Source organism: Coturnix japonica, chromosome 1, assembly GCF_001577835.2.
Source record: "Coturnix japonica isolate 7356 chromosome 1, Coturnix japonica 2.1, whole genome shotgun sequence".
Taxonomy (NCBI): Eukaryota; Metazoa; Chordata; class Aves; order Galliformes; family Phasianidae; genus Coturnix; species Coturnix japonica.
In genome coordinates, this window is record NC_029516.1 from 85,019,813 (window position 1) to 85,091,901 (window position 72,089).

Below are 72,089 nucleotides of genomic sequence, written 5' to 3' on the forward strand. Positions count from 1 at the left end.
ACTCACCTGGTGTGACAAAAGTAGGCTGCTGGAACAACTATTCTCTTTCCTGTTATCACAAGACTGTTGAATCTGTTTGTTTGGTTTTTGTTTGTTTGTTTGTTTTTTAATTTTCATGTTAGCATTTTTTTCAGTGAAAATCTTTTACTTGAAAAACAGCCAATAAATCAGGTTTATATTTATTATTATTTAAAGCTCTAAGTGAAATCTGATACAAGTAGCTTCTAAGGAAAAGGTGAAACAAAACAAAAACTGAAATCTGGTTGCTTACAAAATCTAATTACTTCATATACTAGACCTCCATAGTTTGTTGGATTCTGTGGGTTTGTAGTCATGTGTTTCTGGGGGTTTCAGATTTTGTTTCTCGTCTGCTGTGTGGAAGAGTCGTGAGCAACACATGAATTGACTAAAACTGAGCATGTACTGGAAACAGTTGCTTTGTCAATACAGAATGTGCTGCCAAATGCAAAAATGTCATACAAACTGAAAAACATAAAAGAATTATTGTGTAATCACTTACAGTGTCTGTAGTTTCACTTACTCTTTGCAGAAATTGCTGTTAAACAGTTTTCAAGCAGAAATTAACTGGCAGTCTCTCTTCAGTATTACATAAATTTTAATTCTATGAAGTTACAGATTTAACTTCAAAGTGTAAAAGTGGATCTTCTTTAAAATAAAATGACTAGCCTTTTAGGTATTTATATATTTTCACACTAGGACACTTCTTAGGGTTTTTTAATAGTTTGTTATTTGGGAACAATTGGATGACATGAATATAAACTGCTTGAGTATTTATGATGTAAACCTTAATTGAGTTTAGCTTAGTCTCTTAGAACTATAAAATGTGAGAACTTAGTTTGCTGTATTTTGTAAAGAGAGAGACCGCAGCAAACTTCATTATGTATTGAGGAAATGTTATGGATGGAAGACCATCTGAAAACCTGTTCAGAAATAAAAGGAGAAGGAGATACAGAAAGGTCACAAAGCAGAAGACTAATTGTCCATAATTAAAAGAAAGAAAAAGAATTGAAAATTCCTCTGCCCAATTGTATTCTAACTGTATGATTTGCAGGCTTATTCTTAGTTTTTGCTTACAAAAGTAGCTCCCAATCATTTCTTACCTCTATAGTCAACACAGGTCTTTCATTTTCTTCTTTCCCGTTTACAGCTCAATGACAGTGATTGCTAATTGTAACTACTGTGCCACATTCTCATTGAATTCTTTATTTGCTTTATCTCCAGTGTTACAACTCAGACATTACATTTCAGGCCTACCAGTTTTTAACAAGAAAATGTTTGTTTTATGATTCAGGTGTTTTTTTTTTTGTTTGTTTGTTTGGTTTTTTATATATGCACCATGAATTCCCATCTGTTTTTACACTGTTGAGATGATTTTTGAAAAGAGTATTCTTGGTTGCACTTTTAGTGTGCTTACTTGCCTCAAAATCCTTATAGGATGTTTTGCATAATATAGTCTTTCTCTTCACTTTCTCTCAGATTACAGCTACTGTTCTCACATGTTGGGCATTGTCATGATGATGCCCATTTGTTCTACATCTTTGTATCTATGAATTTTCATTTTTCACTTAGATGCTTCAGGTGACGTTTTCCTTCATTTCTATTTCTCTTTAGTGTTTTATGTTATGTAGGTAATGATTAATGCACTAATTATTTATACTTACACATCCTCTCAGGGGATGTCTACACTGTAATCTAACTCTGCATTTCAGCACATGATTTTTGGTATAACTATGTGGTCTATACACACACAACATTTATATGTTTCTTCCATATTTTAATTCTGTGTTTGCTTGTAAAAATGAGGAAGGAAAGGGAAACAATAAAAATAAAATAAAACTAACTAAAATGTTTCTCTAAATGCACTCAATTTGCAGAATATTTAAATCTTTCTAACACCTTCTCTATGTAGGCATTTAGGGGGACAAGTTGTGGATATGCCCTCTTTAGATGGGCGAGGCTGTTTATGCAAGAGTTCTAGAGAAAAAAAGGAGCCAATTCACACAGGTCAGTACAGAAACAGCCAAAATATATAGGTGCTGAACATTTGAAAAGCTTAGGATTGCTCTGCAGATACGCCTCTGGTATTATCCTAGTGGCTCAGCTACCAGTTTCATTCCCAAGTCACTGTCTATCATATTCATAATGTTGTGTATGTTCTTGTAATTATCCAATCAATTGAACTCGTTGCTCACATATTTCAGCCCAACTTTTTATTTATTTTGATGGTAATGACCTCTTAATTGTGTGTTGGTTTTTGTTGTTTTTGTTGTTGTTGTTGTTTGGGTTTTTGTTGTTTTTTTTTGTTTTGTTATTGTTTTGTTTTGTTTTTTCCCTCATTCTTTTTTCTTTGAAGACTCCCATACCAGTTCTTCTTGAGTGGTCTTCACTTAAGCTGTTTTCACTGTTTTCTCTCAGCATAAATCCATGAATGAGTTTGTACAAGGCTAAAAGTAGTTTTCTCTTGAAATTACTTTCCATTTATTGCAGAAATTGACTTCTTCAAACCCTAGAATTTTATTTTTCCCTTTTCTTCTGCTTGCTGACAGAGTGACATGACAGGCCTTTACCTCCATTTCACTTCATTGTTCTAAAGAGTGTAGTACTGCGGTCTTACATCCCAGATCAAGTATGGAAATACCTGATTTTAAAGAAAATAATTCAAAGGAAATTATTTCTGTAACTGTGTGCTACAGAATGGAAAGTCTGCAGGAATCCAACAGAGAATGATAGATTTGGATGATATTTAGAGCATATCCTTCTTATACTTGCTAAGCATTCTAATTGTTTCATTATTGGGATAAACAATGTGCCACCTCTCTGTGAATATAGACAGGGTTTATGAAATATTTCTCATTAAAAACGTGCTGCACTAATAGCTGTAAAATAACCACAGAGATTCATTTTTGGGAATGAGGCTGGCTTGGATTGCCACATGAAGTACATTAATATTAGTCATTCTACCAATGTTCACAGCTTTGTTCAATTTATTGATTCTCTGCTGATGAGGAAAAAAGGCCAATCCATATGTATTTTATTATGAAAATCAAAGAATAATAAAAACAAAAAAACAAAAAAAACAACCTTTTGTTCTTCTCTTAGATGATTCTTGTTATTCCTTTCTTCCCTGGCACTTCTAACGACAACAAATTCCAGTATGGTTTGACAGCTATAAACAAAGCTAATTACAGAATCTGAGATCTTAGGTTTCTGTAAGTCAATATTCAGAACAATTTAGAATATATTTGAACAAAGTAGACAGAAAGGTTAAGTTACAATATTAATTCTTTCTGGGTAGGCCCAATATATTAAAATATACTTCCCTCCCTGTTTGAAATATTGGAGCATTCAAACACAATTGAGATACTTTTGTCAATTATCCATTTACATCAAATGAGAAAAGAGGTAGATTTGTGCTGTGCAAATTTTCTTGCATTTTAATGATGTCAATTCAGAAATAAGAAATTCAGATAAGTGACCTCCCAGCCGCTTCTTTAAGTGATGCTCAGTAATACATAATTTATCTGTATGATTAAGGACTTAGAGATAGTCAGCACAGGAGTTTAATAAATAATGTCTGAATACTTTTACAGTACATTGTCATATCTACTCTGAATGTACAGGCTGATATTTTATATTGCATTCTAAATTTGGGGAATATTTCTCTATTTTTCCATAAAATTTAGGACATTCATTTGTAGGTTGGGAGGTGGCAAATTCATTTTTTTCTCTTCAAGAAACTGAATGCAGAATAAGATAAATTTCTGATAACAGATGCAAAAACATCTGTAGATATCTTATATCTAGTGTCATTCTTTCACCCACCTCTGAAGAATAAGACCTTTATTGTTCTGTGTGTTAGTGTTCTGTTTGACAGCACTAGTGAATTTCCTGACGTTGTTTCTTAGTTTTAATAGAAAGTAAATGTTGCTTAGATGCTCCAAATTGATTATATTCACCCTCAGGCAATTTCATAATAACCTATTGCAGATTAAAAATCACAAAATTCTATGTCATCTCCAGTCCTTATTAAGATAATTGACCTTCCTACTGAATTAATAATCTACAACCTGGTTGTTTAAATATGCTTGCTACTAAATAGTACTCCTAAAGTCTAAATGGTAACAGATTTTGGTGAGATAACTGAGCTTGTTTGCTTTCTTACTCAGCTAAACATCATGGGTGGCTGAGAGCATATTGTTTAAACTTCATCCTGACAGAAAAATGTGGAAGACATCAGATTTACCAGAGATACTTTTCCTAGTTATTTTACTCATTCCTTTGCTATTTAATTGAAAAAAAAAAAATTATAAGTGAGAAGCTAAACTACTCAAACTTAAAGAATTTATGAGTGTTCATAGAATATCACATTACAAATGTATTGGCTCTGAAACAAAAAGTTATGTATAGTAGAAGCAGTACTTATATATTTTTTATTATAATTAATCCCGGTTTAATTTGATTAATTTGATTTGTTTAATTATTAGAAAACTGTATAATCATATGTTTTAAAATGAAACATTATTATTATTATTATTATTATTATTATTATTATTGTTATTATTATTATTATTATTATTATTATTATTATTATTATTGTTATTGTTATTGTTATTGTTATTGTTATTGTTATTATTATTTCATTCAGTGCTGAAATTCATGCATATTATCTAGGTGTTTGGAAAATAGAGCATATTGCTTTTCTACTGCCCAGTCTTTGTTCTCTTCCCAAATAAGTTCCAATGAAACCAACACATGTGGGAAGGAATACATTTGAAATCTTTGTTTCTCTCATTAACACAACCATTTGTAATTTTCTTTACCCCACTTTTGCTTCCTTATTTTCCTTTTCTACCTACTTCCCTTCTTTTCACATTTCTCCTTTTTCCAGCATTACAAGTAAATATATACTTCCTTCAGACATAACAAAAAATGGCCTCATTCAAAAACCTTGTAGAAAGTCTGTTTGAAATATGGACCTATTCATTTATTACATTTGTTTTGCTGTTGCTATACTTCTGCACTGTATTCATTTTTAATTTGTGCAACTTTGTTTTAATTAAGTAGAAATCTTCTTGCTTGATTTTAAATCAGAGGCAAACACATTGGTAGTTGTTTAGTTCATAATGTACTAAATTGATATTATGGATGTGTTACTATGAACAAACTCACAAAGATCTAATCAAGTTAGTACTTCTGTGAAGAACCTAAAAGGAGTTTTAAAATAAATATCTATTGTACTTCATCACTTAAGTGCCAGCAAGTACATCAGCATAAGTGCATATCTATTTATTTAGCAAGCAAGAAGAATTTGAGTACATTTTATTCAAGCCCTGAATCTATGTTCCTTATTTATATGACTAGACTGTGTGGAATCAATTAAGCTAATTTAATGAGGAAAGTTGTTGAAATCTGAATTTAGAGTTTTAAAAGCTTTATAAGGCATAAAGAAAGTACTATATACAAAAAAAAAAAAAAAGTTGTCAAGAAAAATGTTTTAGATATGGATTTCTGCATTATTTAATGTTTTTGCATTACTGGTACTGGATTGTGTTCTTTTTATAAGTCAGAGGGTGATATTACATTCCAGACGTTGGATATGTTGACCTAATAGTACCTCGGCATGTCCGATGCTGCCTACTGTCAATCTTCATTTAACTCTATTACACTTAGCACCTATACAAAATCATCTGGATGCTATTATTGCTATTCTAAAGTTACACCTTGTCAATATACTATGTTTTAACATCTATACAATTGTACTGTATATGGTTAAATTCTTGCACCAGGCAGCTATATAGAAAAATTATCAATCAAAATAAACAATAATGAAAGAACACACAATCAAAATTATATTTAAAAAAAAAGGCCAAATTAACTGAAATAACTAATTTTATTTTTTTTTCTTAGTGTTCAGCTGCTAAGTTCAATAAGCTAGCAACAATTATTTATCCCTCATGACTTAAAAACATTATGTCTTTTCTGGGACTGGTTCTTGAGAACTTTTTATTTTAAGTTCCAAAAGTAGTACTAAACTTAGCCTTCTATATTTGCTCCAGTATATAAAAACAGTAACCCAAGAAAAAAACAGATTATGAAATGTACAGATGAACAGGTCTGATAGTGTTTATCTGGCTGAAATATCTCCTGAACAACTTATGGTTATTTTCTAAAGTCTAGTTAGTGGAAATCACTTTGACTTGAAAAAGTAGGGAGCTTTTCAAAGAGAATTTGCTATAAAATCCTGGTTACAGTAGAAAACAGGTCAAGAAATTATTCTTCCATTATCATCATCCGTTGGCTGATGCTCGGCTGACCATGAGCCAACAGTGTGCCCAGGTGGCCAAGAAGGCCACCAGCATCCTGGCTTGCATCAGAAATAATGTTGCCGCAGGAGCAGAGAGTTGAATGTCCCCCTGTACTCAGAACTGGTGAGGCCACACCTCGAGTACTGTGTCCAGTTTTGGGCCCCTCACTGCAAGAAAGACATTGAGGCCATGGAATGTGTTCAAAGGAGGGCAACAAATCTGGTGAGGGGTCTGGAGCACAGACCATATTAGGAGAGGCTGAAGGAGCTGGGAATGTTCATCCTGGAGAAGAGGATGCTCAGGGGAGACCTTATTGCTCTCTACAACTTCCTGAAGGGAGGTTGTAGTGAGCTGGGGGTCAGCCTCTTTCTGTGTCATTTGGTGATAGGACTAGAGGGAATGGCTTTAAGCTGTGGCAGGGGAGCTTCAGGCTGGATGTTAGGAAATATTACTTCTCAGAAAGGGTGGTCAGGCACTGGAATGGACTGCCCAGGGAGGTGATGAAGTCACTGACCCTGGGGGTATTCAAGGAACATTTGGATGTTGAGTTGAGGGATATGGTTTAGTGGGAGCTATTGGTAATAGGTGAACGGTTGGACTGGATGATCCTTTATGTCTTTTCCAACCTTGGTGATTCTATGATTCTGTGATCAATAGCAAAAAGTCACTCTTCACTGGAGTCCAGAATTGCCACAACTTGATTGTGTTAAATGGATATATATGTATATAAGTATATATGTAGATATATAATTATTTTTTTTTTCCACTGAATGTTTACTACTTACTCTTCTAGATCTATTTGTCTAATGTAAGTTCTTGACCCTAAGAATATACTTCTACATAGGACAGGGAACTACAATCTGTATAACCCCTCAATACTTAGAACATCATTTGAAAAATGTAATTTGGTAAAGCAAGCAAGTGGATTTGTCAGCTTCTTTTAAAATTGTAAACAAAGTGTTCTCAGGATATTTCTACCTTATTTATAAGTTATACCTCAACAATTTTAAACTCATTCCTGTACTTTTTTTTTAATTATTATTAACGAATCCAGATACTTTTTTAATTTATGTTGTTTCAATTTTCTAATTGATAGGTTAGATGTTGACTTTTACAAAATTTTACCTGGATTCAGGAGGATGTTCAGTTTCTAAGTAGTAGCATTAAGGTGTTGGTTTTTTTTTTGCCATTTTCATCAGCTAGCAAAATTGTACGTGTCTCAAGCTTGACCCTACTCATGATTAATTCAAGACTGTCATTCCTTCGATGGAAATACTATATACAGATGGAGAATGAGAAATTCCATAAGGTTTAAAAAAATAAAAATAACAGAAATAATGTGTTATTCCAGTCAGTGACACCTTCTGTTTTCCTCAGGGTTCTTTTTAATATGTGCCCACAGAACCTCCTATAATAAAATGTTAAAAGGTTGTGCTGAAAGCAAGATAAAATCCCCAAGGGGTAACTATTGTGCTCATTTTGCATATAGGTAAAGAAAAGATAAACCTATTCAGTAACTTGCCAGAGACATCCCATTTTGAGACTCCACCTGAATGAGAAAGCTGAGGTGCAAATGTCACAGTAACTTTAAACAGCTGTAAGCTCCTGCCAACTGAAGTATCTTCAGTCTTCTTGATCCTGTCAATGAATCCACATGCCAAACATACACTGGCCATAGCTCAATTTCTTTCACTACAACAATAATTGTATTATTGTGGAATAAATCATTTTTAACACAATGGTAAGGCAGAAAATTAATCAATCTTAATGAATCTAGAAGGAGTTAATGACCTTCTGTTATTCCATCACATACTGATCCAAAGATTAAAAAACAATGCTTTGTATGGTATATAACTGAGAAATTTCCAAGACAGAATTGCTCAGAAAAATTGCTCTCTCCAAATGATGTAAAGTAAATTGGCAAAGCTCTGTCCAACTGTTGTCTGTCTACAGCAGAGTTCTATTTATTCTATGGATGTTGCTGGTTCAGAGATGCTGGCTAAATTTTTTTTTTTTTTAATATAATGACTGTGATAGAAGCAGCTTTGTGAGCTTACCCAGTTAGCGTCATACTTCACGGACACTGCCTATTTGAACAAGGCTCAGGATTTTCAGAGGCCTATAGGTTCTGCTGAGAAACTGAGACTGGTCTTCTTCTAGGTGTCAGGGAACATGGGGGGAGGATCCTCAGAAGCATTCAAACTTCTTCATATTCAGTGGTGCCTTTTTAGAGTCGGCACTATTTCAATGGTATGAGTTACGTACCAAGTTCCTCTTGTGTAATTGCTTTGGCTTCCAGTTAGAAAACAAAAGAAGGATTAATTCTAACACTGAAGATGGAGCAGTGCAAACACTTCTTTACAGCAGATTCTGGCAATCCTTTCTCTTAGTCAGCAAGCAAGTAATTTCCCATTAAAATAACATCTGCTTTGAACACAATTTACAAGCAGTACTACGTAGACACTAGGATACTAATATCCATATAAAGAAAATACTTGCCTGTAAGAGGGTACTTCTCGCTAACTGCTGGTCATTAGAGCCCCATTTTATTGCACTGAATTCTCATATGAGGAAATGCGTGCATAATTCAATATAATTTATGAGGAACAAGATCTCAGTACATTAATAGATCTAAGCCCTGCTTTTGGTTGTTCTTTGAGACAAGGTATGGCTCAATAATGGTGAATTCATCTGATGAGAAATACTTTAATTGTACTATTACATCTTTATGACTGATTTACACCTTTGTGAATGAATTTAAACCTACTAAGAAACAGTTGAAGAAATAAAAAGAAATTGTAGGATTCTGTAGGATTAGACTGAATAATAAAATTGAATATTACCTTCTTTCATGTATAGTATCAAGGATGTAATAGATAGTTAAGTCTATAAACAAAATAGGGCAAAAAATATCTATAAATATTACAGAAATAATACAGAACAAAAAACACCTCATAATTTTTGGGTGGCAATAGAAATCCAAATAGAATAAAATAAAGATTTGCTGTTGCTGTGTGGGTTCATGGTTTTTTTCTTTGTTATTTAGGTGAAAAGTATTGTGAATGCTCACATACGGTTTACGTATCTGTTAAGCTCTGGTTTGTCTAGGTATCTTCTGAACTCAGCCCTCTGAAACATTACAGATAAATGGGTTTCCCCAAGTAAATGTTTGATCTATTCTAATAAACTCAAAAACACAGCAGAATGCCCAAATATGCAAGCCTTTCAATTTGCACACTCTGTTAATATAGTGTAATAATAAGAAAGGTTGGCACAGATGAGATGGTGCTACAATCAGAAAGGTTGGTGGAGACAAGATGGCATTACAAAGGGAAAGGTGCTCACATCTCCAAAGAGCTAGGCTCACAAGAAGGGCTCCACAAGGGGGGGATACCTCATATCCTTCCTCAGTGACAGTCAGCCCTTTAATTGGGTCTAGGAGAGGTGCAGCCAGGCTCCACCCCCTCTGGTCACACAGTTGAACTGACTTCACCTGTGCTCCCAGGGCTGACCTGGTCCTTTCCCCAGGTGATCAATCAGTGGTTCAGGTCATGACTCAACAGTTCCCATACATACAGGAGTTGTTACAGTTTATTTAATTTGAATATTTTCAAACATTTAGTTCTGTACAAACTTTGAAGAATGATGTATTCGCCTTTTTTTCTTAACATACCATAGATTTTTAAAGAATGACTTTTTTTCCTGATTATATAGACTACTGTATTGTTTAGAAACTCAAATAGCTCAAGTGCTTTTCTTCATAAGAATGCATTCGCCCTTTCTAATGGCACCATTTATATTCTTTTGTTGTTGTTGTTGTTGTTGTTGTTTGTTTTGTTTTGTTTTGTTTTTTTCCCCACCAGATAATCTCTACACAGTCTTCAGTGCTGTAATGTAAATGTTTCCAAATGTTTGTTTACCATTATTGTTTAAAAAATTGCTATGTAGTGCCAAGCATTTGTTCATTTTGTCACTTTACTACATGTGGAAAGTGGAAGAAAAGCATGGTTTGTGAAACTGAGTTTCCTGTGGGGTTTTGTATATGAACTAACAGATTTAAATTCTTTCCATAAGTCAGTATATAATCAGCCTTTTGTTTGTGTTTCACAAATCTGCTTACACTGAACAATTCAATATTTGAGCTTCATTGGTATTTGAATAGGATTCTGTATAGGCTGTAAAGAAGATAGGTGGAAGAAGGCAGGCAGACATTATTTATATCTGAATTGTGAACATCTGAGATTCCATGCCTGTTTGCCCCTGGGCTGCCAAGGATACAGTAAGCAGAGTCCCAAAAGCAAAGCACTGGGAGATCTGGCAATGGGCTGGGTGAAGAGTTATCTCCCTTCTTGAATAGCCGGTCCTACAGTCCCAGAAAGGAGATGGGGCCAGGTTGGCCACAGCCCAGCCATCCTCAGGTGCAGCCACGGTCCTCAGCCCTGACCAGAAAGGTAGCTCCCTAGTCAGAACGTTGCTGGGCCTGATGCAATAGATCCAAGGCAGGGGAAGGGATGAATCTCAGCCAGCTATGACCCAGAGCAGTGTATGAGGGCCCCTGGATCAGATCGGTCTCCAAGCAGAGCAGGAGCCCCTTCCCTTCCTCTTTGTAACATCTCTCATCAGCCTGCTGTCTGTAAAAAGTCCTAGGTGAGGACAGTGGGAGAGCACCCTGGGCTACTGCAGCAGTTTTCACACCTGGACATACATACTTCAGTGTACTACAGGAGTACTCAATCCATGACCCTGTGTACATAATAATAATAATAATAATAATAATAATAATAATAATAATAATAATAATAATAATAATAATAACAATAATAATAATAATAATAATAACAACAACAATAATAATAATAATAATAACAACAATAACAATAATAATAATATGGAATATATTGATGGGAATTAGCTGTCTTGAGATTAGACTTAACTGGAAACAGTGTGAGGCAAAAGCCATTTCAGTGGTAACAAACAGCAACAAAAAAGTTTAAGAAGTAAAGGAAAGCATTCTCAGCTCCAAAAGATCTGTCAGCATATTGGCAGCATATTTACTAACTTCATACAGAGTCTAAGTTTACTTACAGTTCACACTCAGGTCACACTAGCAAGTCTCCTCAATCATTCTAACTTTTGTAATCAGTTTATTTTCAGGCTGTCATGGGACTTCAATCTGAATTAAATTCCTAAAAATGTTCTTCTGTTTTCCTTCAGATCTCAGAAGATGTAGATATTTTTGGCAGAACCTGTGCTGTGGCCTCCAAGTGGTAGAGTAAAGATTTTATCTGGACTTTATCCAATGGGCAGAGGTGGAAAATGAATGCTTTTCCTCCACTTAGGAAAAAAAAGAAAGTATAAATTGACGCATTAAGCCTTGTCTCACTCTAAACTTGAACTTTTAGATCAATTGAAAATTAACTGACTGAATTTGATTAGCCAAGCTACTTAAAAATAATACCTCATTCTTTTTATCTATTCTGTTTGCAAGCAGATAATAAATCCAAATTAAAGTTTGGAAAGGAAAAAATTTAGTGTTTTCACCATACCTTTCTTATTCAGATAGTTAATTGCTCAGACATAGAGGAAAATTGTTCTCATTTCTCATAAAAATCTGTTCGCATTTAAATAATTAAATATTTCTGATGAGACCTAATGCCAAGATTCACACTTTTCATTACAACATATATTTTTAAACTTTTGATTGAGTTGGTATTTCGTTATCTCCCAGTTATGAAAGATTCAGGAGGAAATTAGAGGAACATTCCAAATTCCTGTATTACCTAAAGTAAACCATACACTGAATTTCAATTGTGTTTTCACGCTAAGGGTCTTAATCCCAGCTTCTTGCTAGGGTAACCTGAAAACACTGAGATAGAATCTGCTTATCATCCTTTTCCCTGAAAGAAAAGGAAAGGTAAACAAGTAAGGCAACTTGTTAGCATTGAGACAATTACTTCTGTTTCCAACCCCGCAGCCTAAATCCCATAAGTGTTTTTTACAAGTGATTTATACCCAGATTAGAAGAAATCAGCGAGAGTTTAGGCATTCTGCTACCTAGATTTCATGTTGTTTCTTGTGTCCTTATATATCTAAAGGCAAACTTATATTGTTTTAATTTCATTTAGCTTAAAAGAAAGAAAGAAAAAAAGAAAGAAAGAAAGAAAGAAAGAAAGAAAGAAAGAAAGAAAGAAAGAAAGAAAGAAAGAAAGAAAGAAAGAAAGAAAGAAAGAAAGAAAGAAAGTAATAGCAAAAAAAAAAAAGAACTGCTGAAGTATTCTAGGCTCTGTTATTTCATTTTACCAAAATAAACTATGGGAGTTGGTGCAGAGCTGTACTATTTCAATCCTAGCCACAGATGATGAAAGAATAGACAAAGAAGCTCCTTTCCCTACATATCCACAGACTGTGCCCATAGACAACTCCTTTGCAGTACATAGTTCTCTTCCCTGCTGTGCTTGCAAGCTAGCATGAAAAGGTTAAAGTATAGACCTTCTGTTCAGTGATCCTCTTTCTGAACAAAAGTGTAATGCTCTCATGAAAGAAGATCAACCTTTTGTTCCTTAGAATGGATTTAAATTGCTTATTTCAAAAAATTCTCTCTCTTCTCATATATATCATCTTTTTTGGGGGGGGGGGGGAGGGGAGGGGTTTCTTGGTGTTGTTTTTTGTTTTTTATGTTGTTGTTGCTGCTGCTGCTGTCATAATCTCCAAAGCATCTTTCTCCCTTAGAAGTCTAAGTCTCACTAGAAGGTGGTGGGATTTGTGTTCCTAATTACTGAGCAACTTTTTTTACTTCAGAAATTCCACTTAAGCAAACATCAAATTAATCCTTTAGTTAATGCTTTTCACTAAGACTTCCTTTTGGAAGATGAGCATGGACAAAGATAACCCCAAAGAAAATCTTTTTTTTCTTTCCCAGAATGAGTCATTTGAACAGCAAAGAAATTCTGGTAGGGATACAGTGCTTTGCCTAGAAAAGCAAAGCTATTTTGGAATAATAATTCATGTGCAGGAAGAAAATTGGAGAGGCAAAACCCAGCTTGAACTCCACTTGGCCATGGGGGTAAAAGTGAAAAAATCTTTTTACAAGTATGTTAACAGTAAGAACGAAGCTAAGGAGAATCTCCATGTGGCAACAAATGTGACCACTGAGGATAAGAAAAAGGCTGAGGTTCTCAATTCATTCTTAACATCTGTCTTTAAAAGTCAGACCAGTCATCATTGGGGTACTCTACTCTCTAACCTAGAAGTCTCCGATAGGGAACAGAGTAAACTCCACATGATTCAGGTGGAAACAGTTAGAGACCTACTGCTCCACCTGGAAGACCACAGTTTCATAGTTTCATAGTTTCGTGCGGGTTGGAAGGGACCTTAGAGATCATCGAGTCCAGCCCCCGGGATTCGAGCCTCTGTGTAGCAGAGCGGCACTTCTACCACTTGCGCCACAGGGGGGATTCGAACTCCAAACCCCAGTGTTGCAAGGCGGAGTCTTTAACCACTGCACCACCGGGGCACACATGTTGCATGGGGCTTGATGGAATACACACAAAGGTGCTGAGGAAGCGGGTGGAGGTGATAGTCAAACTGCTTTCCATCATCTATCAGCATTCCTGGTCAAGTAGAGAGGTCCCAGAGAACTGGAGTCTTGCCATGTGACTCCCAGCTATGAGGGTTTTAAGGAGTATCTGAGTATCTGAGGAACTACAAGCTTGTCAGGCTGAACTTGGTGCCAGGGAAGTTATAGAGCAGAACATCTTGAGGGAGATCAGATGTCATGAGCAAGAAAACCAGGGGATCAGGCCTAGCCAGCGTGGTTTCATGAAAGACAGATCCTGCTTTACCAACCAGGTTTCCTACTATGACTGAGTGACTCACCTGGTGGGTGAGGGAAAAGATATTGACGTAGTCTGCTTAGACTTCAGCAAAGCCTTTGTTGCTGTCTCATACAGTATTCTACTGTAGAAGCTGGCCACCTGGAGCTTGGACAGATAGTCTCTGCTTGGTTAAGAACTGGCTGGATGGCCAGGCCCAGAGAGTGGTGGTGAATGGACTTAAATCCAACTGGCAACCAGTAATGAGTGGTGTTCAAGGGGTTGGTATTGGGGTCTATCCTGTTCAGTATCTATCTTGATGACCTGGATGAAGGGGTTAAGTTCACCCTCAGTAAGTCTGCAGATGACACCAAGTTAGCAGGAAGCATCAATATGCCTAGGAGTAAGAAGGCCCTACAGAGCAATGCGGACAGGCTGGATAGCTGGGTTGAGGCCAGTGGGGTGATATGCAACAAGACCAAGTGCAGAGTTCTGCACCCTTGCCACAACAAATTCAGACAATGCTACATGCATGGGGAAAAGTGCCTGGAACATTGTGCAGAGGAAAGAGACCTGGGGGTGCTGGTTGAAACTTTGCTCAGCTAAACATGAGCCAGCAGTGTGCCCAAGTGGACAAGAATGCCAACGGCAGTGTTGCCAGCAGGAGCAGGGAAGTAATCCAGGAAACTACAGGCCATACAGCCTCAATACTCACAGTTCGAAGAACAGTGATTTTGGAGAATTTCAATAACAATAGACCATAATAATACAAAATCACACTATTCTATGTTAAGAATAAAGGATTTGCTTATGTGTTTAAAGATGCATTGGTACTAAGAAGAGATATAAGAAAAACTGACACTCATCAAACTAAATTCTGACTTCTACATTTGATTCCTTTGATACAGACCAGATAATACAACAGAGATAAATCAGTGTAAGAGGAAATACATTGTAAACACTTAAAGCTGTATGATTTTAAAAGAGCAGCAATGAGGTTAAATAAAAATTTGTATCACATTCAAATAATGATCAATACTGTATCTATTTGCCATAAGCTTTTCAAATAATCCTTTTGTTCATTTATGTATGCTAGTGTGGGTATTCTCTCAGTTCCACATGAAAGTATATCTTAGCAAAGCTGCTATTTGCCACCTTCTGTGTATGCTTCACTGCAGTGGAGTGTAATCTACCCTGAATTTTTGTAAAATCTATGAATGCAAAAGCAAGTTTCTATGCACTCATGGAAATTACCTGCATAAGGTTCAAGTTTACCTTTAAAGAGATTTCCAAAGAAGTCCATCTAAGCAGCAAAGATTTTCTCATATTGAGTCACCAGTAGTTACTACTTCTGAAAAACCAATCAACTATTAAGATTTCTAAATTAGGAACGGATTTTTAAATGTCTCTGGAACATGTTGACAGTCTGGGATGTGAGAGAAGTTTCTACATGTCTTTTGTGGGTGTTTTGATTCTTTGATTTAGGAGCACAGTCTGCATTAGGATCAATTTGTATTGTGAAGTAGTTTAGATTTTACACTGAACTTACTAAATAGGGTTTTGAAACCAAAATACACTGACACCTGAGCTGAATATGAGATCTGTTCCCCTTTGAGGATACTGAAGAGATGTCAGACATCTCAGAACAGGGAGCTCCCTGATAACAAAAATAACTCACCAAGGACACAAGGGGATTCATATCACACACTGCTCTTTCAGAGTCTTTGGTGCCACCTTACATGTAGCAGGAAGCATCTCTTTCTACTGGGGGAATTCTCTGCCCTGAATCCACTCTTGCAAGTAGGACCTTCAAAAAGGATACAGATGCTCTTATTTGTTTGTATGTCTGCTTTGATTTTTCATTTTTATCCTCACCTCAGAGGAGAGAAAGCTTAGAGAGAATCTTCTCCATTTTCTCCCACCCCCTTTGGTGCATCAGTAGTTAGAGCAGACATCAAGAACATTCCAGGTCTGCATTCGCTTCACTTGTTCGTCTGCACAGGCTCCAAACTTCTACTGTGTTTAACCTGGAGGGTTGCCCTACCTGTAAGGCACTGGGCAGATTTTGAACTGTGGCAATCTGCAGGTCTGTCAGAAGCTGTTTATTTTCTGTAATATTCAGTGAGCCAGAGAGACAAAAGAATCCAGCGATCAAGTCTGTAGGGAAGTTTCTGTCATCTAACTTAAAGAAGGAAATTCTGCATTTTAACAATTCTTCAAGCACATTCTGTTTGTTCTACATTAAGTAGTCATTGGGTAAAATGCTGAAATACTTTTCAGAACACAGATTGGAGCACAGGCTGTATCCATACTACAGAGCAGAAAGGAAAAAAGTCAAAGGTGTGCCTCATTAGTGCATGTCAGCAATGCTTAGATGTGAGAAATCTGCAGAGTTGCTCAGACTTGTCAAGCGCTGTTTCTGACCACTCGAGAAAAAAGTTCACAGGATCCTGCACCATTTCTAGTATTGCAAATAGCATGCATTGTGGTTTAATAACTTAATGTTCAATATTATATGAATTTTGGAGTTAGATTAAGGTGAGGGATCAGAGAAGGGCCAGTAAGGGAGAGAAAGGGACTTCACAGAAACTGGGACAGGAGTAGTGAAAAGAAGAATGAAGGACTGCAGACACTGGATATGGAATAACAAGGGGGATGAAGTCCACAAAGATGAAGATGGAACAGCCAGAGGACAGTGAGGTGATTAGATGTCCACAGGACAATCTGGAACCGTTTTGGGGGGTGCCTCTCCCTCAGGGTTGAAAGTTTACAGGGAGGAAGACAATGAGCCTTCATCCCACAACCACCCCCAGGACTCATTACGCATGTGCAAGGGGGGGAAAACCGCATGCTAATAGGGTCTCAGGAATGTAATGAATATGTATCTGAATTCCTGCGAACTATTGATTAGTTCAGCCTATATCTGTAGCAGGCTTTCTCATAACGGCATGCAAGTGAGGTGGAGCTATCCCCCTTGCACCAGGGTGTATGTGCATCACTCATTAAACATAACTGTTTTATAACTACTTTGTGGTTATGGAGTTTGATTTCCTCACATCAAAGGGGTTTTGAAAATCTCATAATGTCCTGTTTCATGGGTATTATTAGTAAGCATTTCTGGAAATACTTATGCATGAGTATCATGGCTTGGGTTTTCCATGTCTGAAAATGCTAGCTTTTATATCTTACAGTTCCTTTGCAAAATTTATTACCTACATAAACATCTGATCCTTAATGAAAACAAAAAGGAAGTTCTATGAATTGCAGGTGGGATGTCTAGTTCCACTCCAAAGGTATTAAAACCAACACAATTGTTGGGTTTGGGTTGTGAGTTTTGTTTATTTTCTAGTTTGGTCTGTCAAACTATGACACAATGAGGTCCCCTGAGAGCCTTCACCTCTCCAAGCTAAACAAGCCCAATTCCTTCAGCGTTTATTGCTTAGATGACCATAGACCAAAATTATACAGAAAATAATTTACCCCTCCTTGTAAGGGCAAGAGAACAGGAGTACTGGCTGGGAGATACCTAAATTTTGAAATCTTGTATTCTCCTTTGGAGAAAAATAGGTCATTTAAAGTGTGTGGGAAGAAAGATCAATAAAAAAGAGAAATATATAATCTAGAATGCCTATCGACTCAGAAATATCAGTGCACTTGCCCCACTGTGGGTGTTCCAGGTTCAATCAGTTGTTTCAAATCAGATAGGCAATGTGGGTGCATATGTAAACTATTGCGATATTAGGACTTTGAATCTTCCTCACAGGTCTCAGAGTATGTCCTGATCCATTATGAAAATATTTGCAGAGATCTTTTCTGACATAGAAAACGTTTCTTAAAATATTCCCAATCAGTTCTGCTGAGCAGATGTTATGGGAACATTTGGGACAGACTCGTACAAATCAAGGACTAGAGAACAGCACTTGTCTTTGCAGCAACGGTATTTTAACTTTATTATTGTCTGAGTAGTTCAACAAGGACCCACTATTAACACCTTAGAAACAATGTGGAAAAAAAAGTCTTAAAATATCTTGCTGTATTTACACATGCAGTCAGTCATCCATAGCCAGCTGATCATGTACAAAGGATAAAGAATGCAAGATATGTTTAATACATTACCAATACTTATGTGGTCAGAAAGAGGTAGAGATCACCTTCTTTTTTTAACTTAGTCACTCAGTACTGCTGTGGTTGATTGTAAAATCTAACCAATGTGTGAACTGATCCTTGAAGACTTAGAAACTAAAATACAAGAATCTTATCCTTGCCATGGAAATCCAAAAAATATTCATTGAAAAGACTAAAATAGCTGATGGAGACATAACCAGAGACTTACATGATGTTATCTATCAAGGAATCAGAATATTTTGGCCAAATTGGAAAGAACAGTGATTTTTATCATTATCACTTTAATTAATGATGGCATGGAAACAAGGGTACTTGTGCTCAACATTATCATAGAACACTGTTCTTAACTTGTTTTATGCAACAGTATTCCCCAGTGCATTCAGAAACAGTGATAAATATTGAAGAGTTTCAGTTTGCAAAGGCTTACCCCTTAAGCAGAGGTTCTAGAGTTTTTTGTCTATGGTTCACCCTCTGTCAGTGTTGGCACTTGTGCCAATGCTTTGCTGAAGTGAGTAGAATGTCAGGTTGATGGTTTTGTACACTGGTGCCAGAACAAAGAATCCAAAGCTACATTGCTTGGTTTTATTGTGGAAATATGTGGGTGACAGATCACTCCTGTACTTTCTTCATCTTTTCTATATGCTCTTTAAGGAGTTAGTATCCAGGAGTAGCAGATTTTTTTTTGTTTACTGCTGTTGCTGAGAGTCTCTCCAAATCCAGAATATGTGTGATGAAAGAATTGCAGAGTGGGTGGCAAAAGCCAGGGAAATCTTCAGAAAGCAGCTTTTTTGTTGTTGTTGTCTGTTTTTAGTTTCTTTCCTGAAGGCTTTAACTTTAAAGTATATAGATGCGTCCCATTTCAAGCCAATAAACATAACTGATTATTTCTACATTTAACTAATTTCTTGGTGAGGTATAATTATTGATATTGCTTTATAAACAAAGCAAGTTGACTCCAAACGAAAGTACAGGAAACCCTAGAGAAAATCAGGCATAGTGCCTGTGGAGAGCTACTTCACTAAGATCTGTAGCCAGTACTCTGCTGCGGAAATAAAATTCATATGTCACAAAGTAAGTGGTGTAACAAATGCAGAATATGTTACAACAGCATAAAATTACATGATCAGGTTGGAATAATTAGACATTAAGAAATGAAACTGTGAGGTAAAACTAGATTTTGTGTTTGTTTCTGTAATGTTTCCAAAATGACATCAACAGTCCAGGATGGATGTGGCTCTGGGCAGCCTGGTCGAGTGGTTTGTGACCCTGCATGTAGCAGGGGGTTCATTACAGATTTTTCAACCCAGGCCATTCTGTGATTCTATGATTCTATAACAATAAAAGCAGGAAAAATGTTTTTGAATCAATTAGGAAGTAATTTTAACTTCATTTACTGTGAAAGAGAAATTGCTTTAGGAAGAACAAAAATGTACTTGGAAAAAAAAAAAAATTTAAAAAAAAAAAACCCTAACAATTTTTCAAGGATTTTTCGACTAAAGAAATGTGAAATTTAGGTATAACTTGAAATGAAATGTCACTTGTGAAACCCTTAGCTGATTCAGAATATTTTTAAAAGTTCACAAAAATATTTTATCACTTTCTCTTTTCTGTTTCTCTTAAATAACTATGATTGAATAAACTGTTTTGATGGATTTCTTTGAATTTGACTATTCTGCTTGGAGGGGAGGAGGTAGACTGTGTGTATGAGTTACCCAGAAAAGCCTGACTTGCTGCAGCTAGATACCGTCACAGTTTTTATCTGCGCAAAGGTTAAGGAATCTTTCTAAAGCACCTTTCTGAAGTCATATATAGAGAGGGAAGAAAATTTAGGTTCTTCCTACTCACCAATAAATATATTCAATTAAAAAACAATCTCAAAGAACCCATCAATTATTCAAAGGAATTTCTGCTTTCACATACTTAATATTTCCATCTGTGCTATGGGTGAAATTCAATTTTAGGCAGGTGATGAGCCCTAGGCCCATGTTCTATCCAAATCCCACATCAAATCCATGTCAAATCCTCCACATTACATACATACATACATACATATATATATATATTCATTATCAACTCCCTCTTCATCCCACAGCACATAATGTAGCACAAGTGGGGATAACTGAGTCATTTTCTCATTATAAACTACTTTACAATTCAATGCAAAAAGGAAAGAAAAAAATAAAATAAAAGGTCTACATTAATATGTATGAGAGTTTTAAAAGTTGGTAGATTTTCCATGTAGAAGCTAAATAAATCCCCTTCACATATGCACTACTTTACTCTAGAAGTATACTTGCTATTTAGATTTGTTCTTTTGTATTCTTCTGCATGCTTATAACATGGCAGAAATATTGTTGGTGCGGAAAATATCTTTGAATTTGATGTTCTGGGATACAAAAACCATTGTTGGGCTGTATTGTTATTGATTTTTACAAATTAGAGACAATAAAACCACAGATATTTCAGTGCTCAATGATTAATTTCACATTCAAATTAAATATACTTAAGATTCAGTGTGAGATTCAAATGCATTTCATGCATAAGTGTATTTATTTCATCCCAGAATCACCGCATACTCAAATAAGCTATGTTCAGCTACCTACATATGTGATGTGAGTCTTGAAAAAGTATTTTTGGATTCGATGGAATTCTCCTACATGCAGAATCATCTGTTGCATTGCATTATAATCCAAATATATAACAATCAGGTGAATGTTTGCTTTTTTTTTTTTTTTTTTTTTTTTTCTCCTAGAAATCTGCTCTAACACAAGAAATACTGCAAAATCTACCAGTACAAAACAAAATAATACAAAGTATATGTAAAATTATCTCTGTGTTTAATTTGATATCAAAACTCCATCTGATTGAAAGGAGCCAGTACTTCAACACCAAGAGTGCTGTTTCTGTGTTATATTGCCCTTTGCCAAGACTAGTAGGACATTAGGACTAGTAGGTATCTTTCTAATTAGCAGCCCACTGTCTGTCTTGAATTGTGCACTTAGTCAATAATCTAGTCTACATATGGTTACTTATTTAATTTCAGGTTAGTAATGCATGTGATAAATGATCCATATAGTGCTAGGGGATGTATCTTGTACAAAGTATGACTAAGTTTCATTCTCTATAGCAAAGCTTCCTGGAATGGCACTAGGAATTTCATAAATTGTTTTGCCCCCAGGTGGGATAAAATCACTGGGAAACCCAAGCATTGCTGTCTTTGTGTTTCAGCTATGAGCTGTCGCAGGCAAAATGCAATTTAGGTTTCCCACGTGCTCATTTCTATTCTCAACATACCCCTCTAAGGCTAGATCTCTCTGGGTGTATCAAGTGTGTGTGACTTCTGATGCACTGTGACTGCAAAGGATGCAGCGTGAAACCCAGCCTATGCTTGCAGACAGGTCAGAAGACATACCTGGGAGGAACTAATCTGCTATAAGCAAGTACATTACAAGCTTTTTTTAATAAACTGGCAAGCCGCATCTCAGAAACTATTAGAATTTCTCATTCATTTGACAAACCGTGTTCAAATGCCAATGCTCAAGTTGTCAGAGACTGTCAGCCCTTGGGCTCTAAAGGAACATTTCTTTGGGTAAATTTCCACAAGGAAACTGGGCATCTTGCAAAAGCACTCTGCCTTGCTGCCAACTGGCATCCTGATGGGTTGAGAGGAAGCAGAAGGCCTCAGGAGTACCAACTTTCAGTCGTTCTCTACTCCGTTGCCTGGGATCAAAGTGCCAGTAGTTCTCAAGGAAATCATCACAAGGACTGTCTTAATACCAGTAGAGTTTGGGAAACATGTTTTTGCAGGGAAATGTAAAATGAAAAAGGTTTTCTTCCATGAAAATTAGCCAGAATTTTGAAATATTTTACCTAAAACAGTTATAATATGCAGCCTATAGGTATAGTGAAATAGAAACCTACACTTTCTTCTTAAAGAGAGAATCACTTTCAGCTCTTTATGATTAAGTTTTATTAAGGATGGCCCTGGATGTGATAAAATATATTCATAAATTTTAAAAGCAGAGCTCAAATTACTGGAATGGCTACTGCAAGGCAAATAGCTACAGACTGCTGGAAGTGAGCAAAGCTTTTTACTCTTGCTTATTAAAAGATATTAAAATAAATATATATTCAAGAGATACCTTAATTTTTGCTGCTATGAGCAGCTTTTCCCTACAAAACACTGCAATCTCAGGATCTAGACTTTGGAAAGTCATTTTCTAAAGTACTGATTGCTATTCCTCATCATTAAGATATGCTGCTTACTTGTTATGGTGTTTGGATAGAGTCACACTTTGTCTTCATACACTTAAGTGCTACCGTCTCTTAAGGAGTGAGGTAGGACATGACATGTAGAATCAGAGGATGGCATTGCAACTTTCTTTCAGATGTTTTGCTCTTTTGGGTTTTCCAAATATTATTATCCATCTCTGTGTCTGTACTTCGTGCAGCGTTCTTGTAGAACACAACACTGATGTGTCATTCAGCGTCTACAGCATACCACAAACCACTCCATTGTTCAGTATTGCGTGTATATTGCTGCTACTTTCTTATCTCATGTCTTTCCTTGTAGTTTTACTTCCAACACACAGCAGCATTTCTATCAATATATTGGATGCCAATGATTGGCAGAGGGGATGATTACTGTTTCTTCCATTGAAATGAAATGTGGCATTTCATGAAAACTGATTAAAATAATTACCAACTTGTGGCATTTTTAAATAAGACTGGAACAGTAAATCTCCAGCAGAACAATAAGGCATGATTGATACAATTCATGGAAGAGATAGAGGTATCTTGGCTTCCATTTTGTAAATCAAACAGGAGGTTACCTCAGGGACTGATTGGTTGTTTCTTTTGTTCTTTGTTTAAAATCTAAGTATGTAGTGGTGCAGAGGACTAACACATTTGGTGTGTATTAGCCTGATATTTGGTTTATTACATTTTATTAAAACTATTTACTTAATTTTGTTATTTAATGCTCATTGTTGACCTCTTTATGTTAGGTGTGAAAGCTAAAAAACTTTTGAAATATCAGAGTGGAGTAGAAATTGATTAAAATAGCATCTAGCATTTCCATAAAACAGACCTCCAAGTATTTAATTCTGGTTTGGCTTTTTATTCTGAATGGTAGAACCACTGTGTTTTATTATACTGAGAATTTTAGTGACTTTTGGAGTATTTGATTCACAATGACATGAAATGGGATAATCCAACACTATGTTTTTCTGTGGTAATAATTCAGTTTTCTTATACACTCACATGGTTTGATTTTCCCTGTCTTCTTTTTCATAAGAAATCATCAAGAGAATAATTACTGAAAAAGTTTATTTTTCACATGGCAGTGTGTGCCTATCACCTTAGAGACACATTTTTCTTTGTTGTTTCCTGTTAATTTTGATTTTCTTCAGACCTCTCTGTCAGCTATTTATAGGTAAACACATGTTCATGAGGAGGAGAACAAATCTCTACAGATAATTTCTATAACAAACTTTGATGTGGGTGCATCTAAAGGCAATTTAATTAATGTTTAGACCATTTGAAGTAGTACAAAGTTAATTTCCATTATATTTTTTTTTATATAAGCATTTAACACTGAGCCAGTACACATTTTTTCTGCCTCTATACCATTACTTTTAATTAGCTTAACAATCAACTTGTATCTTTCAGTGCATGCCTGCTATTAATGCTATTCCATTTATAACTTCTTGGCTACCCTTGTGTTTTCTGTGCCAATTATTCTTCCCTCTGAGTGATCAGCAACGGAAATGATCAGGCACTGAGAAAACATGACCTATTAGAAAAGAGTGGAAGAACTGTGGTTATTTTAAGAAGATAGAAAGATTACAGTTGTCTCTAGTCTCAGCTTGCAATCTTTTCAAGTGATTGCAAGCACAAAAGAGAATAAACTGTTATTGTTGTTTCTAGTGAGTAAGTATAAGCAATGGGCAACAAGGAAATTTTAGGTTAAAAATAAGAAAACTGGAAATGTTACATTGGGCTCTCTCAGGAGATAATTGTATTTTAAGAGCTTCAAGGCTCTTAAAAAGGCTTCAAGCTGGACAAATATTGGTCAGAGATCATTTAAATGAAGTTGATCTTGACATTAGCAAAGATACAAAAGCATGTCAGGACACATAAAAGTATACTTCATTAGTTCTAGAGAAATTTATGAGATAGGAAGATTAGTATCTGTTTAACCAAAATTCATATCACCAGTAGATGAGAAATCACTTACACTACTGTTAATTTCAGTTTGCCTAAATGTGTTGCTTCAACTCAGTCATTTCAAAGCAGGTTAGCCATTAAAGCATTTTCTTTCTAGTGAGATTCAAGTCCTTGTTACAGATCACAGAATATTATGTGTTCCAGTAAGTACCTCAGTTACCGAGCAATTCTTGTAGTTTAACCTAACAGGTAGCTAGCTAATTACCACAATGTCCTTCGCTCACTTCCCCCATCCCAGTAGAATGATGAGAGCATTGGGAAAAAACAACAAAGTGGAACTCATGGGTTGTGATAAAACTGTCTATTAAGATAGAGAAAAGGGATGACAGTTATGACTGTATAAATATATAAATGTATATGACAAGTGATGCATAAGCAATTGTTCACCACCTTCCAATCAGTGCCCAACTAGTGGAAGAGAGAGGGATAAGCTCCCAACCCCTTCACAACTCCTTCCGGATGATCTCATATAGTATGGAATATCCCTTTGGCCAGTTTAAGTCAGCTGTACTAATCCTGTTCCCTCCCAGCTCCTTGGGCTTGGGCTTGGCTCTGTACAACACTGCTTAGCAGCAGCTATAAACATTGATGTGTTATCAACATTGTTTTTCTCCTAGAACCAAAACATAGCAACAAACCACAATTCTGTCCCAGTTGATACAAAGACACCAGACGTTACAGCGTCGATCAGTCACAGGATGATTTGATTGGAAAGGACCTTTAAAGATCATCAGGTTCCAAATCCTATGCCCTCCTTGAAAGTTGTGGGAAGAGTGATTATCAGTGAAAGCTGCTCATCATAGGAAGAAGGGCATCCCCTAACTGATGGTAGAAGAGGTTCGAAAAAAGAAAAAAGAAAAAAATGAGGAGGAGAGAAGAGGAGAGGAGAGGAGAGGAGAGGAGAGGAAGGAAGGAAGTAGGGAGGAGAGGAAGGAAGGAGAGAGGAGGAGAGAGAGAGAGGAAGGCAGAGGCAAGAGAGGGGAGAGGAGGAGGAGAGGAAGAGGAGAGGAAGAGAAGGAGGAGGCACAAGAAAGAAAAGAAAAGAAAAGAAAAGAAAAGAAAAGAAAGAAAAGAAAAGAAAAGAAAAGAAAAAAGAAAAGAAAAGAAAAGAAAAGAAAAGAAAAGAAAAGAAAAGAAAAGAAAAGAAAAGAAAAGAAAAAGGCAAGGGTGATGCTTGCAAAAGAGGAAATGAGGAAAGGATTTAGCAAGCATTCCTGAAGAAGGCAAAAATTCAGGTAAAGTTTAACACTATTTCTGTGTAATGCATTAGTGAAAAAAATTCAGTTTGTAGATTCAGAATGGAAACATAACTTCAGGACCAATTAGAGTTAATTTAAGCAGGGAAAAATTAAGACATGTTCATTAATATTAAATGAATAGTCCTGTAAAAGGAGAAGAGGGGGAAAAGGAAAAGTACAGCAAGGATGGAAAAATCAGGCAATATCTGAAGCACTAACTTTGAAACCATGGCTCTTGTAGGTATGCTTAAAATGGAAAAATAAAAGAAAAAAAGAAGGGAAAAAAAAAAAGGTAAAGATCAAATGTCTGAACATCTAGCATTATTTTAAACTCTGAATTATTTTAAACTGAATTATTGGCATTTAGAAACATCAAAGGCAGACACAGGGACAAGCAACAGAATTCTGGAAAGACAAATCTCAGTATTCAGAGCCTGCTGGTACCCAGGAAAAGGAGAAATGGGAAGTGTTCTTGGAGTAAGTGTGGTGGGGACAGATGGACTGTGGTCACATACAACAGGCTGTGATGTCACTGAGGAATGGATTGTGAACATACAACCCTCACTGCTTATCTTTGGGCACTGGCAGAGCATGGCCCGGTCGGTCTTGTGTCTGGACTCCTATTGAGTGTATGTGCAATAATTGGATGTGGAGAGAGCAATTGGTTTGGCTGCTGGGCTGTGCTTCGGGTCTATCAGAAGTAGATCTTGTGCCCATCCCTCCAGGCATTACCTGCACTTCCCTGGCTTACCTGGGATCCCTCAGGGCACGTATGCAGCAGCAGAGGTAGGTTGTGTGGGGATGTATCCCCTGGGGTGGCAATGGGGTGAGCACTGGAATGCAGGGAGCTGCCAGGGCAAAAACAGAACTGGGGCTGTCAAGTGCACAATGCTGCTTTTTCTTTCTCTGTCAATCTATCACCACCAAATCATCATATTTTTACAACTTATTTTGTCCCTAAGGATCACTGAACACTTAAATTGCATTAACAATGAACACTGTCCTCAACAAAAATAAGGAAAATTAGCTGATTTTAAAAGCACTCACAAAAATAGTCATTTTAATTGCAACTGTCATTAGACATATATATTTGGACTGGACACTGTTATTCAGAACACATAAAAAACATGTTAGCACCCAATCCTTCTGAGACCCTTCCAAAATGTAATGTAGTAACTTTAAATCAGTGACAGTGAACTTTCAAACAATCATTAAAAAAGGAAACATACATATTTAAGACATGCATCATGGAATGACACTCAAATTAAAAGTCAGTTCTGAAACTGTTTCTGCTAAACAGGCATACTCTGATTTCTAGGGAAAAAAAAACAACAAACAAAAAACAAAAAACAAAAAAAAAAAAAACAAAAAAAAACCAAGGTGGACAAATGTGAAGCATTTTGTCTTTACATGGGCATAAACAAAAACAAATGATTGGTGGTCAAATTCTGGTGTGCTTACTCATACTTAATACTATTCTCTCCATGCAAAGTCTAATTCAGTAGCAGTACTTGCAGACTATAAAATTTATTGTGAGATCATCAAAATTCATTTTGAAAATCAAAACCTTTTGAAAGGTACACAAATTGCCAAGAAGGAAACTCTAAGAAATGCTGAGCATTTTTTTCCATTGACTTCGCCCTGTGCACAGGAACCGTTAATCTGCCAGAAGTATGCTGACATAGCATCAGGCAATACCTACCAAAAGATCAGGAAAGTCAAGAAAATGGCCTTCAACCTGTGTGCCTAATTCAGTGTGAATCCTGTGCTGACGTGACTGAAGATGGAAAGAAATAAAGTTCCAGCTGTTACTTCACACAAACTTCAAACCAGACCTAAAGATTTGTGTATTAATTTGTTTTTATCTCTAAATACAATGTACATTCTTATGGAAATCTGAATAGCTATCCTGTTCTTTTTAGGCTTATCTAACAAAAGCAAGCTTAATTTACAACTTAGTTTTCTAAACGCAGAAACAAGACTTACCTGGGCCATTTTTTCTCTTCTGGAGATTATATCCTACTTTTACTTAATCTGTCTAGAGGCTTTATCATTTTATTCTTAGATGATCCTACACTGAATAGGCATGGCACAGTGAGAATTCAGATAAGCAAGAAGAGTGCTGCAGCTCTCTGTATCTTGTGCCAGAGATGGAACAGCAGCTCTGTATCTGGGCAGCCTGCTACAATTACTCTTAGTTTACCATACTACACAGAAATATTAACTCTTTCATGCATGTGCTTCCATCATCCATCCAGCTCAACTGAGAATTAGTTTTTGATACTGCAGGCATAATACAAAAAATGACCAATTGGAGATATGGGATCTTAAATGTTAACCTTTTTCCTTAACAATCAGTTAGAACTTCCATGAGGTTGTCCTGAAGACAGCTGCCAGGAACCTCCTGGAAGTAGAACTGTGAAGCCTTGAGGGCTTTAGCACTGCCCAAGTTGCTCCTTTGGTTTTGGGGCATACTTTCCTGGAAGAAATTTAAACTGCTGGACAAACAGCAAGCTGCTGGGATAATAACACAAGTAAACCCTTTGTGAATTCAACTGTTGAGTTTTAGCAAAAGCTAAAAATCAATGAGTAGGGCTTGGTAAGGAAATAAGTGTTTAACTGTGAAGAGTGGAAAAGAAATAGGTGCTTACCAGAGTGGAAAATGTTATATTATAGCTACAAATATTATAGCTAAAAAAAATGCTAACAATGGAGGAAAAATAAGTGAAATTCCAAATAGTTGTATTCAAAACGCTGTTTCATTTAACAATTATTTGTTTGAAAATAAAGAAAGTGAATAAAGAGCTCCTGAGGGCTGTTTCTATTTCAGTTGGATTGAGCTGGTGATACACACAGCATCATCGACTTTTGTGCAGTTTGTGCAGTAGAAACCTGTGCTAAGCCGCCAGGTTTCAAGCCACTAGAATATCTGAAGCACTGATCCCGGCTTTTTAATCACACAGAGATCAAATAGCTTTAAGGAAAACATGAATTTGAGAATTTATGTCCAAACTGTTTCACTAAAAAAAGTTTTTTAGAATCAAATTTATTTCATTATAAACATTTTATTTTCACACTCATTTGCTTGTTACACTCAAAGAAGGAATAGAGATAAGTTGCTCTGAACCCTGGAAAATAAAAATATCCATAATTTTTTTTTACCAGATTTTATATGTTTGTTTTTGTTTTTGTTTTGTTGGTTTTTATTATTTATTTATTTATTTATTTTCAATGCTTTCCATCCTTCTTTCCTTCATCATTATTGCTGCATTTCACATCACTGCCTTACATCTGCTACAATCCTGGATGTACTCAAAGAATTTTTCTGTCCACACAGTTTAAAACAGTGTTGAGGATTGCCCTGTTACTGGAGCTTAGCATTTGCTTAGCAGTTAGAGCTACTATATACAGCAAGGGACAGCTATGACAACCAACCATAAGCTCTTACTGATCCACAAAACCCTATTGTTGTGTTCGGGGTGAAATAAGAATCATGTTATTTGTTACTGATGCACTGTTGAAAAATGCATAGGGTATACTGGACCAAAGTAGTTGTTGCTGAGATATGATTGGGCTAAGGCATAAAAAATTAAAATTTGCTGTTTACATATATTTCATAATTTTCATTCTGCCACTCATTTAACTATTTCACAGATGAAAAATGATAGTTAAAAAAGTTATTGACAATCTGAGAATTATTTATATGTGGAGACAATGACCAAACCAAATTGTAACTCACTTTGAATTCATGTATAATTCTTGTGGGAATAAGCTGTTGAATTAGAACTGTGTTTAGGCTTGAAAAACAGTTTTTCTGTAAAGTATTTATGTTTGTCTTCTGTACAAGGCTAATAGTGATGCATATGGTAGAAGAAAATTAGTTGCTTAGGAAAGATGTATCCATCATTGATATGTATGAGCTTTAGCTGACTTCACTCATAAATATTGAGATCTGAAATGCCCTGACCCCAGCAGCAGAAGTACACCTTATTAGAAATAACATTTTTATGGATTCTACTCGCAAAAGAGAAAGGAGAAAGAAGGGAGTAAAAAATATCTTCCCTGTAGAGTGCTCTACATATTTCCCCAGACAGATGTGAAACAATGAAGGGACAATATGCACCTACTACTTCAGTGTGCTGGTCTGCAAAAACAACTTACAGAATTCAATTTATTTATTTTTTTCACTTTTACAAGTAAAATGGCTAAAAAACAAAACAAAACAAAACAAAAAAAAAAAAAAACAAGCATTGTAATTATAAGGATGTTTCTTAGCTGACAGTTGCCTCCAAAGTATTGACAGGAACTCTTCTCAGCTGTCCCCTGTACAATATAATAGACACCGCATTCTTGGAAACATAGTAAAACTTTGACTGTAGCACAGTGCTATAGACTTGATCTTCACTGTTTGAGAATGGCAGAAAATATCAAGAAAGTAAAATAGAGATATCTATATAATCTTTATCATTCTGACAAAATCCTTTGTTGTAGTCAGTCTTCATGGTCCTCAGAAGTTCCTTAGGAAATCTGAATGCTCAGATAAGGAGGCCAATATCATAAATTGGCTCTGCAGTGCAAGAATAAATAAGCTGTGCGTTCCTTTTCCTTCTAGTGCTATCAGTGCTACAAAGTAGACTCAAACCGTAGTTGTTGCTCAAACCTTCCAGTAGGGTTACACGAGACAGATCAGTCAGAGAAAAAAATGGATTCCACTGAAACAGTATTTAATCTAATTCATTTACACACATCAAAAATAATGTCAGGAATCTTATTACAGAATTTTGTTTGTAAGTGACTGCATTTGTGGCTCATTCAAAGAAAAACCTGAAGACAAAGATATCTCATTATTCAGGAGCTTCAGCATATTTTGTCTAAACAATTAGCATTTCAAAGAATAAAGTTATGTGCTACCCAGAATCAAACAAACAGTGGAATTATGTTGAAACAAACATGAAGATCAATAATAAGTATGGTGACAAAATTCACCTTTCTTAGAATTCTCACAAAAATACATGCCAGTGATGAAAATAGTACGCTGCATATACATACAAAAGGTTAGCACTTCATTATGTGATCTGCAGAACTGTGCTGAAATAACCATTTTGCTGCTTCATATTGCATTCTCCTGATTCCTATGTTCTTCTAAGACTATGAAGCATACAACTGTTGGACATAATATGCTAACCAGATATAGAATAGTTTTAAATGTGTGTAGTTATAAATCCCTACCAATCCCTGCAGTTCTGTAATTCCACAAAAATGAAAAGAGAAGTGACATGGGATAAAGGTTGGATGGCAGTGACAGCAGTAAAAAGTACATGCAAACTGCTGACACTTACGTGATAACTGCTAACCATTCTGCTCTCCTTGCATGAATGTCCTCAACGCACCCCAGCAGCTTTGGTAGTGTAGAGATTGCATATCAAAGAGAGCTAGGAAACATTTCTATTTAGATTTGCAAGGAATAATATCTTAGATATCTTAGATCTACTCTGTTTGGAATAATGCTAAATCCTAAAAAAAAATTACTTTTTAATTTTTATTTATTTATATTTTTATTTTTATTTCTTTTCCCCTAAAAATTATTCTCTTCACACAAATTTCAGTTTCTCATCAACATTCTGGTGCAATGTTCCCAGTTAGATCTGTTGGCCAGTATGTTACATGCAATGGTATCTGTCTGACTAGAAGAAGCTGATACATAATCTATAATGAGAATAACTGTGTTTTTTATGGATCAGGTAAGAAAAGCACATTAAAATGTATTTTCCAGGTATTGAATTTTCTCTTTTTTGTTCAATTCACATCCCAGATTCCCTGCATTTATTTATTTATTTATTTATTTTCTCTGAAGATTAACATGAGTTCTGCTCTGATAATAAATAAAGCACAATTCATTTTGGAGGAATGATATTCACGCAGGCAAGATTATTTTATGTAGTGGCTTTCTGGGAAGTTTTTCATGGCTCCCTTTCTGAAAACATGCTATTTATTCCCAGCTGGAAGCACTGTCAACTTCACATCTCCTTAGGTTTTTAGAGTCCTGGGAAATGAAGCTGAAACCATGCATTGTTAGTTACCCCGCTATGATTTGGAAGGTTGGTAAATGTGAGGCAAATTATATGATATTGGTACACAAGTCACTTTTCTCATATATGGTAAATTGCAGCACAAAGAGTGCATAAAAAGCAATTAAGTGATTTGTGAACCAGGCTCTTGACATATTCAAAAATTACTAAGGTGAATTACTCCTTGGATTGTAAGATAATTATAGTACCAGTCTTCCTCTCATCAACAATGTAGTCCTCATACAGGCACAATTGCAATGGAGTGTTGTATTTTTATATGTGGCCCACACTCTAATTAGCACATTCTAATTTCAAGCTTAAAAGAAAACCGCATGAAACATATGGCTTATAGCATTTTATTGTTAACAGCTAAGCTGTATGTCTCACTGTGAGACAAAAAGCCAGTCTTTCTTTTCTTTGATTCAGCCTTGCTCCTTGTTTTTTAATTCTATCAGATAATTAAATAACCCAAACAAGATGAAATGAGTTACTTAATTTCTTTAGGAATTAGAGGTAATTTAGGTTTGAGAAACTACTTTTTTTTCTGAGTATTTGAATGTTTTGTTTATAATAGCTTAGTTCAGCTTGTTTATTTACACATTTCTTTTCATCTGCAAGGTTTAAAATCCCAATTTCTGTCCCAAATACTGGCTCTATCTAATGAAAGAAATTACATTATTTTTCCTGTAGGAAAATGCTCAATACTATCCATATCTTTTCCCTTCCTCCCTCTTTTTATTTATTTATTTTCTTCTTTAAGTACAATGTTAATAGCATTAGACTCCGAAGCTGAAAGTGTTGCTAATGACAGAGACACAGAGCATGCTAATTACTTGCACAGAGGTCATAAAGTCAGTGAGAAACAGGTTCTGATAAGATGGAGCAACTGCAATATTCATGACTTCCTTTTCTTTCTCTTCTCTGTTTTTTTCTTCCCAAAATGCTTTCTTTTTTTTCTTCCCAAAATGCTCACAAGTCTGTGTCCATATCTCCAATGAAGGATGAGACATCTTCATTTTAACAAAGCTTTCTTGGTAGATTTTTGTGGTGTAAAGCAGATGGCAGTGCTCCTACCATCTCTTCAGAAAAGAATACATTAAGGGTAGTGCCCCACTGGCTCTTTGATAAGACGGGTCTGAAATCATCAAAGGCTGTCCCTCTTCTTTCCATCAAACAGTACAAGCAGGGCCTATAGAGACCACTGTCTATGGAAGATGATAGCAGTAATTAGCCTTTATGATAGATAAATCTTCATCCTCTGATGATCAAAGACAGCTAAAATTATCAAATTATATGTGGCAGTTTTGTAATATGAATAAAATGAAGCAGCTTTATAATCTCTGTGATCTTGCTACATAGAGCGTTAACTCTGTTTTAAGTGCACTTAACATTAGTTTGGTTGCTTGTTTCAAACACAGGAGCTTTTCTTTTTGTTAAAAATACTTCTCTATTTAATCAATTGTTCTTCATGAAATAAAATTATTTCATTTTAAAAAATACATGAGAGAAGAGATCAGCAGAAGGGGGATAGGAAAATTTTATTGTTTTTCCCCTTTTCTCTTTCCTTCCTTTTGTTTTGATGTGTGTGTTTCTGATTCTTCCCCCTTTTCCCTTCTGCCCTTGCATGTCTGTTACAGTCTTATTAGGAGCAGCCTTTCTGAGCACCAAGCAGGAGGTGGGACTCCTTGACCTCTCTCAAAATTAGTTTTGTTTGAAGATGAGGAGCCAATCATCCAATAAAACTGGAAAGATATCTGTAGTTTTTCACACAGAAGATGGGAACATAACTTCTGTGTTAATGGCAGTCTTAAAAGCAAAGAACTAAGGGTCTGAGAGTTTAGAAGTCTGTTGCCATTTAGCAAGTAGACTTCCTTTTTGCCTAAAGAGTAAAGGACCTTATCCCTGTGACCTGGCTGGAAAACACTTAAAAGTTGTTTTCTTTTCGTTTTGTTTTTTTGGTTTCTTTGGTGTTTTTTTTTTTGTTTGTTTGTTTGTTTGTTTTTTGTTGTTGTTGTTGTTGTTTGTTTTTCATTTAAAATTAAATTATCTGTATTCTAAGTAGAGAGGATTATTTATTTATTTATTTTCATCTCAGCAATGATGATGTATTCCTAAGCATTCTTAATATATTAATATTAATATAGAATGGTTTTTATCTCAAAATTGTCTGCATTGCCAGTTGTGGGTAACGTGTTTTCTTCTGAAAGTGCATGTGTAGATGCATTGCAGTCTGCCAGTAGCGTAAGGACTTAGTTACTATTAACATGGTGATACTGAACTCTGTGATAGCTTACTTCAGGCAGTTCATTTCTGGAGTTACCAAATCCTGCTGCATACCTACCACTAGGAGCCTGTCAGGAATCCCAGAGCGGGTTCTCACATAGCACTGATGTTACAAAGTCAACCTGCTCTGTAGGAAAGCCATGGCAGACAGGGCTGTGGGAAACTATGACATCTGTAGTAATTTAAAATGACCTCTCTTACTGTGCAATGAACTGTGAGTGCCCTCATGGTCAATTTACAGGTCCCTATTGCAAAGCAGTAACTAATAACGAAAGGGTGAGATGGCAGAGAGCAGCTGGAAGGCCATCATTCCTGAAGCTACCACAGCTACTGTATAGGCAGACATTGGGCTGCGTTCCAGGTACACTCCTGGGTGACCGTCACTGCTTGTCTGCCCTTCTGTGCACCCAGCAATTACAGAGAGCTGTGCTGTCTCTTCTGGAAAGGGTCAGGCAGGAGGGAAAGATGCATGGCAGGGAGAGAGTGTGGAGGCAGCGCGAAGTCCTGAGTGAGGACTGGGAGGCCATGAGGGCAGCTGAGCTGGGGACATGGACTCTGGCCAGGTGGTAAGAGATGTACAGGCAGATTAGCTGGGTTCTGATTTATCTCAGCATTAAAAAATTGCATACCATAACCAACTTCAGACTTAGGAAATGGAGCACTTATAGCCATTAATAACTTCTAACTGGGGAGAGATGAGTGGGATGTGAGATTACAGTTTTCAATTTAAGCACATCAGTTCTGTTTGTGCCTGATGTTAGACTTTTATTTCCTGTTTTGGATTGGATTCCAAGTTTATATTTAAATAGTTTTAGGATATTTCCAAATAAAACAATAAAATAAGAAGCTTAAAAACAGGGAACAGACTTTGAGAGTTATCATCCTGTTCTGATAATGACCTGAAACATTAAGGCACAGAAGAAACACTTCTCTTGCTGTTTTCAGATACTAACAGCTATTGTTATTACTATACAAAATATGAAAATACCTAGTTGCCAAGGTGACTGAGTAGAATATATCTCTGATACATAAGTAACTTTCAAAAAGAGAGTGATAAGACAGATGGAGAACAGAGGTAAATGTATGATGTAGTGCTAGGAGTTATATAATAATATATTTCAGTTTTATTATCCAACTAACAGAATTTTTCTTTCAGTCAAATATAATTTTAGGGAGAAAAAATGAAGCTCCAAAGTACTATTACTATTTTGGGATTATAGTTTAGTTTGTTTTGGAGCACTCTTAACTTCAACTAGTCTTATTAAAATCAAAGGTTTTGTTACCTGTTATATCGTTCTGTCTAAATAACTTGATGCAGAGGGATATCTTTTCTAGCAAAATGTCATTTTTTTTCTTTTTAAATAGATATAGAAGATGGTTTTGCATGAATCCCAAGTTTTTTTGTGATGTTTGTGACCTCATCTTTACCAGCTTCCTTTTGAATCATAGTCTTTAGCATATTTCTCTCTCTCTTGAACTCAACAAAAACCACATCAAAGTCAACTCAAAGGCAGCAGCAACACAGTGATGAAGCACAGAACTACTATGAGTCTGTGGTTTGGTACTGCTACTATCTGTCTTTATCTTTCTTACACAGAGTTCCAAGTTTACTGAGAGGAAGGCCTTTGGATGCTGTTTATGACTGGCATTTTCCCTATGTTGATAAGCGTGGGTGCTCATTTTAACATGGCTACATTAAAATAATTAATTAATTGATTGATGAGTTGCAGCACAGAGAGCTGCAGAGAGATTCAGAGAGCACATGGTAAACATAACCTAGGTTGAATGTTCTAGGTCAAGTATTTATTTGTGGTTGTGACTGAGAGTAAATCATTCAAAAGAAGCAGTCATATATAGAATTCTAGAATCATGGAATCATCAAAGTTGGAAAAGACTTCTACGATCATCCAGTCCAACCATCCACCTATCATCAGTATTTCCCTGCTAAATCATGTCCCTTAGTATAACATCTAAATACTTCTTGTACACTTCCAGAAATGATGACTCAACCACCTCCCTGGGCAGCCCATTCCAGTACCTAACTGCTCTTTTGAAAACAAATTTTTCTTCACATCAAATTGGAATCTCCCCTGGAGCAACTTGACAGCATTCCCTCTAGTCCCATCACTAGAAACGTGGGAGATGTCAGCCCCTACCTCATCACCACCTCCTTTTAAGAAGTTATAGAGAGCATTGTGCATTTTTAATCAGTGATCTAGTGACACATCCAGTATCAAAATAGTCCAGAAAAAGCCTTCTTGCTTTATTGCAAAACTGTCTGTCTGAGCCAACAACCACATTTTTGATGCTCTTTGTTGTAACCAGCTGTTTAATGTTGAGATTTTAACCATCCTAAACTTACTCTTGAACTAGCAATTAGCCAGCATGAAAACACACAGAAAGTTCTTCTCTCAAAAGTAAATAATAAAGCAGTTTCCCTTGGAAGCACAGTAGCTATCTGGATAGGTAGTAAATGCAGAAGCAATCTCGAGTAAAAAAGGTTCAAATAAAATGAGTCTTACTCCAGTTTACAGATATTCCAATCAATGTGTTAATTAATGAGTCAAGAACTGCAAATACTTTAGATAAACAGAGAAAAATGTGACATCAATTTTGCCTATGGAAACAAATTAAATTTACAGCTGCAGCTATGTTTTGGAAGGAAGAACATATAACTGGCAATACCAGGTGGCAGGCATATTTTTGGAATCCTGCTACTCTGTGTTTCCTTGAGTAATAGATTGCTTGCTCTTTAATAAAGCTAATTAATCTTATTATCTGATACAAAAATAAATAGATAAAAAGTTGCCTTTAAGAAGCTTCTCTTTATCAGGGGAAACCAGCAGTGCAAAATTCCAGTGCTGAATACCATCCTCATTCACACATGAGGTGTTTAATCCGTAGCAATATGGTGTGGTAGGGATCAAAGGTAATAATTTGCTCTAAATCTATGTGTAAGATGAGAAGAAGTGGCACAAATTTGGAAGCATTCCTCTCTCAAGGACTAAAGGAAAATGAGATCTTCAGCCTTCCAGTCCTGGAGCAGACCCAGTACCCTGGCCTGCACATCAATTGCAGCCTTTCAAGCTCATATCTGGATGATGGCATTTGACACATCTTCCCCAAAGCACAGCTGCTTTCTATTCCCTGGCAGTGAGCTTCAGATGTTTCATATTCTAACATTTACAAACCAGATCTTTGTGCAAGCTGAAGTGTTCAAGAAGGCAGATCCTTTGCTGCTCCCTTCCATGTATGATTTGGGAATAAGAGGAAGCATAATGCAAGCAAGTTTCAACTAGCTCTTAGTAAATCTTAAAACAAGTACACAAAGAAAATAACTCTTCATAAGAACATCAGTAAGGAAGCTGAAATTGTATAGTAAAAATTCTAGAGAATATTCTTCTGAATAACTCCTTTATAAATGAGTTGTGACAGTAAAGTACAGGATATGCACAAGAAGCCAGACATTTCAGTCTCTATCTGGCTTTTGTTTCCTATAGAAAATAATTAGCTAGCCTGAAGAGAAGGGGATGCTCAGAATGAATTATTTAATAGCAACCTACATGTGTTCTTCTGAATTGCTGAACAGTTTGTAATGTTAACCCCATGATGTGCCCTTCACCTTCCACTTATGTTACCTTTTTTTTTTTTCAATTTTCCCCTAAAATCAATGACAAAATTCTTCATAACATCAGCAGGACCAAAATTTTACTCCAGATAGCTTCAGAAAGATATTATTTGCAGTTCTGATTGCTTCTTTTCTTCCTGCTCCAGCATGATCAGATTTTCACACATACATATCCTTTGAGGCCTTTAAAACTGGTTATTAACTCACATAGTTGACTTCTGCTTGGAGAGAGAGGGGAAAAAAAAAAAAAAAGGAAAAAAAGGAAAAGAAAAGAAATTTCTCAGTGGAACAAGGCAAGACACTATCGGTCAATGAAGTACAATCTCCAGGAGACCCAGGGATCAGCTAATGATGAAAGACTCTCTCCAGTGGAATTTGTCCAACACAGATCTACACTGGAGTGCTAAGCATGCAACAAAGCCAGCACTAAGCTTTCTGTGCTAGTTCTTAATCCATATTATATGCAGTGAGACTTTGTGCGTACATACTTCTGCATATCTGACAAACACACCTGTGTAGATAGTGTTTTAAAAACTAAATATTCAGTGATGTATGTACAGACACATCATTCCATACATATATACACATAATACATGCATTATTGTTGATAGAAATTTTCCCAAGATGTTCTAGGCTTTTAACTTTACCCTTAGATAGCAAACTGGGATTTTCAGCTGTTAGGTTAAAACAAAACAAAGCAAAACAAAACAAAAATCTTTCTCATTGCCTTATAGAAATTTGACTATGTGTTACGTTATAATGACTCAAACTCCATTTCTTCAGTGACTCTAGACTAATTTGATGCCATCAGTAGTTACTGGTACAGTCATCTCTGGAGGTACCAAATGCTGAATCCTTTCACATGGCCTTCTGAATTTTTTATTTCTAGCAAGTGAGTAGGGGCAAGAAAATGAAGACCTATCTTCTAATGAAGCTCCTCTGTGTCTTACATTTACTAGCTGTCACTGACTGACATTATCATGCCATTAATACCTTATGTTTTTCATCCTCTGTGAATTTATATTGGATAATACAATGTCTAAGCAATTTAAGTGCCTGTTTTTTTTGTATTATTTTCTACATTATTTTTGTTTTTGATAAGTTTAAACATTCATATTCATATTTTATTTGCTTTCCTGACCCACAATATCTTTTAGCTCTTTAATCTTTGAATTATTTTGGTCCCCCAATGACTAAAGTATTTTTATAACTGACATGCTAATATTTTCCATCACTACAAAGCTGAAATTCAGTTATGATTTTCTTGCTTATGGGGTTGCTTTTTCTTTTATGGTTTGTTAGCAGATCAAGAATTACAGAATCACAGAATCACAGAATGACCCGGGTTGGAAGGGACTTCAAGGATCATGAAACTCCAACACCCCTGCCCGGCAGGGCCACCAATCTTCCATGTTTACTAGATTAGGTTGCCCAAGGCCCCATCCAACCTGGCCTTGAACACCTCCAGTAATGGGGCATCCACAACGTCCCTGGGCAGCCTGTTCCAGGACCTCACCACTCTCCTAGTAAAGAACTTCCCCCTAACATCCAACCTAAATCTTCCCTCTTTCAACTTAAATCAATTTCCCCTTGTCCTGGTATTATCAGCCCTTTCAAAGAATTTACTCCCCTCCTGGTTATAGGTTCCCTTCAGGTACTGAGAGGCTGCAATGAGGTCACCCCGCAGCTTGTCCAGGCTGAACAAGCCCAGCTTCCTCAGCCTGTCTTCATAGGGAATTCTTGACTTGAATGTGATAGTGTATCTTTTCTTAACCCTTTTGATCCATTAGTTGTGGAATTGAAGAGAGTATGATGTGTTGGGCTGCAGACTCAGAATTATAACTGGCACCAAATCTCAGAGTGTTTCACTCATACACCTAGTGAAAGTGTCTGTACAGACATATCTTTTATCTTCCACATATGAAATGTGTCCTGTAAATTCCAATTGAATGTAACTTTCATTTTAGACATTTAATGAAAAGAGGAGACTATTTTCAGCAGAATGTTTGAGTAGCTTTCTTTGCACCTCAGGAACACAAAATATTTCTGTGTGTGTTATTAAAAATCTCCTACTAAATCTCTTACTAAACAGAGAATTCTTGCATATGCTGAAATTTCGGCTATAGTAGGGATCTAGTACTCTTTGTGATTTCCCTCAGGTCTGTTTTCTACTATTACCTTCTGTTTGGTAGTTTAATCCTTCCCCATATCCCAGTGGAGGAAGCTGTACATTTTGACAGAACTTTTTCTCTGTTTATCCTCTTCATATAACTCAACTGTGCATAGATGCTTTATAGACATGTACTTTTTGTTGAGATCTGATAAAATCACAAAGTAGCCTCAAATACATGGGAAAGAGCAAGCAAATTTTTTTCTGGCCTGCTCTTTGTCAGCCAGCTAAGACTCAGCCATGGGTGAAGAAAGCTTTGCCAGACCAGGAAAACCCAGACGTTGACAAAGGAGGAGGATAGATATGTGTTTGCTATAAATTCTGACACTGTTCTGAGAAATGGGAAGATTCTTGCTGTTTTTGCTGTTCCCTCTTGCATTAGGGGATTCCTGGGTGAATCTCCTGGCAGCCCTATGACTGCAGTGGCTCAGTTGTGCAAGGTCCTTAACACCTGCTTTTAGTAAAAGTGACTCTCACACTCATTACACCCTGTTTTTCAGAAAAGAGCTGGACAAAGTCTTCTATTACTATACATAAGAACAGTTACTTCAGATTTATTCCTATTACTTCACAACAAATATCAGGCTTTTTATATGCATAGGAACCTAGTTAATACAAAGAAATTAGAGTTAGCAACCTGAGGTGGAAACACTGCAACTGTGAATAGTTTGTGCTTTGCTTAAAATGCTCCTTTTTTTTTTTCCTTTTGTTTGGTTGTTTTGCTTTTGATGATGTTTTTTGTTTTTTGTTTTTGTATTTTGTTTTATTAATGAAAATATTGCAGCTTGAAAGATAGCATCCAAGGGGAAAAAAAAAAAAAAAAAAAAAGGACATAAGCAGTTTTCTTTTTCTGCCATAATATATAGTAGTTTTTAAATGAGGATGTGACAAAAATCCACAAAACTGTGAATCCTTTGAAGAGAATGAAATGGTGGTAGAGGGTTCATGATTTGTTGCAGAAAATGACTACAATGGGCCACTATACCAGACACATTATCCCTAAGTCTTCAGCCTAAGGTGAGAGCATTTATGTGATTTTGGGAAAATAATGATGGCTTGAGTTCTGAGAAGAAAGTTTTCCTGTTTGCTACATCATCACTTAGATTGTTGACTTTTTTTTTTTTTTTTTTTTTAAGTATCCTTTCATTTGTTAAGTATGTGTGTTGCACACAGTACAGATGTGAAGTCTCAATAGGTACAGTCAAGTAAAAGAGAGCTGGCAAGGAAGTTCACCTCTTTAATTGCCATGACCACTGGATGTTAAGCCAGCTCCCTGTCTCTGTTTCAGAGTGCCCAGTTAGGCTTGTTTAGAAGAAAAATAGGTGTACTTCTGGGAGTAGCTCACAAGGACTGCTGCTGAGAATGGTGTTGCTGCACCCCACTTATTCCCTGTCCTCCCACAGAGTACTCCAGGATTATACAGGGGTCCTGACTCCCAAAAACATCTTCATGTCATAAAAACACCATGCTGGTGAGTCCAGAATGCCTTATGTTATTTCAACCATAATGGAAATCAAGCCAAAATAATCAGTGCATTATTGGCACGTCAGCGCTGTAGATCCAAGGCCTAGTGCTGTGCAGGCTAGATGTGGCCAGTAGGCACTCAAAATTGCAGTTTCTGTTCTTTGTGAATATAGGATATAGATTTCTATAGCTTGTTTGTACGAGAATTAAGCATCTGCCTGTGAAATTCTTTTATTAAATGTATGAAGGGAGTCAGACATTTTCTAAGGTATTCATAAGATCTTCCAGTAAGATACCCTTTGTTTGCTAAGATCTAGCTTCATGTAATATTAGTGAGAAAAAACTAGTTGAAAACTTGTTTTTGAAAGAAAAATTCATTTTCTAAAATTCTAATCCACACATACATGCTGCTCCAAAAGTAATGCCTCCCATTTTATTATGTTTGCCTACAATGTCAGAGGCAGATGTTGGTGGGATGACAGTAGAGGCTGAACCTTCTCAACAATATTTCATTACATGTTGTCATGTGACAGATAGCAGCAGAGTGGCAGTCTGACAAAATGGAATCTGAAGTCAAACTTTTGAAGAAAAGATGTGAAGAGGTGAAATTGCCTCCATATATAAGACAGATTTAATTACAGTGTCTAAATTGTTTTTACCAGAACAATATCTAAGAAATCGCTTAAGAAGTAAAGGCCTATGTCAGTTTTTCAAACCAACTTTGGATGATTCTACAACATGATATGTAGCTGGTCAGGTTGGGTTGTAGGACCATGGACATCAACATAGTTTCCAGTCCACCAATGTGAGTTCTGGTACTCATCCATTTACACTTATGCTGAGAGTGATATTCCCAAACAGAGAATGGAGAAATGGAAAAACCCTGGAGAAGCTGTATTTATAGTAAGAATGAAGTCAGTTATGGTTCAAAAACCAGCATTATAGCAGGAAAGGGGCAGGGGAAGGGGAAGAGGACTGGGAAGGGGAAGAGAAGGAGGAGGGGGAAAGGAGGGAAGAAAAAGGGAAAAGGAAAAAGGGAAAAAGGAAAAGGATGAAAAATGAAAAATACCTTCAAGCTGCAGCACTTTGAACCTCTGAAGCCTAGCTGTTGCATTAGAGCTAGATATTTGTTTCTTCTTCATACCATCTCTGGGATAAGTGTTGTAATACATGCTGAAGTATACAATGTCCTCTTTGAAATCGGTTTCGCTATGGAGTGTATGCAAGGCAGAAGTATATGTAGCGTCTATTAAAATGCTTATGAAAAATAGATAAAGCCTTTCAAACTTTAATAACACGCTATTTGATTTTGTCAGCAGATAACATAGAAAACAAATTGCATACCTAGGCATAAGAGCCTGAAAGTCATCACACTAAGAAGGATACCTGGAGTTAAAATACAGGAGAGCTAACTAGCAGAAACTGACAAACTACCAGTTATGAGGGCAAAAAGAAGGAAACTAATTCTATGTATGTTTTCACTTGTGTAAATGGAAAGGAGCTGGATATTCAACATGAGCAGAAGGACAGACCAAACATGCTTCAGACACAGAAGAGAAAATTACTGGACAGGTACGTTCAGGAAGATTTAGTAAGAGAAAACTTAATATATTTGTCTGTGAGCTTCCTGAGTTAAAAAAAAATTGGTCAGCCAGAATCTGGACAGAAAGATTTAAACTGTGCCAATTTACAGGATCTGTTTACCCAGTCTGATTGGAAATAAAATAAAATAAATAAAATAAAATAAAATAAAATAAAATAAAATAAAATAAAATAAAATAAAATAATAATAAATGGTTACTGCTTCCCTTTATTCCCTTTACTTCCCTTCCTGTTTCTCTTGGATTTATTCTTTTAAGATACGTTAAAGGAATACTTTCCTTCTATCATTCTGGGAATGCTCTGGGAAGAATGACTGATCACAAATATTTCTGTAGGATTTCACAATATTTCCAATGCCATCCATTTGTGCGCAGCACAGTAATATTGCTCGTGTCCTCTGCCTGCCCCTCACTGCTCCCATGATAACTGGCAGCACAGAGGTGAAGTGATCTATAAATGTTACACACACCTTCTAGCTAGCCAGCAAGGAGATACTGTAGTTTCTCTTCATTATTCTTATTCTTTGTTTTGACCTCAGTCTTGGTTACAGTGCTTAATATGATTTATTTATTCATAAGATGCTAAACTAACAATATTGAGTTTAGCTTGGGTTGCCCATGAGACATGGAAGAGAAGTGCTGACATGCTATTGCTAAGGGCAATGGGCAGATTACTCTGCATTAGATTCAGAGGGTGCATTTATTCATCTATAAGCATTTTTATAGTGACTGTAATTGTAACACCTGTGCAATGTACATGCACTATAAAAATGTTGAGAACCGTCCATTAGGGCAGTTAATCCTCCGACCAGCTCCTGGTTTAATTGAGACATTGTGCCTTTGACTATATTACTGTTTCTAATTTAAGGCATGCATAAGGGAGAAGCCAAGGCTAGCATCTGTGAAAATATGTGAGTAGATACTTGGATGCTGGAGGCCGAATCAGGGCAGAAGGAGTATAGAGAGTATCATAGCAGATGTGGTTATAGATTGTTTTAAAGATGGTGTTGTTTTCTTTGTTGTAATTGTTCTGGGTAAATTTTATTTTATGACTAGCATTCCTGTCAGAAATCTAAGCATCTGGGGGCCTGAAACCAATCAGGGTTGAATTTGGTTAATAGTTCTGGTAAGAACAAAGAGGGGAGGAATTTAAGAAATGTCAAAACATATCATTTTGACCTTTCAAAAATGAAATGTTTCATTTCAGAAATGCCAAACCATTTCATTTTGACATTTGTAAAGTAAAACTTTGACTTTTTGATTCAAAATGACATTTTTTTTCCTTAAAAATTGACCTATATTTTTGCTCAAATAGTATGAATCTGAAATAAAATAATTCCTGGATTGTTTGAGTTGAACAAAATTATATTTTTTTTCAGAAAAAGCAAAACAAATCCCTTTTTTCCCCCAATTACTTTTGTAACTTGTTTTCTTATGTAATTGATATTGTGATTGTTATTTTGTTATTGTATATGTTTATATATTTTGTTATGTAGTTTTTCACTCAAGAAGTTTTTCTTCCTCACTTTCTTTTGCACTAGCAGGAAATATCTACGTGTTGCTGTATTCTAGATTTGTTTGAGAATTTCCAAGAAAGTTTTTTTTTTTTTTTTTTACCTGCAGGGCTTTTATTTTATTTTAAAGCTTATTTTTAATAGCTACTCAGATTCACTTATTACTCTCTTTCTCCGTTTCGCTGTCTGCTTCTATTCAATTGTGCATGCAAAAAGCAGCAGAACTGATGCTCTAGTCTTAGGACTGTGTCTGCTGCAACAAAAAGTAGCATGATCTCGTCATGAAATGCACATTCCCATCACTTAGGTACTACATCAGAAACATATGAAAAACATACTTGAGCTGTTTGATTTCTTGCAATGTGTTTGTTGAAGTTGAAATTGATTTCAGGGATTTTTTGACTCAATTTAAAAACCACACCAGACACAGAAGAAAGGAGAATATTAAATGCATCTGTCACTAATGGGCTTTTGCCAACAGTCTTCTTCACTGCTGTTTTGGAAGTTCCACTTTTAAAGAATTAGATTTTAAAGTAGGCCCAAATACAGAAATTATTGATGGAGTGCCAGGCAGTGTACGGAATTGCATCAAAATGATTTCCTAAGCCACAGCTGAACATGCGCAGGAACATTTACTGAGCTTTACCTGAAATTAAAGGCAATAGTACATTTGATATTCAATCTTCAGTGGATTTCAGCATTAATTTTTGTCAGGATGGGGCTCTGATTCTTTATTTTTGTTCTTGGGATTTATTTACAGAGCGAAGAAGGAAAGGAAAGGAGGAGGGAAGGGAAAGAGAAGTCTATAGTGTTAGCTTCATTAATAAAAACATAATTTTTTGTAGATTCCTTTTCATGGCACAATATATTACAGAGCAGACATGTATCTTATTGGTACTCCAGAAGTCTTAATTTTTTATTAAAATCTTGATGCATGTAAAATAATCTTTGAAATTTAGGGAAAATGTAGACCACATTGTACTTCTGTTGTGTTAGACAAATATTTAATCAGAAGCCAGAGTGACAGTCTCAGAGCCTACTATATGGAGACTGTGGGAAATGGTGAACAATATGTTCCAAACCATTCTAAAAATTAAAGTAACTCAAAGATAGTAAGAGCGATTGGCATGGTATGTAAGACCTTGATTTTAGCAAAATCACAGATAATGATAAGTTCCATCTTCAGATACTGTTCATAAGCAGTATCTGGACAGATGAGATTCAGATAGAATCAACATGGAGAGAGATTCTTATAATTAGTTACATACCTGATGAGCTCTTGGAATTAAATCACAGTACCGAATAAGGGTGTGATACTTTTCTGCAGTGGTTTACATGGGACCATTGCTATGGTACTATCAGTCTTCTGACAATTCTCACATAATATTGGTATTTTCCCTCAGGTGTTGGAGGAATATGGTTAGATTGAGTATCTTCTGTCAGAATCTTTTTAGCTCCCCTGATTATGAAGAAAAATTAAATAAAATAACTGAAGCTTAACCAACAGACTGATAATTCACAAAGAAAATAAAACTTAGTGAGCCTTTTAGATATAACAAAATATTTTGTGGAATGACCAGTGGAAGAACAATAGAAATTCTCAAGTCATTGTCTGATGCTTTAGGTATCCAGAATAAGAATCACTGTTCAAAGTAGTTGTCTTGTAGAAACCTTCACTGTTATGAGCCAGAATTTTTCAAATTCTAGAGATAATTGCTTCCAACTTCACATACATTAAAGAACAAAGTGGGAGAAAATAAGTATAGATTTTCAAAAAAATGCAGAAACCTAAAAAAAAAAAAAAATTAAATTAAAAAATCTTGTATTTCTTCTGATCTACAGTACATCATTCTTATAGTAAGCTACAAACATCTCAGATGTTTTTTGTTTGATATATGCACTAATGTTGTTGAACCTAAATTTGTTCACAAGAGCTTCTGATGCACGAATGATCAAAAGTTTTAGTTCAGGGAGTTTTCAGCTAAGTGAATTTGTCTTGAGTTTACTTAATTTTAAACTAGTAAACTGAATCTTAATGCAACTAAGTAAGAAAAAGGTCTTGTTCTTTGAAGAGTAAAATTAATAAAGTCTTACTTCCATATCTTGAGTTTCACAGATGATATCTTTAGAATCTAATCTTTTGACATATCTAAGTCATTTACACGGTTGGTATCCTATAGACTTACTGAAGTATCTCATAATGGTTGAGCTGATGTTGCAGTCATTTTCAATGATGAAACTAATGCAGTGTTTACTCATTTTTAAAACTTAATGTCTTTCATATTCCTAATTTTCTTTCAAATGTACTTGTAATTTTCTAGTAGTTATGCAGAATATAATGAAACCAAATAGACATAATCATATGAAGGAGAATAAAAATATGGATTCCACTAAAAATAAACACTGGAAATAAGAATATCTAAACATGAAAAAGTGTCATATTGCAACATTTTTTAATATAGGAAGAAACAGGTACAAGGTGATACTTCTAAGCAAGGTAAATCTGTGGAATCATTGCATTTGAGGAGTATTCAGAGAACTTGTAAATATTTTCTCAGAATATTTTATGTCTGAGGTATTATGGTATATGATAAAAACAATTCAGTGTAAATGGAAAAACCTTTCAACACTTATGGTAAGAAGATGAACAGAAAGACTTTAATACAATTTTTGATACATTACAGACAACAAACATGAAGAAGCACATGAATGGACTTTTTTTGCATATATGATTATAAATATTTGCACATTCATAAGGTCTGTAGTGAATTAGATGGTTAAGACATATTTCTATTGAATTATTTTTTATGTTAGCCTTGCCCAGGCATCTAGAACAAGAAATCAGAACAACAAGAATTTACTTTGAAACTGCCATAAGGAAAAAAACAATCAAAACAAAACAAAAAACAAACAAAACAAAAAATAATTTATTTCAGTCTTTTATTAGGGAATCTAATATAGGAACTATGAAGGACAGAAGGGAGAGGAAAGAAGAGGTTCAACAGATAATTAATTCTTAAACTGACATGAAATTAAAAGCAGCAGCTAATAGTTACCTAAACTACAGATTCTGAACTTTCTAAACAAACTATTTTGTTAATGTTCAAAAATACAGCCTATTCATATTAACAGTAGTTATTATTCAGATATTTGCATTTTATATTCATGAAGTACTACTTCTGAAAAAGTATTTTAAAAACTAAAAAAAAACTATTGATATCTTTTACAATTACAAGTGAGCAGCAGTACCTCTTTACAATTACTGGCATATGTTTCCTCCCAACATCCCCCTGAGACTCCAAAGCAGTTAACACATTTATCTGTTTCATTTATTGGTTAGCTCAAAATAGCATAGAAGCTTTTGTTTCTTCTCAGAAGTGCTGAAACTCTTCCTTATGGCTGATTTTATATATTTTTCATATATATAGGAATGCTTTTCCTGCATTAATTTTACTTTATATGTATGTGTGTATAGATAAATATATGCACACAAATTATACATAATGTGTACATATATATATATATATTTATCTACATTTTATCTATATTTATCTATATATATGATCTATATATCTATATAAATTACCTATATTTATCTATATGTGCATATATATGTGTATTTGTATGTAGGTTTGTGGCTGAGCTGATAACATGTAGGTGACTGCTTTCATTTCAAAAGTGATCATTTGAATGAAGTACAACATCAGCTCCAAACAATACCTAAGGCTGCCTGAGAGTAGCCTGATAAATAAATAAACAAATAAATAAACAATCAGAGTTTTCCATGTAAATATTTTAGATTCAGGTAGTTCCTTCTGGGATCAACAAGATGTGGAGGCAGTTTGCACTCTGATAGCCATCACCCATATTTGTCTCAAAATGAGAGAGCCAAATATTGGTGATCAGAAGTCTCTAATCATTGCTGAAATCTTAGGTAATGTCCCATATTTAGTCTACTATACACAGAGCTGATACCACTTCAGATGCACAGGGATATCCTCCTGCGCTCCCCATTAGTCTCATGTATGCTAACTCCATGGACACCTGTTTGGGTAAAAATGCGATATCTTAAGTGATATCAGACCTCTATGGCTAGTCAACTAAACCATGCTTGTTAGAGATGCTTGGAGCTAAGAATTTTCAGTCATCACTGACAGTTTCCTGCTGGTAAGCTCCCAGGTTCTCTAAAACCCAGCTCTCATGCAGATTTGGGGAGCTGCTACTGCCTACCAAAAAGGAACCACTCAACCCAGACAATCTGAATGAAACCTGTACAGAGAGTGGGATGGAGCGTTGGGCAGTATCTGGGGTGAGTGAGGGGAAAGAACATTGGCTGGAGAAGTAAAATGCTTCATGGAGACTTTAGAGGTGATGACTGTCCCCGAATTTCTGAAGAACCATTGTAGGAGAAATGGAAAAGGTGCTGCAGCACAGTATATGCTTATGATCCCATTGTGTTCAGCGTGAGTGCAAAGAATGGTATGAAATGGTGGTCATAGTGCTAAGTAAGCATTCTTGGCAATGTAGGAAGCTTCTACAGCACCAGAGGAAGCAGTTGTGCAAATCCTATTCAGAGACTCCTGCCCCAACACAGCCAGTAAGCACAGCACTGCCAGTGATCTTGAGCTTAACATATTATTCTTCGTTTTGTTTAATGTATGGGAAAGCCTGTATAACTAAGGATAAAAAAGAGGAAGTATCATTGCTTTCTTCCCTAGCATAGTGAAAATCCTAGTGAAAACGTTATAGCTTGAATGAGTGATTGACTACCTGGTAGAAAGGCAGAGCCAACACAGAGGAGCTCAGTTGCAAGCCATGCAGGTGGGTGACCACAAGAGATGGAGCCAGGATTCACCTCATTTAAGGGTTGGCAGTGGAGGTGAGGGTATTTCACTGGAGATCCCTGACTACCTGTGGCCTTCTAAACGTAAGCAATTCTATTCTTTCATTTCTGCTACTGCATTTGTTCTTGTCCTCATTTGCTTCAGCCAAAGACTTTGTCACCCTTCTATTATTGTTGTATTTTCCATCACATTACATTACACCTAGTTATTTCAGAAGAATTAATGGGGAAAAGATATGGATTAAACTAAGAAACAAGTTTATACAAAGAAGTATTAGAAAAGCAGTGGTAGGGAATGACACCAAAACAGTTTTGCATGACTACTAAGGGGTCAGTAATACCCCAATTTTATCCATGTGAATTGTTTTTTATTTGAAGTAATGTTGTATTAAGTTTTTTGTTTATAAAATTATTTATAATAAACTTAATTTAATTAAGTAAAATTAATTAAAATTGTAAGGTATTGCAATTCATTTTGCTTTCCTCCACTTTGTGAATAATGCCAGCTCAAATTTCTCAAGTCCATCTATCCGTGTTCAAATCAGTAGTGTAGCAATAAGCTCACTCAAACTTTTGTTTTTGAAGAATGTGCAGCATGCCCATTACTCTGTGCTAATTAAGCAGCTGTATATGAAAGCTGCTTCCCCTCTCTTTCACTAAAGAGTAATCTTATTTCATGAATTCTTGTCATCAGCACAGTTAACCCAGTTTTCTGGCACCTGTTAACTTTAGCCTGTGGTAACTTTTTTGTGTCCCAAAATATTGTAATACAGATACTGAGGTAGTAGCTGTAGCTCACTATTTATTCATTCATTCATTCATTCATTCATTCATTCATTCATTCATTCATTCATTCATTTATTTATTTATCTTTAATGCTGTGCTTGCTGTGGATATTTAACTTCAAGCAGAAAACTTTGAAAAGGTAATCTAAGTGCTGATTTAGTGATGTGTGGAAAAAAAAAATAATATTTCTTGTTGAATGTAGGGCTGAAAATGACAGGTTTATAATTTCACATTAACTCAAGCATAGATAGAAACATCTTGCTCTTGCCTGCCCCTGTGTATAGTGCAGAAGTATTCTTGTTTTCATCTGTATTGGTTCAATTGCTTGATTTTCCCCATGGGAAGTACATGAGCACACCACTTATTTGTATTATACCAAGGCTACAAAGACAAACATGAAAGAAAGACAGTGATCAAGCTACTCACATATTTGTTAATCTGTAGTCTCTAAAAATGTGATTTCACTGTTTTTGTCTAGCACATCCCTGCCCCACACAATGAACAGAGAAGATAGTGTTCTTATTGATGAAGTGGTTTAAATTTTATTTTATTTTATTTTATTTTATTTTATTTTATTTTATTTTATTTTATTTTATTTTATTTTATTTTATTTTATTTTATTTTATTTTATTTTATTTTATTTTATTTTATTTTATTTTATTTTATTTTATTATTTATTTATTTATTTTCTGTATGTAGCCATGTATATTTAATGTGAACTGCAAACAGAACTATTGATAACTTTGTCAACTTTTCCATGTTGTTCACCACAGTAACATCTGGAACCTTTGCAAGGATTGTTGTATTGAGTTGTGTAACATTATGTTGTTGAAAATTATCTTTGTTTTGATTTCTTAGAGACACAAGTGACTTGTCTTTTCAGGCTTTTTTTGGTCAGTCAGTATTTAATTATCCATACAGGCCCCCTTGATGGCAGCTGGTGCTGTGGATACTCAGCAGTTCTGCAAATGACATCCTTAGATCCTAGAGCAGGTGTGCAAAAAATGGGTAATATAGATCAGTTTAGTGTGTTTGCTACATTGCATTACATTTCACACTAGCAACCTTCTCAGAATTGGCTGGAATAGGTGTATGTTTGTATTCCTGTAACTAACAGAGAAGCAGCAAGTGAGTACAGAATTGTTCATCTTCTGGCTTCTGGGACTGGAAGTGTTTAGTTCAAATCTAAAATGGAAGGATGGACCAACAAGAGAAGGTTTCTATCAGTATTCACAGTTGAAGCAAAGACAACCCTTATACTCTCCTCCCAACTCTCTTACATGTCCTGCCCAAATGCTGCACTTGGGAGGAAGACAACTTGGAGCCATTGGAGTACCTGCTTAAATTGGTGACAGGGAGCAAGTACATACTGTGGAGAGATACCATAAAGTTTTATTTTGGGAGAAAGGCTGTATTTCTGACAGCCAGGCCATCCTTCTGAACCAGATAGCCTCCAGCTCCATCTTGTCAATGAGGAACATAGCAGCCTGAAAGATGAAAGTTCAGCAAAATGATAAGCCACCAAAACCAGGGCACTGTAATGGGAACTGTCATGTAGCTTAAATAATAGTCCCATTCATAATACTTACACTGGATCTTAATCTCACTTTAAGTGAAATTACTCTGGGGACTTAAAATTAGAGTATTTGTAATTTAAATTTCTTCTGGGACTCTTTACACTTCAGGTGCAGTGTGCAGTGCGGTGTGCAGTGATGTGTTAAGTGCTCTCACTATGACAAGTGTGTGTAACGGTGAGGTTCTGCATGTGCAAGTATACTTGCCCTATTTTTTTTTTATTTTTTTTTTTATGTGTAGTTGTACATATGTATTAAAGTATTGCTGATGTAGGTATAATAGTAAAACCAAAGAATATAATCATGATTTCTCTCTCTGAAGTTGTTAACTAATGTGGCTTGTTTTGGTTTTGGAACATCTAACACATAATCTTCTATTTTCTTTTTCATTGACAAATATAAGAGGATAATGGACAGAAAAAACACACAGAAAAGTAGCAATAATGAAAAAAAAAAAAGGCAGGAAAAGGAATAAAGAGTTCTGCATACCAATTTATTGATATCAGAAAGGGGAAAAAAAAAACCCAAACCACACTAAAATAACTGTCTTTTGAAATGTGTGCCATTGGAAGGACTATAAAGCATCCATGTAGTCTCTGTTTTATTACTAGAGCTATTAAATGCCTTCTAAGCTCTGGACCAAACCCTGAAAGTATCAAACTAGATTTTCACAAGCTAAATACTACTTAATATTTTTAGCATACTTTTGTACCACTACTTCCAAATTTGTTCTTAAAGTTATGCTCACAGTGAGTCCTCGGTAGATAACAGAATTTTGTGCCATTTACTCAGTTCCGTCCATAGCTTCTCTTCAGCAAAAGTTCATCATGTAAATTGTCATTGTTCTCACAGGTAGAACTTTATTATAGATGATGCACATATGCCAGACTCATCTAGAATTATAACACATTCTGTCACCTTTCTCTAAATAACATCTGGCAGCTGTTCCCAGAATGACATTTCAAACATGTAAGCAGAATTAAGATAAAGAAAAATATGGTGGCATGTTGCTGTGTGCGCCCATGGTTCAAACCCCCCTTGTCCCAGGTTCTAGCGATACCCCGCTAGGGCCAAGAAGCCACATGACTCAGCAAGAAAGAGAAAGATGGCAAAATGGCGTTATTAGGGAGTAATTAAGCACCTTATAAACCTTAAATCACTTCGTCTACGCCCCCCTAGGGTGTACATTTGAAATGCGCGCCCAAGGACACATCACAAGGTAAGGGACTAAACAGGGGAGGTACTAACAACATCACAGCCCGAATCCTCGTTAACGCCTACAATATCTCCCCCCTCCCAATACAACAGGGTTCTGCCTTGTTAGTTCCTACAACATCTCACCCTTTCCCAAATACAACAGGGTTTGAACCATGGGCGCAACAGTGGCAGCAGCGATACAACCAGAGAACTACTTCCTTCTCAATCAAGTAAAGATACTTTAATGCTTCAGTGTCTCAGGAATCCTTATTCATTCCCACTAGGTTGTTGAATTTTATTATTATTATTATTACTTTTCCTGTATATAGTTTGCAACTGTCTAGTTTTCCATAGTACTTTAAGTCAACTGCTTTCCATGAGAGGGGGTGAAAGGTGAATGTTCGATGCTTTGAAATCTAGAATTGCAGATTGATGTGAAGATGTGCTCTTTCAACTTCATAGAGTATTATTACAAGTTTGCTCTTTCATTTGGCTAACATGCTGCTGAACCTAAACTCACTCAAAGTCCCCTAAGGCAGAAAAAATATTTCCACCCACTACCACGTGTCAGAGCTCTGTTGTTGCACATCACCACTTTTGTGATCTTTCCAAAGAAACTCCAATGAAATTCTCCAGAAATGTAGAACCAAGAAGAAAATTACTTTAGTTTAGCCTTGAAAATAGTTTTGAAGAAAGTAAACTGAGTCTTTTTAGCCGTAAGATTTGAATATGAATTCTAAATTTAAGAAGTTCTGACAGTTGCAGCTTATGGAATTTCCAGATAAAGTAAGTTCTAAAAAACACTAAGTTCAAATCTTTTAGCTGAAAAACTCAAGCATATGTATTATGCTATGTTGTTTTTTATTTGCTTTATTGTTTACATGAAAAACTTATAAACTTAAAAAAAAAAATGGCAGAGGAAGCATCTTTAAAATCTCAGGCTAATGTACAGACAGATTTCCCACAGTAAGGCTTCACTAGAAAAATTATGAACCCGTATCAAACCACTTAACCACACACCCACAGTTCCTTCATGGGAGAAGTAGCTGGGTCACTTACCCTTCATTACCCTTCAGGTTAGGGTAATTGGTCTCATTAACTGCCATTTTTGTCACTAATTTTTTTCTTTTCTTTTTCTCTCTATGTGTACTTGTTCTGATTCAAAATAGTTTGGTGAGGTGACACAGCTATGGAAACAGCTATCTGTACATCAACCCTTTCAGACAGGCATCTTTTTACCCTTACTCTGTAACTGCTTCAAGCTTTGATATAGCTTATTTATTTCAAGGTTCATTCTTTTTTTTTTTTTTTTTTTCTTTCCTTTCTTCTCCCTTGTCTCTTACTCCACAGTGGGTTTTCTGAGGTTTTATATTTTTGCTTTGCACTTTATATGCTGCCTCCTTAATCACTGCAGTTTTCTCTTTCCCTTCCAAGCCTCTTTCATCTTTCATGTATCTTCTGTAACTTCCTATACAAAAAAAAAAAAAAAAAAAAAAAAAAAAAAAAAAAAAAAAAAAGATAAACTAAACAATAATGTTGGAAAATGCCTGAAAGAGTATTAAATACTTTTAAAAAGCCATGAGTTATATTTAGCTGTGCCACAAAACAAAGTAATACTACTAATTACTAGCTTCTAATGCTATCAATAGCATCTTTGAGAACTTCCCTTATACACTGAACAGTTTTTAATTATTTACCCTACTGCAAATGCAAGAATTCACAGTGTCTAGTCTTTGTTTGTTACTGTGTCCCAAGGGACCAGGGAAAGGAGAATACAGAATCATTTTTAATTCTTATAGCTCTCCAAACATCCCTGTATGTCCGTTTGTAAGAAAAATAAATATGACACTACATACTTTGAGGATCTGACTCAAGTTTCTATCTTGTGTGTTCTTAAGGATCAAAGATGTCTGAGGGATGGAAAAAGCCTATTAGACTTTATTGTCTTGCCACCGCATCTTTAAAATGCAGCAAATCTTTCTCAAACAAAGGCTGTAAACAGAAGGCAGTGACAATTGAAGCTTCATCATTAATATCTCAGGAAATAATTGCAGAGGTTGGACAATTTTAAGCTGATTTTGGTTGTGCCCTACTACTGTGGGACTCCATTAATCTGTTTACAGGCCACAGTTTTTTGACAGTTGAAAACTCAAATATAAAACCGCCTTTAGCACATCCTGATACGCTTCCTCTTGCCTACATGGCTCTATGGTCAGCTCCACCCCTTTGCATCCTCCTGTCATTGTCATGTCCTGGGCAAAGACGACTACTAAAGAGCAGGTGGGCAACAGAGGCAATGGGTGCACTTCCTCTACCAGCAGTCAGCTGCCTCTGCTCATTACAGCTTTACCAGAGTCGCTCTGATGTATGTCGGTGGGTGTCAAACCACCTGTAACTCAAGAGCTGCATTTAAGTTGAAGGTATTAGGCTGTACGATGACTAAGAACTTTGATCTGAACTCTGATTAACAAAGTGGGCTGATGTCTGGTTTGAGCTGCCTAGTTGCTGAGGGGTTACCTGGAGATGTGGATCATGGCTGAGCTGCCTGCTGTCACCAGACTTGTGCTGCCCTTCCTGATCAGATAGTGATGTGGGACAGCCCCCCTGTAACAAATGACAAGAGTTCAGACTGTGTTACCAAACAAATGACTTCTGCTGAATATGCAATCCAAGGAGGATTTTATGGACTCTTTCAGATTTATGTAATGTTTTCCATAGCTAAGGAGATTATGGAGTTATGAATTGTAGTAATGAAAATAACTGCTTTTGTTCATGTAAACACTCAAAAATTATTCAACTGTTCTCTCTTGTTAGCTACAAAACTGTAAGGCAGGTTGCCTGGGAGTCAATCAAGGGTGAGATAGCTGTTGAGAAGCAGGGCCAGAAACTGTTATGTTCTTGTGTAGATTGATAGGAAATTGTTATCTATCTTGGTAACACTGACCAAAATTTGAAACTGAAGCTGCAAGAAGCCAATTCAAAAATGCTGGTTTCTGGATTTGTCACTTTATCATAAGCAGAGGATGATCCTTCATGCTTAAATACACTGCTAGGAGTGACAGCCAGTGGTGAAAATATTGGTTTTAATGCAACTGCTGAAGCATGAAGTGGCTGTAGCAGTAACAGTCCAAAAGAGAGGGGATGATGTGCAGTATCTTCTATGGGGGAGCCCAGGAGATCTAAATGACAAACACCAGAGTTTGAGAAAATCTCACTTGAGACAGCAGTGATTCCTGTGAAGCACACCTTAGCATTCAGGGATGGATTACTGAATGCACAAAAAAGAGGCCTCAGGCTTTGGGTGCAAGAGTACATTTTTTTTCCCAAAACACAATACGTGATTGTATGATGAGACTCAATACTATGCTCACATGAATGTTATCTACTGTACAGTTAGTGTTGATGTCTGCATATGCTGTCACATCTGAAGATTTTCCAACCTTACACATCCAACCTGTCTCTGCAGGGTCATTTTTTCATTATGTTAGTATCTGAGGATCTGGGGGCTCATAAATTTAGGTATAGTGGGTTAGGACTACCAAATATAATGACTATCATTTTTTGTTCTATGTTATTTTCTTCTTCTCTCTCCTACATACATATCCTTTAGAGAATTGTGTAGGGGTACTCTTGATTCTCTATTTCATGAGCACAATATGTGCTGGAAGAAGGAGCTGTGTGCAGGGATATTAAAGGTGTCTGCAGTAAGGATACAGCTGGCAAGTGAAACTCTCATTGGATTATCTTTTACTCTATTTATGCAAAGCAATGTGAATCATTCAGTTTACAGAGCTAATGAACTGAATACCCTTCCTTCTTTGAAGACAGATAGATATATGATTTTCCTTTTTAACTGCATTGGCTGTCTTTCCTCATTTCTAATATTCTCCTCAATAATGTGTGGTCAGACCACTGGGATATAAATGCTACCTCTTTTACATTGGGCTAGAATAATCTCTCATGTTTAAAATTAAAGGAACATTGTTTTACTGCTCAGCAAGGTATTCTATCTGATTTGTCACACAGGACAACAAAATTCAAAGAAATTAAGATTTGTCTTCAGGTAGGTGAAATCTGGCATCAATTCAGAAAGCATGAAGTATTGATTTAATAAGCCTATGCAAGCCTATACGTTGGCAGAAATCCAGTAAGTTAGATGTGTTGTAAGTATATTGTTTGGTCACTAGGGTTTTGTTATGACACTCGCCAAGGAGGTATAACGTTCTGGCTGCTTAGAAAATTAGTTTTTCCAGTTTTGGGTTTTTTTTGTTTTGTTTTTTTTTTTCTTTGACATCACCTTATTCAGCTAAGGGTGCTAACCTGTTCCTAGTTCCAGTTCTGCAAATAGGAAATATTGATCCATTGACCACATCAAAGCATTTACATTGATACAGGCCCTGGAAAGTAAAGATGACGAGTTTGCCCTTATGAATGTTTTTGACTTGATATCTGCTGGGTAAACAAGAAGTACCTAGTCAGTAATTTTAGACACTTGATATTTAGTATCAACTGTGCTAATGAAAAGTGATGATTGAATGATCTATACAAGTTTTGACTTTTGATACTCTTATAATTCAGCTTTTATTTATATATTTATTTTTATTTTATTATTATTATTATTATTATTATTTGTTCACTTCATCTCTATCTTATAGACTTTTCTTTTGCAGTTAGAGACTTAAGTTAGAGACTGTTAGAGGAGAGAGAACCAAAACATTGCCCTTTCATGAACTAGAGAGAAGTTAAAATAATCAAATAACGATAATTCAGTGATATATTAATTCATTTCAGGTTTCTATATGCTTCAACTTTTATGTGCTGTTCTTTCATTTACACTTAAAAGTATCTTGGAAGTTCCATGGGTATTTGTATATATATGTATGTATGTATGTATGTATGTATGTATTTATTTATTTATTTATTTATTCTGTTGATAGTACATCTGAATGAAAACCAGGCCACTTTTCTGGACTATGTAGAAAACACTGCCATATTTTTTTTCTTCTGTTTTATTATCTTTTCTCCAGCTTGTAGGAGGAATATAAATAAATGCCAGGGTGTGTTTTTATTTGCAACCTAGTAACAAAGTAAATTAGTAACTGAGATGTTAGTAATGCTTGGGAATTTTAAACTGGAAATTAGGTCCCAGAATTCTGATTTTTTTTTTAATTTTTTTTTTTTTTTTTTGCCCATTGGAAAAATTCAGCTAGTTATTCTGAAGGCTGTTGTCAAATCCATTTTCTCCCCTTGTACCACAGTCACTCTGATGTACTAAATTTAAGCAATCTGAAAAAGGATTCCAAACAGAAAATCTGTAGTACTAATGCTTGCTCATTGGCATTATCAAACATAGATAAGTTAGAGAGTTAGGATTTCTCTGGTCTCATGGTGCAGCTGTGGGGTTCTTTTATTGTTGTTCATTTTTGTGTTTTGTTTTGTTTTGTTTTTTGTTTGTTTTTGTTTTTAGATATTCACATTCTAATGCTGAAGAGGAAAAAGCACTGAAATATAACTAAAATCACAGAAGAACTACATAAGATGTATTTTTTTATTTGTTTGTTTTGCAAGGTGAGATTGGCATCTCTTCTCCCCATTAGCTACAAGTGAAATAAATAACTAGTTAAAATTGAGAAACACAGCAGAACAGCTTCAGAACTTTTAAAAATAAAGTTCAGCATCAAAAGTAAAGCCAATGTAACTGTAGTTATTTTGCCTCAACACACGGCCAGAGAAAGAAGTACTTGAAATAATATCTGAGTAATAATTCAGTCCCGTTTGGGATGGTATAATGTTTTATTTTTTAGGATAAGAAAGAATGTGAATATATGGAAATTAATGATGGTGATGATAGGCTTGAGAGCTATTGGGTCAGAATAAAAGTCAAGGCCAATAAGACTGATACTGTCAAGGGAATCTGCTGTGGGCCACCCAACCAGGATGAAGAGGTTGACAAGACACTTTATAGACAGTTGGGTGATGTCTCAAGGTCCCTGCCCCTTGTTTTTGTGGGGGACTTTAACTTTCCAGACATCTGCTGGATTTATAATACAGCAGGTAGGGAGCAATCCCAGAGGTTTCTAGAGTGTGTGGGAGATAACCTCACACAGCTGGTGAAGAAGCCAACAAAGGGAAACAAAATCCTAGACTTGCTATTTGTTAAGAGGGAAGGTCTTGTGGGGGATGCAAAGGTTGGAGGTTGTCTGGGGCATAGTGATCATGAGATCCTAGATTTCTTGATCTTTATTGAACCATGGAGAGGAGTCAGCAGAACTCCCACCTTGGACTTCTGGAGGGCAGACTTTAACCTCTTTAGGATCATAGCTGAGAAGGTCCCTTGGGAGGTAGTTTTGGAGAACGTGGGAGCCCAGAAAGGCTGGGAATACTTTAATGAAGTTATTTTAAAGGTGCAGGAGCTGACCATCCCCAAGTCATGGAAGACAAGCTGACAGGCAAGGAGGCTGGACTGGCTGAACAGAGACCTTTGGCTGGAACTCAAGAGCAAAAGGAAAGTTTATGGTCTCTGGAAAAGTGGGAAAGCTACTTATGATGATTACAAGTCCACACTGAAGCTGTGCAGGGAGAAAATTAGAAAAGCAAAAGCCCAGCTAGAACTGAACTTGGCCTCTTAGGGGAAGGACAACAGTAAATATTTCCAAAAATACGTCAACGGCAGGAGGAGGGCTATGGAGAATCTCCACTATTTGCTGGATGCCAAGGCCAACTTGTTGACCAAGGATTAGGATAAGGCTGAGGTACTTAATACCTTCTTTGCCTCAGTCTATCTGGGGATGTTGCAGTGGACTGGAGACTGGCAAATGTGATGCCCATCTTCAAAAAGGGCCAGAAAGATGATCCTGGTAGCTACAGACCCATTAGTCTCACCTCTGTGCTGGGGAAGGTTATGGAACAGATCATCTCAGGAGCCATCATGGACCAGTTAAAGGTCAACCAGGGGATCAGGCTCAGTCTGCATCGGTTTATTAATGGTAGATCCTGTTTGACAAACCTGATTTCATTCTATGACAAGGTGACCTGCTTAGTGGATGAAGGTAAGGTTGATGTGTTGATGTTGATGTGTTCTACCAGGACTTCAGTAAGGACTTTGACACTGTCCCCCACAGCATTCTCACTGCCCATGGTTTGGATGGGTGTATGCTCTGCTGGGTGAAACACTGGCTGGGTGGCTGGTCCTAAAAACTTCTGGTCAATGGAATTAAATCCAGCTGGTTGCCAGTCATGAGCAGTGTTCCCCAGGGCTCAGTACTGGGGCTGCTTCTATTTAACATCTTCATTAATGATCTTGATGAGAAGATTGATTGTACCCTCAGTAAATTTGCAAACAACACCAATTTGGGAGGGAATGTGGATCTTCCTGAGGGGAGAAAGACACTACAGAGGGACCTGGATAGACTGGATCAATGGGCCAAGGTAAACTGTATGAATTTCAATAGGGCCAAGTGTCGCGTCATGAAATTTGTTCATAAAAACCCCAGGCAACACTACGGGCTTGGGGAAGAGTGGATGAAAAGCTACCTAATGGAAAGGGACCTTGGTGTACTGATGGGCAGTCAGCTAAATATGAGCCAGCAGTGTGCCCAGATGGCCAAGGAAGCCAGTGGCATTCTGGCTTGTATCAGGAATGGTGTGGTGAGCAGCACTAGGTAAGTAATCCTGCCCCTGTACTCAGCATTGGTGAGGCCTCACCTCAAATACTGTGTCCAATTTTGGGCACTACAGTACTGAAAGGACATTAAGGTGCTGGAGCAGGTTCAAAGAAGGGCAACAAGGCTTGTGAAGGGCTTGGAGAATATACCCTATGAGGAGAGACTGAAGGAACTAGGGCTGTTTAGACTGGGGAAAAGGAGGCTGAGGGGAGACCTTTTTGCTCTCTTTCAATATCTGAAAGGTATTTATAGTGAGAGTGAGGTTGGTCTCTTCTCACTGGTGACAGGTGACAGGACGAGAGGAGATGGCCTCAAGTTGTACCAGGGTAAGTTTAGGTTGGGTATCAGGAAAAACTTCTTTATTGAAAGGACTGTTAAGTATTGGAATAGACTCTCCAGGGAGGTGGTTGAGTCACCACCCCTGGATGCATTTAAAAAACATGTGGTTGTGGTGCTCAGGGACATGATTTAGTGGAGGGTTGTTAGAGTTAGGGTAGTATGGTTAGGTTGTGGTTCAACTCAATGATCTTTAATGTCTTTTCAAACCTGAGTGATTCTACAATTCTATGATGTCATAGGTGACTTTTAGCTTGGTGAGATCAAAGGGACTTCAGCCAGGACCACCTAAAGCCCATGACAATACCGCAACTCAGAATGATAGAGGGGCCACATCAGTGATGTCACAAGGGCTTTGACATGGCAGCATGCAATTAAGATAGAGCTGCTTCAGGGCACAGCGTCTTTCTATCTGCATAGCCCATGTGAGCTCAACAAATCTTTGATCTAAGTCCAGTAAGCTAAAGATAGTGCTCTAATAAATGATTATTATCTTCAGAAGCCAGAGACTCAGGCTACTAACTTCAGACTTTGATCTCAGATCTGAGAAGGCTAAGGATAGTGATCCAATAACTTGAGAAAGGGCAAGTGCTGATACTGATCCCATAAGAAGACCAGGTAGACTAGTAACATAACCAGAGACTACTTGTCTGACACTAGCAGTGTCTCTATATCTTCTAATCTGAAATCAAGATGCCTTTACATTTAGCCTCTTAAGTAGATTCAACAAGTATGTTTATTGATCTTCTCTGGCAAAGTTTTTATGGCGGGTAACTGCAGCCACCAAGATCAGAGCAGAAGGTAGGCAGGAGGTGCTCCAGGTACACAGAAGTACTCTGCAGCCCTGGGGAGGCCCATGGTGGAGCAGGCTGTCCCTCTGCATCCCACGGTAACCACATGGAGCAGATGTCCATGAGCAGCTGTAGAGGAGCCTGGGGAAGAAGCTGGGGATCAACTGAGGAAGAATTGCATCCATTGGGAAGGATCCCATGAGGAGCAGGGGTAAAGAGTGATCATAAAGGAGCAGAAGAGAGGAAATATTATGGACTGTTCAGAGCCCCCTACACTGCTTGCAGGGAGAAAGTAGAAAAGGATGGATGGGAGGAAGAACTGTTGTTTTTTTTTTTTCCTTTTGTTCACACTCTAGCTTGTTAGTGATAGTAACAAATTACAGTAATCTGCCTATTTTGTGACTATTTTCCTGGTGACAATAATTGATGAGGGATCTCCCCATCCTTATCTCAATGTTTGAGCCCTTTTTCATCATACTTTCTTCCCCATTTCATTTCATGAGGGAGAGTGAGAGAATGGCATGATGGAGATTAGCTGCCCATCAGGGTGAAACCAACACACAGTATTTTATGCATTATCCTGTAAAGGTGACATGTGCCTTAGTTTCTAAGGATGTTTGCCTGGGGCTTTCCAGGGTGTATGAATGTTATGTTCATTATAACCACAACAAATTTGCTGCTGCTAGAACTGCTAAGTGATATCTGAGTTAAAATGTATGAGCTTCTAGTGATCTAAAGCCTGGGGAGTTGGCATTCACATTTCCTGTTAGTAATTTTTGGGGGAACTGTTGAATTTTCAGGTGAGTATCAAACAGCGGTGTCAAAATAGCAGAAAAAGATATTGCATTATTTCTTTTAGTACTGCAAACTTCCACATTTCCTTGGATCTACTGCTACATACATGCCAGCTTGCAATGAATTTGAGACATTTCACAGAAGTAAAGGGCTGCCCTGCCCTGCCATGAATGAACAATGCAAGATGTCTCACAGATCACTTGGTGTTGTAAGTCAGAAGTGCCTTAGGAAGGTTTGTCTGCAGTGATCTCCAGCAAGCAGGCTTACTGTTACAAGAGTGACATATTCTCCCACGCAGACTTAATGCTGCAAAACTAGTAGAATTTGTTCTCACATTTTTTTCTTTGGTCATTTCTTCTGTTCTTGTGGTGCTACGTGTCCTCTCGCCTACTTTCCCTCTTACACAAAAACTGTTCTGTATTGGGCTGAGCAGGAAATCGGATCACTGAACTCAGATAATTAAAAGTGATCTTTTCAAGTAAGAAAATACCAGACCACAACATGCCCAAATCAGTTGTGGCAGATGGCATCTGTTTTGCCTGCCCTTGATTTTGCCTCCCTTTAAGAAGCCTCAGTGAGATGAAGAAATCCAGAAAGAAACAGTTGTTCTCTTCGTGGATTCACTGTGGGGATGGTTTAGAAGACTGCACTGTGGTCAGTTACAGCTCCTGGAGACACTTTGAGACTACAGTGGGGAGCAGAGATGTCTAAACTGGCATGGCAGCATAGCTCTGCTCTTAGAATCATCAATTAACTGAAGTTTACGAAACAAGAAAGCAAAATTTTGTATTTTTAGTCTTTTTAACATAGCTGGTCTTAGTTTCTAAGTTTAAAAATGAGGTAGTCTGGTCATCTTCTAAAATCCTGGGGCATTCTAGTTCTTTTTTCAAAGTTCCCAGTGAGGAGAGAGACTAGGCAGGTGCAGACTCAAATCAAGGCTACAGCCAGCTCTATTAGAGTGAATATTCAACTTTATTAAGTATCTCATGTACTATTATTCAAAGCTAAAATTCTAGCAGACATTTCCTGACATGTTGCGTTCATCAAATCTTTTCTAACATCCTTATGCCTCTTGTGTGGAAGTGTTCCTGTCTCTTAAAAACTACACTTGCTTATTATTCTTGCTTATCATTTGGTCAGATACAAGTATTTATAATGTAGATATCTACTATTTTTATCTGATGTGAAGATACTGCTGAGAACAGGCTTCAAAGAAATGGTTGGCAGCAATAAAAATTGTAATTTCATCAACAAAATCCCCAAACAGCATTTTTAAGATAGAATTAAGAATTTCTGGGTGATAATATTGACAGAAATATTTTTAGCCATGCTGCAGCATTACCATCTTGGTTATAAATTGACTTCAAAAGTGAGTGTGTTAGAACTGTGGTAGTAGCATCCAAAGCTTATCTGAAAGTCTTGTTTTGCTCCTACAGCATGGCTGGATTGCTACTGGATGTCGGTAGAAGAAAGCAAAGTGTAGTAGTAGCACTTTATAGCAGCTACTGCATATGTTCTTGAAAATACCTTAAAATCAGATAGAGCAATATAAGCTTAACTTTAGTCAAACAGATGATGCTGGTAATGATGAGATAATGAAATAATGACCGGCCCTTAACAAGCAATATCATTGAATAAACTTATACTAGAATTTTAGATACTGTACTCTATTTAGTTAAGGTATCTTTAATTCAATTAGTGTCTTAAATATAGAGACACATATCTTTGAAGCAGATACAAAATTATATGGGAAATCATAAGAAAATACAATTTTGTTGCTGGTCTTATAGGATGGCTAGGATTTTTGAGAGTTTGAAAGACTGATACTTAATGACTATGCATGTCTGTGGAATCTGGTAGATATTATGAAACAGTAAATAGCAAATTTAGGCAATTTCTTGTCAGGACAGGGCAAAGTCTACTAATAAAGTAATGATAGCAACGACAACAAAAAAATTCTTGCATTTTGCAAGTCCTTTATTTTTATTCATCCTCCCCCATTCATTTTTTTTAAAAGGGAGGGCTCTAATTACAAAAATGTGCTGCTAATTATAGGCTAAACTAACCAGTCTACAAGTTGGCTAATTTTATTTTTTTTTTCCTAAATTCACAGCAGTTAATTGAGTTTCCAGATAAATCTGTTTTTTACATTTCTCCTACTTTTACCAGTCAACAGTTTTCAATTCATAGGTGGATTTCTGTCTTGCAGAATAAGAGGCATCTGATGGTACTCAGGGTACACTAATAGTTTTCACCAGGATTAATTTGGAAAGCTGCAATATCCCAACTACTTTTCAGTACTTTTTCCTCTTTTGCATAAGGTTTTTGTTTGATAAGACATCTGTGATATATGTTTTTTGTTTGTTTGTTTGTTTTTCTTTATATTTATTCATAATATAGCATTATACAACATATTGGAAGTTCCAAGAATTGCCCTTATGGAAATAATTAACAGCACTGTTTTGCACTCTCACAGTTTCTAGACAGTTCTTGCTCCTCAGTTTCAAGCTTCTTTTCAAAAAGTATATCTCTGTCTTACCAAAAGAAACACAAAAGAAAGGAGGTTTATTATGCAGAGTCACACAGTGTGTCAAGGGAAAGCAATGGGCAGAATACATATCACTTGACTCAACAGATTACCCCTTTTAGTTGCGCTGTTGATGGCAAGTGGCATTTGCACAGGCCTTCCTCTGGTTCTCTGACACCATAGTTAGGGCTCACTTAATTTCCAAATGTTAGATATAGAGGGGTGGCTATTGGACTCTATCTTTTCATAGTAATTCACAAAATATTCAAGATACAACATATATGAGGTAGAATATGTGGTTTCAGACTACTGTAACACAATGACTGAGAAACTTCATAGGATGTAATTTCCAATAATCATATATCTTCTGTTTACCTCCCTCTTAGTGATTTATTGTGTAAAAGCTCCCCACCATATATTTGTAGGCAGCTTTTCTGCTCACCTTGGTTTCTGCCTTTCAAGATACTCTACTGCATGATGATAAGCTTCAGAGAGAAATGACTACTGTCGACAAACCCAGTCATCCATGTTGTACATTGCATTGCCTAAATCCCAGGGGAGTGTCTATCTGCAGGTGAATGCTGATGGCAGAACCCATTTAGAGAGAACCCATTTAGAGCAACGGCTGTTATTACAGCTTTTATTTGCATACAGAAGTATCTGTAAAGAATCCTATTATTCTATTTCCATATTTTTTCCTGACAATCATTCTCTGAGGACAAAAATAAAATGAGCATTAAAGAGCTTTTAAGTACCATATTAATTTTTTCTGTTTTACCTTTAAATAAAATAAAATAAAAATACACCTTGAATTTCTACTGCATAACTGATAATAAAAGGGGGGAGAGACTAGTAATGAAGCTAGTGGAAAATTATAATTTTTCAGTTAATTTCAATGTTTATGTTTTTGGATTTCATTCTTAATTTTATATAAATATATTTCTTCTTAATTCTTTGTGAAAGAATATAGCAGTGCAGACTCTGGGAGCTCTCTGTCACTAGCTCAGAAGCAGTCCACTTAATGTTTTTCCCTAGAGCTATGAAATACTGAAGCCTCAGGAACATCTGATCTGTCTTCCTGGACTAAATCCTCAGGAAATTGATTGCTAACCAGCAAACTCCCTTTACTCTTTGGGAAAGTTGGGTTGTCTCTGCATCTCATTTAAAACTCAGGAAAATAGGAAATTCTTGCAAAATAAGAGAGGTAAAGATTCTTACAAAGAGAAATATTCTTTTGTATTTAGATGAGTCTTCAAAAAGTCAAAACCAGAAGAAGGTAAATTCTGATATCTTAATGCTTCTGTATAGAGTCTGTACTGTGTAAACATATTAATGGGGTCATAGAATGCTTCCAAAGAGACAACCTTAGAGCATATGTATTTCTGATTGATAAGACATCTTCTCTAGGACCTCTAGACCAGTTCTTTCTGTAAAGGATGTGGCAGGGTGTGAAGGATTAATAGGATGAAGGGAATGAGCCAGGTCTAGAGAATGTGGTTATTTCTACATACTTTCTAGAGTCTGAGTTCCGACAGGTGTATACAACGATGCTTTTGCTTCTCACTGCTTGAAGCAGAAGGAAAGAATTGAAAGGCATAATCTTAATTCCCAACAAACTTATATTTTTTTAAGGGAAGAAAAAAAAGGAAGAAATTTTCAAGTCCTTTAGGGCATTCAGGAAGAATATTTAGCTGATACCAAGCCTACCTACCTATATGCTTCACTGAAAGTCTAATTTCTAACATGTACAGAAGAAAGATTACAATTTCAATTAAAGTTCAAGGCATTTTTCCTTCACTTCAACTTATCTATTTCAGATGTTTCTCCATGACACAAAATTCAATTACCTAATGTCATGCAATTAAGTAAGCCAAACCTTGTTTGCTAGACTGAACTTCAAGCTTGACTTCAGTCATTTCTTCTTTTTAAAGGCTTTAAAGGACACTATCAAGCAATCTGTACAGCTGTTGTTGATGTTCATTATTTGCAACAGGTGCTAGACAAACAAACTTCCTTTCCTAGTAATATATGTTCTTTTTAGTGGGTTTTCTTTTTCCCTGCTGTTAAGGGATATGTTAAGCAGATACATACCTTGTATTCCTAATAGAACTTACCATTTTTGTTTAAAAGCTTCGTGTTTTATTTATTTATTATTTCCATTAAGTTGTTATTTTGTAGCTCTAGGTAGAATGCTTGCTAAGTGATCCACACACCTCCAAAAAGTATTCACAACAGCAATATTTGCCTTTACTGTGCAAATATAGCTGTTTATTACTGCTAGCTGTAGTTAATGGAATACTAGATTTGAACAAAAGTTTGGACTACACAAAAATTTACTCTGCATACTAAACATGTTGAGGTAGGTCAAAGTAAGCATGAAACAGAATATTAATATAATGTCCAGTTCTTGTTCTGGCTTTCTCTTCCTAGAACTCAACAAGGCTGTGTGAATACAAGATAATATGCAAAGAACTGAAAGAATATTATGCATGCTAACTTGGAGCAATTCATCACTGCTGGTGGATGTAGATATTTAATTCTGAGAAGGTTCTAACTCCTTTGAAGGTCATTTGGTTCTTTATTGACAAGGAAAATATAATCAAAACTTTCTTTTTAAGGAGCAGATCTGCAGAAGCTACAATTTCACGTTCAGGAGTCCAGGAAGCAACAGAGGCCTGTGGATTGTCATACTGAATTGAGTCTAATAATTAAGGTTTTGCAACTTCCTTGAGACTTCAAGATAGTGAATCTGCAGCAAATAGGAACCAAGGCTTGCAGCATGCAATTGCATTTAAAATTAAAAAAAAAAAAAAAAAAAAAAAAAAAGACTATGAAAAAGAGCTTTTTGTGGACAGTTAATCACCTTATTTAACTCATAACTCATTCTTCCGTGACTCTGGCACAATACTTCAAGAAATTCTTGTGCAGTTCTTAGCCAGGAGTAGATAACTAGAAGCATCACCTGTTAGCAGCGTCTGCTATCACTACTTAATATTACATGTGTTAAGCATACAACAGAATTTCATGTGCTACGGAATAAAGGAGCTGAACTGAAAGATTTGCTGAGGATAGAATTAACGTTTATATAATTTTATTTTCATTATTCAACCGAGCTTTGTGATCAATCACATCCATTTACTGAACCAATGAGACAGTGTGTAACCTTTGATCACTAAATATGTATTCTAGCCCTGCTTTTAACGTTGTTATCAAGTTAGTGGTTGTCTGCTCTTCTCATTGTGCTTGCAATTAATATCAGACTAAAATATGAGTCAAGCAGAACTTGAATTTGTTTCCCTTTTTTCCATTGCTTCAAATTAGTTAGTTTGAGAGCAAGAACATGCAATTCCTCACTCTTCCTCAAAGCATGTAATACTAATGTCTGGTAAAATTGTGAAGAATTGCTTTTAGCAGAGCTATGAGTATGCTTGTGAAATACTTCTGTTTTCAGAATATGAAAAGTATATACAAGGATTATACTGAATTCTGCAGGAGATAGAAAAGTTTGCTGGCCAAATATACGTAATAAACCAAGAAGGGGGATCTGTTGATCCAGAAAATGGCTTGGTCTGAAGGAGGTTAATTCCCAGACAGCAGTAGGAGCATTTGGTGAGGAGCTCCCAGTTGGGAGCTAATTAGATGCTGCTGAGCCTGCTAGGGTCTCCAGGTGGCAAATGCAACACATCTCATGTCACTGTCACACTTCAGCAGTCCTGCCACACGTTTCTGCACCTCAGAGGCATCTCTCACATCTGGCTGAGCTGTGGGAAAGCTAAAGGCATTTTTCTTCAGCTGTGTCTTTCAGTCTCAAGAATCAGATGCAGGCCCTGTTAAATATCATGGCTGTCTCCTCTTTTATTGCTCCCCTTGCTAGATTACAGTGACTGAGGAATAGCTGCTCAGTGAGAGAAACACACATTTCTTCAGGGAGGTCGTATATGTGGACATGCAAGCCAACAAACTCACAATTAAATGAAAAGAAAAAAACCTGATATGTCTTCATTGCTGGATCCTGAGCCAGTAGCAAGCTAAAACATGGCTCATACTCTGTGTCTACACTGCTAGTTCTGAGATTCCAGCAGCCACACCTTCTGAAAGATCATTATTGCTTATGATGCATACTTGTCCTGGATAGAGCTTGGCTGAGGCCTCTGCTGAACACTGGGAAATATGAAATAGCTATTGGACAGTGCCAACAGTAGCAACAGTGTTGTATACACTGTAAAGTGGGAGGTGGCAAGAGGTGGAAGTGGTTGGATAGTGCTGCTCTTCTTGAGAGTTAAGAAAACACAGCTATATAGAAGCTGTATTCAAAATAATATAATTTTTTTTAAAGATCTGGGGAACACAAGAACTATGCTGTGTACTTCGAGATTCTAAGTTAAATGAGATGGACCAAGTGAAAAGGTCAGCTAAGCTGTGTTCAGTTTGCAAACACTGCATGTTTGCAATGTTAGAGTTTCAATGGACACTAATGCTGCTGAAGATATCTAAATATAAGACTGTTTTGGTTCAAGGTCTGTGAATTTAGAAGTCATAATATAAATGACTATAAACATATAGAAATGAATATAAACATACATTTGAAAATGTAACTCTCTACAACAGGGTATCTCGTGCTTACCAAGAACATTCGTGAACATTTTCAGTAACGTGTTTGAAATAGTTTTCCTCATTACCTGGACAGTTCTGTAGACAGTTAAATGGTATTCACCAAATAAATTATTCAAGATATTCCTTGTCAAATTTCTAGTACATTCCTCATGTATTTTTTTGTAATTATGAATTTGCTTGCTCTAGCTGTTTTGGTGGGAAGGCTTTTCTTGAGAACTGGGAGAAGCTTTGTACTAACACCACTGGCCATTGTAACCATTCAATTTATAGCCAGTCAGTGCTTCTGAAAACTGTAGATTAAAGACAATCTGTTCTTGCATAGCTGGAACACCAGGAGTCAACTCAATAGGTGCCTGAACAGCTCTGAGCAGTACTAAACTGCAATGAATTTGTTTTGCAAATTCAGGTGAAGGCTTAGGGCTGAACCTACCCAGGGCATTCATGGAATAGAAAATTAAGGGAATACTCTGAAAAACCCACAGATGCAGGGTGGGATTTTTGTGTGTGCAATCACTTCCTTCTTTATAATTCCCATTTTATTGCATAAAAATAGTTATTGTTTGAGCTGGCTTGGGAATACACTGGTGCCAACACATTTTCCTTAAGCAACCATGGTCCAGCTTTTGTAAAGTCCATTTGAGTTTTTCACTAAACACTTTTGAATTTGATGTGCTTTAGAGACATCTTCCTTTTTCTTGCCCTACATATCCACTGATTTTAACTGGGGCCTTTCCTTGGTTAAGATATTAAGTTTTACACATTTTTTTTCAAGATTATTTGCCTTACTAGCTCTTTTTGAGGAAATAGCACTGCATTTTTAAGTGAGAGCTGTTTTAACTGTGTGTGCACGCTATGTTCACCATCTTATTCCTTCAGCAATAACATCTTAATTTCCCTTCATTTTTCTGGTTGCGTTTTTTCTGGTTAATTGTTGTTGTTAGCTGGTTTAGCAAGTATATTTATGCAAAATTCAGTTGAAAAAGTAAAAAGCGTCTACTCTAAGAAAGAGAGAGTACAATTACCCTTATAGCAGTGGCTGGAGCAACCCTGGAGGAAACCTTGGCCCTCACCATGGCTTAGATCCACCATATCCTCATTGCTGGAGTGGTCTGGGCAAGAACTATCTTCCCATCATGGACAGAAAGAACAACGGGAAAAAAGCTCTATGATCCAGTAGTATACCCTACATCTCAGGTAAAACAAGCTCCCCCATTGGTTCAAAAGGCCATCTAGTCATATTTTCAAGGACTTCTTCGCAGTTAAAATAAAGATGATAAGATTTTGTCTTGTTATTTGGTTCCTAGCAGTATTACAACAAATGTTGAAATTGTCTTAGTCTGTCTATGAGTTAATTAAACTTTGCTATAGATCCTATCTTAACAGAGAAATAAGCTTCTATTTTTTTTCTAATTAAGCACAATTATCATATTTTACTTATGCAAACCATATAATCATATGCAAGCAGCCAAGACTGTCTTTCCTTAACTCAAACTATTAAAATTTCAAGGATAATAATGCTTTAATTTAGTGAGACTTAATCCCAATCCAGCCATAGATTTATGCTAATAATTAAGAACTTCTGGGTATTTTGCATTATTAGGAGTCCAATGCAGCAAAACTGCATTTTAAGAGTGTTTAGAAGACAAGTGACTATGATATTCATCCATAAATATTTAATGTTGTCACTTATATTAAGGAGTCTTGCAAAAAAGAAAATACTATTATTATTATTTTGCATGAGTATCACGTCAGTATTACATATCCAATTCAACTTAGGTAACACTTGCATTATTTTCATATCTATGGCCATAAAATAGTACCAACTAGTATTTTTTCCTTTTGGGCTTTGCCAGTGTAGTAATTTTGTATTTCAGTGTAGAGGAAAGACAAGTGCCTCCAAAGAACAGTTGTTAATAAATTTATATGGAACAGGAATGCAAAACTCACAATCAGGCTGCATTTTGTGGTAATCAACAATAGATCATAAAGAACTTTTTTTTTTTTTAAATTCCTCACCTCCAGAGGACTAAATTCCTTCTGACATTAGTATGAAAAGGGTATTTTTCCACTGGGAAAAACAAAATAAAATAAAGCAGAATCATAGTTGAAAGTGGACAGAGATCCAAAGAAAGCAGTTGTCTGCAAAAATTTCTTTCTGCAAAGAAATCCAGTATGCTTAGTAGATCAGCAGAAGATTTCAGGGAGCTTCGTTAAGCAGCTTACACTAATCATCATCACTTTAAAACACTGAACAGAAATTAAGCAGAAATTAATCACATATATTAATGTCTTTGCTGGGCTAGTCTATCCTACATTGCTAATCTCTGGCTGATAAAAGATTTTGTGGAAGAACAGAAAAGCATCAGTAAGCATTGGTCTACAAAGAATGCTTGAAGTTTTTCCTTTAAAACTGCATTTTAGTGAATATGTGCATATGCTATCTTTTAGCAGAGTGATCTTACTCAGCTCCCTTTAAAGCTCACAGTAGCAAACCAGTGATTGTGAC

General features: G+C 36.3%; 1 long non-coding RNA gene across 1 annotated transcript; it reads left to right on the plus strand.

Annotated features, from left to right (window-relative positions):
* The first annotated feature begins 26,270 nt into the window (after positions 1-26,270).
* Positions 26,271-27,550, plus strand: LOC116653470. The gene is made up of 2 exons (XR_004307342.1): positions 26,271-26,514; positions 27,380-27,550. It is a non-coding gene; the product is annotated as an uncharacterized LOC116653470 (long non-coding RNA).
* The last annotated feature ends 44,539 nt before the right edge of the window (positions 27,551-72,089 follow it).